The following is a 72,089-nucleotide window of genomic DNA, read 5'->3' as shown; positions in this document are numbered from 1 at the left end:
CACTGAACCTGCTCACCTCCTCCACCCCATCCTACCCTCCCTCTTCCTCTCCTCCATTGTGTGTATCCATCATCCTCTACATCCCAAGGTTTCCCGTGGTACAGAGAGGAAGCTGCCCTTCCACATCCTGTCAGAATGGAACAATCCATCTCTCTCTCTCTCTCTCCTTAGGCACAGTGGGGTTACGTACTTATTAATAAGTAAACATACTTTAAAGTACTACTTAAGTCATTTTTTGGGGATATCTGTACTTTACTATTTAGATTATTGACAACTTTAAATTTTACTTCATTACATTCATAAAGAAAATAATGTACTTTTTACTCCATACATTTTAACTGACACTCAAAAGTACTCTTTATTTTTGACAGGAAAATAGTCAAATTCATGCACTTATCAAGATAACATCCTTGGTCATCCCTACTGCCTCTGATCTGGGGGACTCACTAAACACAAGTGCTTTGTTTGTAAATTATGTTAGAGTGTGCTCCTGGCTATCTTTAAATAAAAGAAAGAAATACATGTGCCATCAGGTTTTCTTAATATAAGGAATTTGAAATATTTATACTTTTACTTTTGAGTATATTTGAGTAATTACAATTGACTTTTACTCAACTAGTATTTTACTGGATGACTTTCCTTTTTACTTGAGTCCTTTTCTATTAAGGTATCTTTACTTTTACTCAAGTATGACAATTTAGTACTTTTCTACCACTTGGGCCCATGGGCTCTATGAGTGTATTTCCTGGTTTCCAGTAAGGAATTATTTTATTGCCTCATTTAAAAATTATTTAAAAGCTCCCTGGTCTCCAGGCTTACTGGAGCAGGGTTTAGGCTTGTGAACCTGCAGTGAGCTCTGACTACAGGACTCAGGATACATGAGACTCACTCATCCCTCCTAGCTCCAGGACCAGGCCAGATCCCTCACTGGGTGTGTGGGAATGTAGACTGGATGATGCATGGTCACAGAGTCCAGTGTTTCCCCTGCCTTGCCTGTTTGTGTCCCATGCTCAGGCAAGTTCTCATCTACATAGTTACCTGCACTAAATACAAACACATCTGTACATGGCAGGAAGCAGGCCCTGGTGTAGAGTAGGCCTTTGCCCAGCAGGCAGGAAGGAGTATGCCCCATCTCTCATGTGGACCATTAGAACCACTAGATCTCCTAAAAACGCTTGTCTGGAGTGGAGGCAACACAGTAAACACAAGCTGAAGACAATAGAGGCCTTCTCGACACGCTGAGTGTTGGATACAGGAACTCTGTCCCTTCACAAACACACAGTAGCCGGTGTGTGTTGGCATTATGTTAGCAATGTGGCAGAACATAGGAAGGGAAGCCTGGAGCAAAAACCCAGGTAGTGAACCCAAACAATTACAACCCTCCACCATCGAACAATCTCTAACAATCTTGATAACTGTTTTACAATCTAATGAGCGATCTTACAGTATTTACCACTCTAACGAACCATGTAACAATGGTCGCCGCAAATATTTATCACTGGCTAAATGTTAAGGATAAACTAGTCAGATTAACTTCCTTGTTTTGCATAGCTCTAATATCACACTTAAAATGAAGGAAGCTTGGTTTGTGTTTTGGGTGTGTGTGTGAAATGACCTTGGCTATGCCCTATCTGGTTTATGGAAACAGGCCCAGTGAGGTTATCAACCAGGTCTACTCCAGAAGAGGTAGAGACAGAGTGCTCGTCCAAACCCAACAAACCTGACCTCCCAAATACAATGGTATAACCTAAGTCCAGCTGGGCAACAACAGATCTGCCCTCCTAAACACAATGGTATGGCCCGTGACCAGTCGAATAGCACAATGTCTTCCATAACCCAAGGTGTGTGTGCCTTTACCACTCCACTGGCACAGAAGCTGGTCCAAATGCAGGCTCCAGTTTAAACACTGAGAATAAAAAAGTCTTATCACCAGTTTGACTTGGCCGACGTTGATGCAAATTCTCTCTCTCTCTCAAACATTTGGCTTTATTTGCTTTGGTGACTATGAGAGGAAAGGGTCGGAAATGCCTTTGTGTGGTCTGTTCAATCTTAAGAACAATCATTGGAAAGTAATGAATGTTGGGTTCTCAGAGGAAACACTAAATTTCTCAAGGATAGAGAGAGGTGTTTTGTTCACACATTGGAGGTGCGAGAGGTTGGAGCTGCCATGACCATAAAAGTATTTGGCCTAGGCCTGATTTTACTGTAAATTGACTTATATGGCTTAATGAAACCTTTATTAAGCCTTTATAAAGCCTACATAAATGCTTCATAACTTAAAATCAGATGTTCCATTATATAAAGGTGATATATTTAGTATTTTACAAATTGTGACATAGCCCTTTGCATAGCCCCTCTGCATTCCAGTGCACAGTAAGTCCAATACTTTAGTGGTCATGGTAGTGTGCTAGGTCATGGGAGCATTGCCCCCAGGCCCTCCTATACAGACATCTCCAATAGCATCTCTTTAACACTCTCAGTGAATAGCCTCTCTATGCATGTGAGACTGTGCATGTGATAACCACTCAGGCATGTTTGATATTGTGACGTGTGTGCAGTTGCGACCCGTCATTCAGAGCCCCACCTGTTTAGCAATATATATATATATATATATATGTGTATATTAATGCCTTTTTTGCATGTTATTTTGGCATTAATACATGTCACATATCAGTTTGCAAACAATATAAAACATTGAATAATAATTGAGTTAATAAAGCCGCATACAAACATGATCTCTTTTTTGCTTTCTTGACTAAGGCAGCTCTAAAATGTAGGTGTTTCATCCTAGCTCAGTGTTTTCTGTCGTGGTGGGGCAGCCAGCAGAAAATATTGGGTAGGGGTTGGTAATGTTCTCAAGTTGCGCCTTGACTGGCTCAGTGTTCGGTCACTCATGCGAACACTACATCACCGCAAAATCTTCAGGGAGAGCTCGAAAATTGAAGCCCTTTGGGTGCTGCCATAGAGTTATGTTAGAAGTGCCCATCCAAGAATGCTCAAGGTCATTGGCCCACAGATAAAATGAAGTCAAATCACGTTATACTGTACCTACCGTAGATTTAATTGGACTGATCATGTCAACATCATACTTTCAAAATCTTCATCATGAATCAAGTTAACAATCTACTGGAAAATCCTTTTCAATCCTTATCATATGAAGAGAAATTATAGATAAAATTTTCCAGTGCTCATCGGCCAAAACGCTGCTCCAGTGCTCATCGGCCATTGGACATAAACATTACACAACACGTTTGAAATCGCAAATTCAACAATGAGTGGTTTGGAAGGAATCAGTGGCTTGGACCACACACCAACTTCACTAAATATCAGTCTAGTGATTGCTTTGCAATGTTTAGCAAGCATTGCAAACAATCACTAGACTGATATTCATTGCAGTGAGTGTGTGGTTCAAGTCTGGGTTTAAGGGTCTCTTTTCTGAGCTTAAAAGGATAAACATTCAACACTGGCCATGCTGTCAATCCAGAATGACCTCTACCATGTTCAAAACAAGTGGAATCTCGGAACTGGGAAATCTCCGACTTTAATGAGTTCAGGACAACTGGGAACTCTGGAAAAAAACTAGCTCCGACTGGGAAAATACGTTTTGAACAGTCATCCAACTGAGAATTCCAAGTCGGGAACTAGGGCCTCTTTCTAGAGCTCCGACCTGAAGATCACTGATGTCATGATTTGACCTTGTTTTTTGAAGAGTTCCCAGTTGTCTTGAAAGCACCATAAATCCAGAGAATGACAGACTTTGATGACAAAATGTGTCCACGAAGGACCGCCACGCCATCTTCCTGTTCAAGTGAGCACAGCACAACAAGTCCAAAAATGTATTGTTGCCCGTCCTAGCTTGATCATTAATTACGGATTGCCTTTTATCCACTCGTCGCCCTGTTATGCCGTAGTTTGTACATTTCAATTGTCAGTAGAAACCACATTTGTTTAGGCAAGTCAGCCATACCAGCTATGTTTTTTTAAATGCAGTAAATGAGGCTGAATGAACTGCCAGACAAGGCTCCGCTGATAACCAGGTGTAGCAGTGGACAGAGCCAAGTGACTTGGTGTATAGCGAGAATAGGAGAGGGCCTAGAACAGAGCCCTGGGGGACACCAGTGGTGAGAGCGCGTGGTGAGGAGACAGATTCTCGCCACGCCACCTGGTAGGAGCGACCTGTCAGGTAGGACGCAATCCAAGCGTGGGCCGCGCCGGAGATGCCCAACTCGGAGAGGGTGGAGAGGAGGATCTGATGGTTCACAGTATCGAAGGCAGCCAATAGGTCTAGAAGGATGAGAGCAGAGGAGAGAGAGTTAGCTTTAGCGGTGCGGAGCGCCTCCGTGATACAGAGAAGAGCAGTCTCAGTTGAATGACTAGTCTTGAAACCTGACTGATTTGGATCAAGAAGGTCATTCTGAGAGAGATAGCGGGAGAGCTGGATAAGGACGGCACGTTCAAGAGTTTTGGAGAGAAAAGAAAGAAGGGATACTGGTCTGTAGTTGTTGACATCGGAGGGATCGAGTGTAGGTTTTTTCAGAAGGGGTGCAACTCTCGCTCTCTTGAAGACGGAAGGGACGTAGCCAGCGGTCAGGGATGAGTTGATGAGCGAGGTGAGGTAAGGGAGAAGGTCTCCGGAAATCGTCTGGAGAAGAGAGGAGGGGATAGGGTCAAGCGGGCAGGTTGTTGGGCGGCCGGCCGTCACAAGACGCGAGATTTCATCTGGAGAGAGAGGGGAGAAAGAGGTCAGAGCACAGGGTAGGGCAGTGTGAGCAGAACCAGCGGTGTCGCTTGACTTAGCAAACGAGGATCGGATGTCGTCGATCTTCTTTTCAAAATGGTTGACGAAGTCATCTGCAGAGAGGGAGGGGGGGGGGATTCAGGAGGGAGGAGAAGGTGGCAAAGAGCTTCCTAGGGTTAGAGGCAGATGCTTGGAATTTAGAGTGGTAGAAAGTGGCTTTAGCAGCGGAGACAGAGGAGGAAAATGTAGAGAGGAGGGAGTGAAAGGATGCCAGGTCAGCAGGGAGGCGAGTTTTCCTCCATTTCCGCTCGGCTGCCCGGAGCCCTGTTCTGTGAGCTCGCAATGAGTCGTCGAGCCACGGAGCGGGAGGGGAGGACCGAGCCGGCCTGGAGGATAGGGGGCATAGAGAGTCAAAGGATGCAGAAAGGGAGGAGAGGAGGGTTGAGGAGGCAGAATCAGGAGATAGGTTGGAGAAGGTTTGAGCAGAGGGAAGAGATGATAGGATGGAAGAGGAGAGAGTAGCGGGGGAGAGAGAGGGAAGGTTGGGACGGCGCGATACCATCCGAGTAGGGGCAGTGTGGGAAGTGTTGGATGAGAGCGAGAGGGAAAAGGATACAAGGTAGTGGTCGGAGACATGGAGGGGAGTTGCAATGAGGTTAGTAGCGGTTCTGAGGTTCTGTAGCTCAGTTGGTAGAGCATGGTGCTTGTAACGCCAGGGTAGTGGGTTCGATCCCCGGGACCACTCATACGTAGAATGTATGCACACATGACTGTAAGTCGCTTTGGATAAAAGTGTCTGCTAAATGGCTAAATGGCATATATTATTATATTATAAGAACAGCATCTAGTAAAGATGAGGTCGAGTGTATTGCCTGCCTTGTGAGTAGGGGGGGGAAGGTGAGAGGGTGAGGTCAAAAGAGGAGAGGAGTGGAAAGAAGGAGGCAGAGAGGAATGAGTCAAAGGTAGACGTGGGGAGGTTAAAGTCGCCCAGAACTGTGAGAGGTGAGCCGTCCTCAGGAAAGGAGCTTATCAAGGTATCAAGCTCATTGATGAACTCTCCGAGGGAACCTGGAGGGTGATAAATGATTAGGATGTTAAGCTTGAAAGGGCTGGTAACTGTGACAGCATGGAATTCAAAGGAGGCGATAGACAGATGGGTAAGGGGAGAAAGAGAGAATGACCACTTGGGAGAGATGAGGATCCCGGTGCCACCACCCCGCTGACATGTTATGCACATTTATGCCACCCTCAAGGCAAACATAATATAAACTTTAATTTCTAATCAACTGAGTAAATGGTGGTCAGGGGTCAGGCTAAAATCAGAGTTTTGTAAATCACATTGAGAATAATGGAAATCTTCAGTCTTGTAACTTGTTGCAGCTTTACGCATAAAATCAGTATCAAATCAAATCAAATCAAATTTATTTATATAGCCCTTCGTACATCAGCTGATATCTCAAAGTGCTGTACAGAAACCCAGCCTAAAACCCCAAACAGCAAACAATGCAGGTGTAAAAGCACGGTGGCTAGGAAAAACTCCCTAGAAAGGCCAAACCTAGGAAGAAACCTAGAGAGGAACCGGGCTATGTGGGGTGGCCAGTCCTCTTCTGGCTGTGCCGGGTAGAGATTATAACAGAACATGACCAAGATGTTCAAATGTTCATAAATGACCAGCATGGTCAAATAATAATAAGGCAGAACAGTTGAAACTGGAGCAGCAGCACAGTCAGGTGGACTGGGGACAGCAAGGAGCCATCATGTCAGGTAGTCCTGGGGCACGGTCCTAGGGCTCAGGTCCTCCGAGAGAGAGAAAGAAAGAGAGAATTAGAGAGAGCATATGTGGGGTGGCCAGTCCTCTTCTGGCTGTGCCGGGTGGAGATTATAACAGAACGTGGCCAAGATGTTCAAATGTTCATAAATGACCAGCATGGTTGAATAATAGTAAGGCAGAACAGTTGAAACTGGAGCAGGAGCATGGCCAGGTGGACTGGGGACAGCAAGGAGTCCTCATGTCAGGTAGTCCTGGGACATGGTCCTAGGGCCCAGGCCAGTTGAAACTGGAGCAGCAGCATGGCCAGGTGGACTGGGGACAGCAAGGAGTCATCATGTCAGGTAGTCCTGGGGCATGGTCCTAGGGCTCAGGTCCTCCGAGAGAGAGAAAGAAAGAGAGAAGGAGAGAATTAGAGAACGCACACTTAGATTTACACAGGACACCGAATAGGACAGGAGAAGTACTCCAGATAAACAAACTGACCCTAGCCCCCCGACACATAAACTACTGCAGCATAAATACTGGAGGCTGAGACAGGAGGGGTCAGGAGACACTGTGGCCCCATCCGAGGACACCCCCGGACATGTACATGTATGGCATGTATTTTATTTTTCTCATTCGTCTTACTAGTTCTCAATACATATAAATGGTTATGTAAGATTCTTAATTTTGGGGAAATGTATGTGGAGTCATTGGGAGAGATGTAGGTTTATGTAATGGTATTGTTGCAGCAAGGTCAATGACCAATGATGGAAGCTACTGTAGTAACCATAGATACCTGAGTGGTCTTTTTTTGTCTGTGTGGTGCGTCGGTGTGTTTGTGGGTAAAAAGGGAGGGGGCAATGTTAGTCTATTCTACATAAACTCCTCATAACATGATGACAACCATTATGTATTTACCTTGCTTACTGTACTGTCCTTACTGTATTTTTGTTCTTAATGTATATTTGTTTTTACCATAACTTATAGTCTCTCTGTCCGTCTCTCTCTCCTTTTCGCTCCCTCTTTTCCAATGGCTATGTTGGGAGCAGGAAGCGAGTGGCGCCATCGCGCCGTAGGCAGATCGCTGTACGATAGGTTTGTTAGCGTGTTAGCGTTCTGATTAGTGGCCGGTTAGTGCCCTGCCACAGGAATCTAATCTGGCCTCACGCCTCACCGCACATGCTCAATAGAGTCCGCACCCTCCATCATGACATCATGTCTTTGTGTGAAATCCCAGCACCATTCACGGGCCCATGGCAGGGCTTAGCATGCCAGCGTCCACCAAACCAACACACAGCGCTTTAAAGGGAGTCCCCCAGTGCCCCAGTCTTCTCAGAGGATACATCCTTCACCATGGGTCCACCAGCTCGGAAAATGTCAACTTGCCACCACCACACCTGTGCTTTCTGCTGCGTTTCCTCTAGGGGGTTACTCCCCTGGCCTTGGTGGAGAGGAAATGTATCATAACCTTTTGCTGACCTTTTGCTTTTCTCTGATATTGACATTTGAGGATGAGTGGCAGGCACATCACAACCTGCCTCTTAATTCTGGAAGCACAGAAAACTATTTCCTTAAACACACCCACTAACTTGACACCTGAAGTTCCGGAAGTCTCATCAACTGAGCCATTAGTAATACCACTTCTAAGTAATATGACTTGTTCTGTGTGATGAAGGAAGACCAGAAATCATTATCTCTTGGTTTTGTCCTGCATTAGTCTTGGAGTAATAAACATATAGTAAATTCCTAGGTCAAAAACACTCGGGTTAACTGCTGTACTGCTGTTCCCAGCAGTTTGCTCTTGGTATCGAGATTTTGAGACCAAATACCCAACTCAATGACACCCCAGAGTCTGAAGGCCCAGATTGTTGGGTCCAGTCCAAAACCCAATGAGAGCGTGATCACTTACTGGTTGGTGGAAATCCCAGGGGACATGAGATTTTAGTGGTGTAGAAAGGTGCCGTGGCTTGCGTCCACTGGTGATAATCCATTTAAACCCCAAAGAATCAAATCAAATGTATTTATACAGCCCTTCGTACATCAGCTGATATCTCAAAGTGCTGTACAGAAACCCAGCCTAAAACCCCAAACAGCAAGCAATGCAGGTGTTGAAGCACGTTGGCTAGAGAAACTGCCTAGAAAGGCCAAAACCTAGGAAGAAACCTGGAGAGGAACCAGACTATGAGGGGTGGCCAGTCCTCTTCTGGCTGTGGCGGGTGGAGAAAACAGAACATGGCCAAGATGTTCAAATGTTCATAAATGACCAGCATGGAACTATTGTTTTTTAAATCTAATGATGTATCCAATTCTAACTGTCCTTATAGGCGTGTGGTAGTCCGTACAGTATCTGGTCATTTTCAATAGAAGAACTATGTGTAACGGCTCTCTTCTATCTCCTCCTCTGACGAAGAGGTAGAACAAGGTTCGGACCAAAATGCAGTGTGATGATGATTCATGATATTTTAATGAAGGAAAAACTATACATACAGAAACTACAAAAATAACGAAATGAAATAACGAAAACCGAAACAGCCCTATCTGGTGCAAACACAAAGACAGGAACAATCACCCACAAAACACACAGTGAAATCTAGGCTACCTAAATATGGTTCCCAATCAGAGACAACGAGAATCACCTGACTCTGATTGAGAACCGCCTCAGGCAGCCAAGCCTATGCTAGACACCCCTACTCAGCCGCAATCCCAATGCCTACTAAAACCCCAATACGAAACACAACAAAATAAACCCATGTCACACCCTGGCCTGACCAAATAAATAACGAAAACACAAAATACTAAGACCAAGGTGTGACACTATGCCCTAAATGAATAGTTTGTGCATAAATCTCCTATTGAGTACATGAACCAACCCTGGGTCATGAGAATGAGATCGTGGAGGGGAGATTTAAAGTGTAAATCTAAATAACAGTTCTGTATAGGTTGCATAAAACATCACCCATTGACTGCGACAGAATTCTTTCCCCTTCCGTTTTAGCACTGCACCAATGGTTTCCTCTGGAGCACAATATTTCAACAGTTTAGTTAACACACAAACAATTAATTTATTCAAATAAACCTTTCCCACGTCTGAGTGTGGTTTGAATGTATCTGCCATCTCACGTATTGGCTTGGTGAGAAGTAGGACTGTTCAAAGTTCAAATATGCAGGTGTTATATATATAGTATACAGTAGTCACTCATCTTTTTTGACCGTTTTACATTTATGATCAATATAATGGCACTCAACTGAAAAAGCTCATGTTTCTGGCAGTAATATACAGTGGGGAGAACAAGTATTTGATAACCTGCCAAATCAGCAGTGTTTCCTACTTACAAAGCATGTAGAGGTCTGTAATTTTTCACTTCAACTGTGAGAGACGGAATCTAAAACAAAAATCCAGAAAATCACATTGTATGATTTTTAAGTAATTCATTTGCATTTTATTGCATGACATAAGTATTTGATACATCAGAAAAGCAGCACTTAATATTTGGTACAGAAACCTTTGTTTGCAATTACAGAGACGATATGTTTCCTTTAGTTCTTGACCAGGTTTGCACACACTGCAGCAGGGATTTTGGCCCACTCCTCCATACAGATCTCAAATCAAATCAAATTTATATAGCCCTTCGTACATCAGCTGACATCTCAAAGTGCTGTACAGAAACCCAGCCTAAAACCCCAAACAGCAAGCAATGCAGGTGTAGAAGCAAGGTGGCTAGGAAAAACTCCCTAGAAAGGCCAAAACCTAGGAAGAAACCTAGAGAGGAACCAGGCTATGTGGGGTGGCCAGTCCTCTTCTGGCTGTGCCGGGTGGAGATTATAACAGAACATGGCCAAGATGTTCAAATATTCATAAATGACCAGCATGGTCGAATAATAGTAAGGTAGAACAGTTGAAACTGGAGCAGCAGCATGGCCAGGTGGACTGGGGACAGCAAGGAGTCATCATGTCAGGTAGTCCTGGGGCATGGTCCTAGGGCTCAGGTCAGTTGAAACTGGAGCAGCAGCATGGCCAGGTGGACTGGGGACAGCAAGGAGTCATCATGTCAGGTAGTCCTGGGGCATGGTCCTAGGGCTCAGGTCCTCCGAGAGAGAGAAAGAAGGAGAGAATTAGAGAACGCACACTTAGATTCACACAGGACACCGAATAGGACAGGAGAAGTACTCCAGATATAACAAACTGACCCTAGCCCCCGACACAAACTACTGCAGCATAAATACTGGAGGCTGAGACAGGAGGGATCAGGAGACACTGTGGCCCCATCCGAGGACACCACCGTACAGGGCCAAACAGGAAGGATATAACCCCACCCACTTTGCCAAAGCACAGCCCCCACACCACTAGAGGGATATCTTCAACCACCAACTTACCATCCTGAGACAAGGCTGAGTATAGCTCACAAAGATCTCCGCCACGGCACAACCCAAGGGGGGGTGCCAACCCAGACAGGATGACCACAACAGTGAATCAACCCACTCAGGTGATGCACCCCCTGCAGGGACGGCATGAGAGAGCCCCAGTAAGCCAGTGATCTCCTCCAGATCCTACAGGTTTCGGGACTTTCAGCTCTCTCCAAAGATTTTATATTGGGTTCAGGTCTGGAGACTGGCTAGGCCACTCCAGGACCTTGAGATGCTTCTATGCTAGGACCTATGCTAAAAAAAATACAGACGTCTACATGCTTTGTAAGTAGGAAAACCTGCAAAATTGGCAGTGTATCAAATACTTGTTCTCCCCACTGTACATCTATATTAGCCACAGACAAGTCATGTATTGTATTCCAGACTGTAAGTATGAGAATGTGTGTGTGTGTATGACAGGTGATAAACATGCCACTGCGACCGGCTGTGTCACCTCCAGAATGATGAAGCTCTGGCCTCTAACTGCCATCCTGTTCTTGTCTCCTGCTCTAATGCTAGGCTCCTGTTCTTGTCTCCTGCTCTAATGCTATGTCATGCAGGTGAAAGAGGACCCAAAAGCGACTTAACAGAAACAGAGTTTATTTAAGTCCAAACAGGGAATAACAGAAATCCTCTAGTCTGTAGAGGGGAATAACTGGAGAAGCGGCCACAGACTGCAGGTCGCTCCGGGTAGGCGCAGGCCGTAGTAGACAGAGACACCTGCTCACACGCAGCATCTGATGAAGGCAAAAAACACGACAGGACAGGGCGATACACAATCACAGCAAAAACACGACAGGACAGGGCGAAACGCAATCACAGCATGGTGAATACTAAACAAGGAACCGACGGGACAGGAACGGAACACAAAGGAATAAATAGGGACTCTAATCAGGGAAAGGATCGGGAACAGGTGTGGGAAGACTAAATGATGATTAGGGGAATAGGAACAGCTGGGAGCAGGAACGGAACGATAGAGAGAGAAGAGAGAGCGAGAGAGTGAGAGGGGAGGGGGAGAGAGAGGGATAGAAAGAGGGAAAGAACCCAATAAGACCAGCAGAGGGAAACGAACAGAATGGGGAGCACAGGGACAAGACATGATAATAAATGACAAACATGACAGTACCCCCCACTCACCGAGCGCCTCCTGGCGCACTCGAGGAGGAATCCTGGCGGCAACGGAGGAAATCATCGATGAGTGAACGGTCCAGCACGTCCCGAGACGGAACCCAACTCCTCTCCTCAGGACCGTAACCCTCCCAATCCACTAAGTATTGGTGACCCCGTCCCCGAGAACGCATGTCCATGATCTTATGTACCTTGTAAATAGGTGCGCTCTCGACAAGGACGGGAGGGGGAGGGAAGACGAACGGGGGTGCGAAGAAAGGGCTTAACACAGGAGACATGGAAGACAGGATGGACGCGACGAAGATGTCGCGGAAGAAGCAGTCGCACAGCGACAGGATTGACGACCTGGGAGACACGGAACGGACCAATGAACCGCGGAGTCAACTTACGAGAAGCTGTCGTAAGAGGAAGGTTGCGAGTGGAAAGCCACACTCTCTGGCCGCAACAATACCTTGGACTCTTAATCCTGCGTTTATTGGCGGCTCTCACCGTCTGTGCCCTGTAACGGCAAAGTGCAGACCTCACCCTCCTCCAGGTGCGCTCACAACGTTGGACAAACGCTTGAGCGGAGGGAACGCTGGACTCGGCAAGCTGGGATGAGAACAGAGGAGGCTGGTAACCCAGACTACTCTGAAACGGAGATAACCCGGTAGCAGACGAAGGAAGCGAATTGTGAGCGTATTCTGCCCAGGGGAGCTGTTCTGCCCAAGACGCAGGGTTTCTGAAAGAAAGGCTGCGTAGTATGCGACCAATCGTCTGATTGGCCCTCTCTGCTTGACCGTTAGACTGGGGATGAAACCCGGAAGAGAGACTGACGGACGCACCAATCAAACGACAGAACTCCCTCCAAAACTGTGACGTGAATTGCGGGCCTCTGTCTGAAACGGCGTCTAACGGGAGGCCATGAATTCTGAATACATTCTCAATAATGATTTGTGCCGTCTCCTTAGCGGAAGGAAGTTTAGCGAGGGGAATGAAATGTGCCGCCTTAGAGAACCTATCGACAACCGTCAGAATCACAGTCTTCCCCGCAGACAAAGGCAGACCGGTAATGAAGTCTAAGGCAATGTGAGACCATGGTCGAGAAGGAATGGGAGCGGTCTGAGACGACCGGCAGGAGGAGAGTTACCCGACTTAGTCTGCGCGCAGTCCGAACAAGCAGCCACGAAACGGCGCGTGTCACGCTCCTGAGTCGGCCACCAAAAGCGCTGGCGAATAGACGCAAGAGTGCCTCGAACACCGGGATGACCAGCTAACTTGGCAGAGTGAGCCCACTGAAGAACAGCCAGACGAGTGGAAACAGGAACGAAAAGGAGGTTACTAGGACAAGCGCGCGGCGACGCAGTGTGCGTGAGTGCTTGCTTAACCTGTCTTTCAATTCCCCAGACTGTTAACCCGACAACACGCCCATAAGGAAGAATCCCCTCGGGATCAGTAGAAGCCACAGAAGAACTAAACAGACGGGATAAGGCATCAGGCTTGGTGTTCTTGCTACCCGGACGGTAAGAAATCACAAACTCGAAACGAGCGAAAAACAACGCCCAACGAGCTTGACGGGCATTAAGTCGTTTGGCAGAACGGATGTACTCAAGGTTCTTATGGTTTGTCCAAACGACAAAAGGAACGGTCGCCCCCTCCAACCACTGTCGCCATTCGCCTAGGGCTAAGCGGATGGCGAGCAGTTCACGGTTACCCACATCATAGTTGCGCTCAGATGGCGACAGGCGATGAGAAAAATAAGCGCAAGGATGAACCTTATCGTCAGACTGGAAGCGCTGGGATAGAATGGCTCCCACGCCTACCTCTGAAGCGTCAACCTCGACAATGAATTGTCTAGTGACGTCAGGAGTAACGAGGATAGGAGCGGACGTAAAACGTTCTTTTAGAAGATCAAAAGCTCCTGGGCGGAACCGGACCACTTAAAACACGTCTTGACAGAAGTAAGAGCTGTGAGAGGGGCAGCAACTTGACCGAAATTACGAATGAAACGCCGATAGAAATTAGCGAAACCTAAAAGCGCTGCAACTCGACACGTGACCTTGGAACGGGCCAATCACTGACAGCTTGGACCTTAGCGGAATCCATCTGAATGCCTTCAGCGGAAATAACGGAACCGAGAAAAGTAACGGAGGAGACATGAAAAGAGCACTTCTCAGCCTTTACGTAGAGACAATTCTCTAAAAGGCGCTGTAGAACACGTCGAACGTGCTGAACATGAATCTCGAGTGACGGAGAAAAAATCAGGATATCGTCAAGATAGACAAAAACAAAAATGTTCAGCATGTCTCTCAGAACATCATTAACTAATGCCTGAAAAACAGCTGGCGCATTGGCGAGACCGAACGGCAGAACCCGGTACTCAAAATGCCCTAACGGAGTGTTAAACGCCGTTTTCCACTCGTCCCCCTCTCTGATGCGCACGAGATGGTAAGCGTTACGAAGGTCCAACTTAGTAAAGCACCTGGCTCCTGCAGAATCTCGAAGGCTGATGACATAAGGGGAAGCGGATAACGATTCTTAACCGTTATGTCATTCAGCCCTCGATAATCCACGCAGGGGCGCAGAGTACCGTCCTTCTTCTTAACAAAAAGAACCCCGCCCCGGCCGGAGAAGAAGAAGGCACTATGGTACCGGCGTCAAGAGACACAGACAAATAATCCTCGAGAGCCTTACGTTCGGGAGCCGACAGAGAGTATAGTCTACCTCGAGGAGGAGTGGTCCCCGGAAGGAGATCAATACTACAATCATACGACCGGTGAGGAGGAAGGGAGTTGGCTCGGGACCGACTGAAGACCGTGCGCAGATCATGATATTCCTCCGGCACTCCTGTCAAATCGCCAGGTTCCTCCTGAGAAGTAGGGACAGAAGAAACGGGAGGGATGGCAGACATTAAACACTTCACATGACAAGAAACGTTCCAGGATAGGATAGAATTACTAGACCAATTAATAGAAGGATTATGACATACTAGCCAGGGATGACCCAAAACAACAGGTGTAAACGGTGAACGGAAAATCAAAAAAGAAATAGTCTCACTGTGGTTACCAGATACTGTGAGGGTTAAAGGTAGTGTCTCAAATCTGATACTGGGAAGATGACTACCATCTAAGGCGAACATGGGCGTAGGCTTCTCTAACTCTCTGAAAGGAATGTCATGTTTCCGAACCCATGCTTCGTCCATGAAACAACCCTCAGCCCCAGAGTCTATCAAGGCACTACATGTAGCACCCGAACCGGTCCAGCGTAGGTGGACCGACAAAGTAGTACAGGACTTTGATGGAGAGACTTGAGTAGTTGCGCTCACCTGTAGCCCTCCGCTTACAGATGAGCTCTGGCTTTACTGGACATGAATTAACAAAATGTCCAGCAACTCCGCAATAGAGGCACAGGCGGTTGGTGATCCTCCGTTCCCTCTCCTTATTCGAGATGCGAATCCCTCCCAGCTGCATGGGCTCAGTCTCAAAGCCAGAGGAGCGAGATGGTTGCGATGCGGAGAAGGGAAACACCGTTGATGCGAGCTCTCTTCCACGAGCCCGGTGACGAAGATCTACCCGTCGTTCTATGCGGATGGCGAGAGCAATCAAAGAGTCCACATCTGAAGGAACCTCCCGGGAGAGAATCTCATCCTTAACCACTGCGTGGAGTCCCTCCAGAAAACGAGCGAGCAGCGCCGGCTCGTTCCACTCACTAGAGGCAGCAAGAGTGCGAAACTCAATAGAATAATCCGTTATGGACCGTTCACCTTGGCATAAGGAAGCCAGGGCCCTAGAAGCCTCCCCACCAAAAACTGAACGGTCAAAAACCCGAATCATCTCCTCTTTAAAGTTCTGGAATTTGTTAGAGCAATCAGCCCTTGCCTCCCAGATAGCTGTGCCCCATTCTCGAGCCCGGCCAGTAAGGAGTGAAATGACGTAAGCAACCCGAGCTCTCTCTCTAGAGTATGTGTTGGGTTGGAGAGAGAACACAATCTCACACTGCGTGAGAAAGGAGCGGCACTCAGTGGGCTGCCCGGAGTAGCAAGGTGGGTTATTAACCCTAGGTTCTGGAGGCTCGGCAGGCCAGGAAGTAACAGGTGGCACGAGACATAGACTCTGGAACTGTCCAGAGAGGTCGGAAACCTGAGCGGCCAGGTTCTCCACGGCATGGCGAGCAGCAGACAATTCCTGCTCGTGTCTGCCGAGCATGGCTCCTTGGATCTCGACGGCAGTGTAACGAGCGTCTGAAGTCGCTGGGTCCATTCCTTGGTCGGTTCCTTCTGTCATGCAGGTGAAAGAGGACCCAAAAGCGACTTAACAGAAACAGAGTTTATTTAAGTCCAAACAGGGAATAACAGAAATCCTCTAGTCTGTAGAGGGGAATAACTGGAGAAGCGGCCACAGACTGCAGGTCGCTTCGGGTAGGCGCAGGCCGTAGTAGACAGAGACACCTGCTCACACGCAGCATCTGATGAAGGCAAAAACACGACAGGACAGGGCGATACACAATCACAGCAAAAACATGACAGGACAGGGCGAAACGCAATCACAGCATGGTGAATACTAAACAAGGAACCGACGGGACAGGAACGGAACACAAAGGAATAAATAGGGACTCTAATCAGGGGAAAGGATCGGGAACAGGTGTGGGAAGACTAAATGATGATTAGGGGAATAGGAACAGCTGGGAGCAGGAACGGAACGATAGAGAGAAGAGAGAGCGAGAGAGTGAGAGGGGGAGGGGGAGAGAGAGGGATAGAAAGAGGGAAAGAACCCAATAAGACCAGCAGAGGGAAACGAACAGAATGGGGAGCACAGGGACAAGACATGATAATAAATGACAAACATGACATGCTAGGCTCCTGTTCTTGTCTCCTGCTCTAATGCTAGGCTCCTGTTCTTGTCTCCTGCTCTAATGCTAGGCTCCTGTTCTTGTCTCCTGCTCTAATGCTAGGCTCCTGTTCTTGTCTCCTGCTCTAATGCTAGGCTCCTGTTCTTGTCTCCTGCTCTAATGCTAGGCTCCTGTTCTTGTCTCCTGCTCTAATGCTAGGCTCCTGTTCTTGTCTCCTGCTCTAATGCTAGGCTCCTGTTCTTGTCTCCTGCTCTAATGCTAGGCTCCTGTTCTTGTCTCCTGCTCTAATGCTAGGCTCCTGTTCTTGTCTCCTGCTCTAATGCTAGGCTCCTGAATTATGGCCATGTTAACAACAGGGTCAGCGAAACACTGGCATAGAGTGTGAGAACAGTTGCCTTGTTATATATGAATGATGGGTGTTTGAGTTTGACAGTATGAAGCTCAATGTAATTGTGTATGTATTGTATTTGAATTTCATTTATCTTCCTGTGCCAGGCACTGGGTTGAGGTAAATACAATGTAGAGAATGTTGGAGGGTTTTCAAATGTTATAAACCCTTAATTTGAAGTAATTCATGAAACAATTTAATTTAATTTGACAAATCTGCTACACATCTGTTAAAGTGCTCATATATTTTTTTATTAGCATATAATGTAATTATGTTGTAGATGAGTCTTACTGTAGATAGAAAGATAAAAGCGAGCCATAAAGTGTTGACATTTTTGCCTTACCTGTTCCTGGAAAGATGTTTTCCAAAATAGAGTCCTTGCTACATTTCATTTCAATCAATAGCTGAAATTCTTCACATTCTGGACAGATCATTCAAACCTGTGACACTAACTAACTATGCCATGTATCGAACATACCAAAGTAATGTAGATGAAAACTGTGAATTCTCATTACAGTACTGTTGTCTTGCTTACCATCTAGCCTAGTTATCATTTATAGCCTAATCAACCCGAATGCATGACACATATCATATACTGTGAATTGTATGAGAATATGAATGGTTGCAATTTAAGTTATTTACAAAAAAGTACATCTACAGAAAATACTTTCTCTCCGTAGAAGAATATAAAATTAAGCTACCATTCACAATTAATAGCAATGACAATATGACCATGGATGAAATGACAACAACCAAAAACCAAGTGCAGGTCCACGAGGAAATTCACCCCCATCCCCCCACTTCTCATAGTGTTAAAGCCTGACTCGGTCTCTGCAGGCCGATAGTAGGACAGTCGCCAGTCAGCTGCTGTGGTTCGGTCTGTGTGTGTGTGTGTGTGTGTGCGTGTGTGTGTAGGGCTGTATTGAGGAGAGCTGCAGAGGGGATGTACTCGGTGCCCTGGCTCTGTGGTGTCCATGTTGCTTTGGGAGCCTCAGGCCTGCTCCCATACATCCCATTCTGGGTCTGTTGATCCTATTGTCTCCTCCGTCACCACGCATCGCCCGGCGAATAAAGGCTGTCTGGCTCCAAGCTTAAATATTGCAGCAAACTAAAAACCAACCCTCAGAGCCGATTCATTCACATCTGCTCAGTGGGGCAACAAGGACAGGGCTTTAGGTGGGAAAGAGGGCAGAAGTCTACTTTTCCCCGCCGGGTGCCAAGAGAACAGGACAGGACACTGCAACTTCGCCGGAGCCGCATCTGTGGCAAGTTAACTATTTGTTAACATTAAACCAAATATCATACCTTACAGATGTAAATATGTGGGTTATGAATGTGTTATTGCTAGTTTTCATGGAGGGTTGATTTGGTGACTAGTGGAACGGTGCTTTAGTGATAGGCTGTGCAGAGGGACTTTAACTCGACAGATCGCTCTTCTTTCGCCATTATTCAGATTTTGTCATGCAACAGCTTTTTAGCTGAACAAAGACATTGCAATAACCGTGTGGTGAGGGACAGGAATTTTGGAAGTTCCGCTATTTTCCACGGGGCTGTTTTTAAATCCTCTCTCTGTCTCTCTATTTCCTCCACCCTCTCTATCCCCCTGCGTCCACCACTTCATTCTATCTACAGCGCTACGGACCGATCATGGGTGACTGGAGCTTTCTGGGTAATATTTTAGAGGAAGTGAATGAGCACTCAACGGTGATCGGCCGGGTGTGGCTCACGGTCCTCTTCATCTTCCGCATTCTCATCCTGGGTACGGCGGCAGAGTTTGTGTGGGGCGACGAGCAGTCAGACTATGTTTGCAACACGCAGCAGCCCGGTTGCGAGAATGTGTGTTACGACGAGGCGTTCCCCATCTCCCACATCCGCCTGTGGGTTCTGCAGATCATCTTTGTGTCCACGCCATCTCTGGTGTACGTAGGCCATGCCGTGCACCACGTCCACATGGAGGAGAAACGCAAGGAGCGCGAGGAGGCCGAGCTGAGTCGCCAACAGGAGCTGAGTGAGGAGCGGCTGCCACTAGCGCCTGACCAGGGCAGCGTGCGCACCACCAAGGAGACCAGCACCAAGGGCAGCAAGAAGTTCAGGCTGGAGGGCACCCTGCTGAGGACCTACATCTGCCACATCATCTTCAAGACGCTGTTCGAAGTGGGTTTCGTAGTGGGCCAGTACTTTCTGTACGGCTTCCGCATCCTGCCGCTGTACAAGTGCAGCCGCTGGCCCTGCCCCAACACCGTAGACTGCTTCGTGTCCCGGCCAACAGAGAAGACAGTCTTCATCATTTTCATGTTGGCCGTGGCTTGCGTCTCGCTCTTCCTCAACTTTGTGGAGATCAGCCATCTGGGCTTGAAGAAGATCCGCTTCGTCTTCTGGAAGCCAACCTCAGGGCAAGCCCAGGGTGAAGGCCTGAGCCCCATGCCCCCCCCAAGGGGGATCCTCAAGAGCCTGCCTCCCCTGGCCGTGCCTTCCATCCAGAGGGCCAAAGGCTACAGGCTGCTGGAGGAGGAGAAAGCCCCGTCCGTGACCCACCTCTATCCCCTGGCAGAGACGTGCATGGAGGCAGGGAGGTTAACCCCCCTGGCCCCACCCTTCCAGTGCATGGAGGAGAAGGCGGAAGAACTGAGGCACACGGAGGACATTTCTAAGGTGTACAATGAGACCCTGCCCTCCTATGCCCAGACCACCGAGATAGGGGAGGACACACTACCACTACACCAAGAGGAGGAGCAGGAGCAGCAGGAGGTGGTGGAGGAGGACAAAGAAGAGGAGGAAGTAGTGGAGGAGGTGGTGGAGCAGGATGTGGTGGATGGAGTGGTGGAAGAGGTTGTGGTTGATGGAGTGGTGGAGGTGGTGGTGGAGAAGGATGTGGTGGATGGTGTGGTGGAAAGGGAGGAAGAGAAAAAGAAGAGCGGATGGAGGAGGATGAAGGGGAGAGGGAGAAGGAGGTGGTGGAGGAGGTTGTGGTGGAGGAGGATGTGGTGGATGGTGTGGTGGAAAGGGAGGAAGAGAAAGAAGAAGAGCAGAGGGAGGAGGATGAAGAGGAGAGGGAGAAGGAGGTGGTGGAGGAGGAGGTTGTGGTGGATGAGGTTGTGGTGGAAGAGGATGTGGAGCAGGATGATGCGGTGAAGGAAGTTGTGGTGCTGGAGGAGGCGGTGGTGGTGGACGGGGAAGGGGGACCTCCAACCGAGGCGGAGATGGAGGTGACGGATACGATAGAAGACACCAGACCACTGAGCAGATTGAGCAAAGCCAGCAGCAGGGCCAGGTCAGACGATCTCACCGTATGAACCTGTGAGAGAAAACACACACGAACACCGAACACAGGAGAACATACACCTAACTCTAGACAACACACACTTAAAACAGCAGGGCTTAACCAAGGGAAACACATGTAAATCCAACAGGGATAGATTCAATAACAAGTTACACATTACCCTTATGATGTGGACAACATCATTCAACAAGGCAAAGGAAGATCTGAGCTTGTTTGTGAGATAAGTGAATATTATAAAAAGTAGTGGGTAACAAGAGGGATAGATTTTTTTTCATTAAGCGTGTTCTTATGTAAAAAATGTAGAAAGGGCAAACATGCAGAAAGGGGAAAATATTTTTACTTTAACAATAACCAATGAAAGTTCACTAATGTTTACATATTCTGGTGGGGTTGAATGGGTAGGGGAAGAGATTGAGCATATATTCCTGTCTGCAAGGCAGTAACATTACTGTAGGCAGGCAAGCACTTTCATTCCCATACAGTCGGTGACAGACTGCAATTATGTAGCTGCAAACATGTTGCAGGTGGAAGGGCTCTTCTACACCAAGTCCTTGCACAGAAAAATCATGGAACAAAATTTACAAACTTATGACTGACTCTTCAACACTAAGTTGATAGTCATTTTTTGGGATAAAAAATAGCATCATTTTGGCACACATTTCCTAGAGAACAGAGAACTCTGTGCAAGGCCAATATAACCCTCATATCAACTCAATTATGCTTAGATTTACATTTCTTTCAATTGAAGGGAGATTTGCATCTATGTACAAGAACATATCTCTCCACTTTCATGTTTATATGCAGCGTTGTACAGCCAAAAAGCTGGGTAGTGGAGAAAAACAAACCCCAAAAATACCACATGTTGAATGTCTCTTTTCAATGTGATTCTACAGCTCATCTTTTGGATTGCTGATATATTCCGTTGCCTATACAATGCAGAAGTGTGAACTGTTATAATGATGTCTTTTTGTGAAAGAGAGGAGTGCTGGTTTTGCCCGATCACAGACTGGACCATAGTAACAACCTCAGGCCAAATCCTCTCTTTTCGTGCTGTACAAACAGGCTTCAGAGCGATAAAGATCACGCACGATCAGCACAAAGTATTGTGGAGCCACAGACAATAAAAGAAACCACTCTCACATATGAAAAACAAGCTTCCTTGACATTGTTGTGGGGGAAAAATAGTTTTACTTGATTTTATCTGCCCTTGATGTTCCTTGCCCCTGTACAAATCAAATATGAAATACTTGTTTACAACATTTTGAAAGAAAAACAATAAATGGTGAATCTCATTGTACATAAACTATCATCCTATCTGATGTCTAATAGCAAACAATGTTGAGACAGTAAGTTATGATATTTTGTCTAGCTAAATTACTAGAAAACAGTCAAGAAACATCATAATGCTGCTCAAGTCACTGATTTGGTAGGGAAAATTAAGTGCTTATCAAAATGTAAATCATTATTTCCATAATTACCAAAGACTTGCTTTGCAGAACTTTGACCTTTCTTATCGCTGTCCCAGAGATGTTTTTATTGTTATATGTTTAAAAAGTTGTTAGAGAGCAGAATTCTCTCTTACAAGTACTTTTTAAATAAAAAAAAAAAAAAAACAATTCCCCTTGAAAGGGATGCCTTAAATTATGACATGTGTATTTAATTTAATATTTCTATATTTTTTCTCTCTTGCTCTCTCTGCTTTATTTAGATTGCTTGGCTATTTTGCTTTCCAATGTATAATTGTATGTGCTTTATCTGTAAATGTAAATTCTCAGATGTCTTTGTAAAGGTTAAAGCACTTCCATTGCTCTGGGAACTATGTGAATGTCATGTCTTAAATTCAATGTTTTTTCCCTTAGCTTTCAAATAATCCTTTGTACATGCAAACACCCCCTTAATTTGTTAGGGAAATGTAAAGTTGGTCTGCAAATAACTGTACTGTGCCTTAAAGCAAAGCATTGGTCAATGCAGCAGTGGGTTTATCCAGTCGCACAGATCAAATGGTGCAGAAAAGCCACAAGCACAAGCACGCACTCACACATGCATACACGTCTGCATGCACACGCACACACACTTCCAGTGTTGGCTTTGGGGGTATGATCAAACGGCTCTAGACAAACTCTGACAGAAAGGCAGCTTTGACCCCTTTGTGACCCCTCGCCACTCATTTGCTTCCCATAAGCCAATGCTTTGACAACATTGTGAATGAGACAACAGGCTTTTCACAAATGCAGAATAGTTTAGCACATTTCAACACTGAAATATATTCCAAAATGTGTTCTGGTTCTCATGTGTGGTAAATTCATATAACTGGTACATGTGTGTTTTGTGTTTCAAACAGTTCCCATTGCTTAATCGTTTGTAAGAACATTTGACTAATCTTTGGAAAGAAAAGATTACTTTTTACTAACTTCTAGTCCTCCTAGTTGTGTGGCTGTATGATCTTTTGGACAGTGAACCAAGGCAATAAAAGGTCACACGTGGGCAAGAAGTGTTGCGTCAGTGTTTCTCTTCAAACTACTCTCTCACCCCCCCACACACACTATACAAACACACTCACACAAACATTTTGCTGACATCTGATGCTTTGAAGCCTATTGCCACAGTACATTACTTACCAGAGAATTCTGAATGTACATGGTTAACCGTGTATCAAGTGTTAGTGAGTATTTACTGCCCCCTGTTGGCAAAGGTAGTGACTCAGTCATTTACGTTTGAAACAGCTTTTCTAATACTAAGCAATAAGCCCTGCCGACTGCTAACTACTGGTTATCAGGTTACTTTGATACATCAGTACAAGAGATTGATGAATATATAAAAAGTGACTGACCACTGACATGTATAGAGCAAACTCACTCCAGGTCTCAGGTTCAATATACACGTTACTTTGTAAGAGTCAATATACAGTGGGGCAAAAAAAGTATTTAGTCAAGCCACCAATTGTGCAAGTTCTCCCACTTAAAAAGACGAGAGAGGCCTGTAGTTTTCATCATAGGTACACTTCAACTATGACAGACAAAATGAGAAAGAAAATCCAGAAAATCACATTGTAGGATTTTTAATGAATTTATTTGCAAATTATGGTGGAAAATAAGTATTTGGTCACCTACAAACAAGCAAGATTTCTGGCTCTCACAGACCTGTAACGTCTTCTTTAAGAGTCTCCTCTGTCCTCCACTCGTTACCTGTGTTAATGGCACCTGTTTGAACTTGTTATTAGTATAAAAGACACCTGTCCACAACCTCAAACAGTCACACTCCAAACTCCACTATGGCCAAGACCAAAGAGCTGTCAAAGGACACCAGAAACAAAATTGTAGACCTGCACCAGGCTGGGAAGACTGAATCTGCAATAGGTAAGCAACTTGGTTTGAAGAAATAGACTGTGGGAGCAATTATTAGGAAATGGAAGACATACAAGACCACTGATAATCTCCCTCGATCTGGGGCTCCACGCAAGATCTCACCCCATGGGGTCAAAATTATCACAAGAACGGTGATCAAAAATCCCAGAACCACACGGGGGGACCTAGTGAATGACCTGCAGAGAGCTGGGACCAAAGTAACAAAGCTTACCATCAGTAACACACTACGCCGCCAGGGACTCAAATCCTGCAGTGCCAGACGTGTCCCCCTCCTTAAGCCAGCACATGTCCAGGCCCGTCTGAAGTTTGCTAGAGAGCATTTGGATGATCCAGAAGAAGATTGGGAGAATGTCATATGGTCAGATGAAATCAAAATATAACTTTTTGGTAAAAACTCAACTCGTCGTGTTTGGAGGACAAAGAATGCTGAGTTGCATCCAAAGTACACCATACCTACTGTGAAGCATGGGGGTGGAAACATCATGCTTTGGGGCTGTTTTTCTGCAAAGGGAAAAGGACAACTGATCCGTGTAAAGGAAAGAATGAATGGGGCCATGTATCGTGAGATTTTGAGTGAAAACCTCCTTCCATCAGCAAGGGCATTGAAGATGAAACGTGCCTGGGTCTTTCAGCATGACAATGATTCCAAACACACCGCCCAGGCAACGAAGGTGTGGCTTCGTAAGAAGCATTTCAAGGTCCTGGAGTGGCCTAGCCAGTCTCCAGATCTCAACCCCATAGAAAATCTTTGGAGGGAGTTGAAAGTCCGTGTTGCCTAGCAACAGCCCCAAAACATCACTGCTCTAGAGGAGATCTGCATGGAGGAATGGGCCAAAATACCAGCAACAGTGTGTGAAAACCATGTGAAGACATACAGAAAACATTTGACCTCTGTCATTGCCAACAAAGGGTATATAACAAAGTATTGAGATAAACTTTTGTTATTGACCAAATACTTATTTTCCACCATAATTTGCAAATAAATTCATAAAAAAATCCTACAATGTGATTTTCTGGATTTTTTTTCTCATTCTGCCTGTCATAGTTGAAGTGTACCTATGATGAAAATGACAGGCCTCTCTCATCTTTTTAAGTGAGTGAACTTGCACAATTGGTGGCTGACTAAATACTTTTTTGACCCACTGTATACATACACCCCCCCCCCCAACACACATATACAGTGCCTTGCGAAAATATTCGGCCCCCTTGAACTTTGCGACCTTTTGCCACATTTCAGGCTTCAAACATAAAGATATAAAACTGTATTTTTTTGTGAAGAATCAACAACAAGTGGGACACAATCATGAAGTGGAACGACATTTATTGGATATTTCAAACTTTTTAAACAAATCAAAAACTGAAAAATTGGGCGTGCAAAATTACTCAGCCCCTTTACTTTCAGTGCAGCAAACTCTCTCCAGAAGTTCAGTGAGGATCTCTGAATGATCCAATGTTGACCTAAATGACTAATGATGATAAATATAATCCACCTGTGTGTAATCAAGTCTCCGTATAAATGCACCTGCACTGTGATAGTCTCAGAGGTCCGTTAAAAGTGCAGAGAGCATCATGAAGAACAAGGAACACACCAGGCAGGTCCGAGATACTGTTGTGAAGAAGTTTAAAGCCGGATTTGGATACAAAAAGATTTCCCAAGCTTTAAACATCCCAAGGAGCACTGTGCAAGCGATAATATTGAAATGGAAGGAGTATCAGACCACTGCAAATCTACTAAGACCTGGCCGTCCCTCTAAACTTTCAGCTCATACAAGGAGAAGACTGATCAGAGATGCAGCCAAGAGGCCCATGATCACTCTGGATGAACTGCAGAGATCTACAGCTGAGGTGGGAGACTCTGTCCATAGGACAACAATCAGTCGTATATTGCACAAATCTGGCCTTTATGGAAGAGTGGCAAGAAGAAAGCCATTTCTTAAAGATATCCATAAAAAGTGTCATTTAAAGTTTGCCACAAGCCACCTGGGAGACACACCAAACATGTGGAAGAAGGTGCTCTGGTCAGATGAAACTAAAATTGAACTTTTTGGCAACAATGCAAAACGTTATGTTTGGTGTAAAAGCAACACAGCTCATCACCCTGAACACACCATCCCCACTGTCAAACATGGTGGTGGCAGCATCATGGTTTGGGCCTGCTTTTCTTCAGCAGGGACAGGGAAGATGGTTAAAATTGATGGGAAGATGGATGGAGCCAAATACAGGACCATTCTGGAAGAAAACCTGATGGAGTCTGCAAAAGACCTGAGACTGGGACGGAGATTTGTCTTCCAACAAGACAATGATCCAAAACATAAAGCAAAATCTACAAATGGAATGTGTCACGCCTTGGTCATTGTATTTTGTGTTTTTGTGATATGTTTGGGTAGGCCAGGGTGTGACATGGGTTTATATGTTGTTTTCGTATTGGGGTTTGTATTATTTGGGATCGCGGCTGATTATGGGTGTGGTGTAGGTTTGGCTGCCTGAGGCGATTCCTAATCAGAGTCAGGTGATTCTCGTTGTCTTGGATTGGGAACCGTATTTAGGCAGCCTTAGTTTCGCTTTGTATTTCGTGGGTGATTGTTCCTGTCTCTGTGTTGTGGGCACCAGTTAGGCTGTAATAGTTTCACGTTCCGTTTTGTTGTTTTTTGTCTTTAGTATCAGTTATTTCATGTACCGCATTTCTTTCATTAGTCATGAGTAACCAACACGCTGCATTTCGGTCCGATTCTCTTTCTTCAACAGACGAACGTCGTTACAGAATCATGCAAAAATAAACATATCCAGGTGTTAGAATGGCCAAGTCAAAGTCCAGACCTGAATTCAATGGAAAATTTGTGGAAAGAACTGAAAACTGCTGTTCACAAATGCTCTCCATCCAACCTCACTAAGCTCGAGCTGTTTTGCAAGGAGGAATGGGAAAAAAATTCAGTCTCTCAATGTGCAAAACTGATAGAGACATACCCCAAGCGACTTACAGCTGTAATCGCAGCAAAAGGTGGCGCTACAAAGTGTTAACTTAAGGGGGCTGAATAATTTTGCACGCCCAATTTTTCAGTTTTTGATTTGTTAAAAAAGTTTAAAATATCCAATAAAGGCCAGGTCTTGGTATATTTGCAGTGGTCTGATACTCCTTCAATTTCAATATTATCGCTTGCACAGTGCTCCTTGGGATGTTTAAAGCTTGGGAAATCTTTTTGTATCCAAATCCGGCTTTAAACTTCTTCACAACAGTATCTCGGACCTGCCTGACAACGGTTGTTCTGATTGTGTTCCTTGTTCTTCATGATGCTCTCTGCACTTTTAACGGACCTCTGAGACTATCACAGTGCAGGTGCATTTATACGGAGACTTGATTACACACAGGTGGATTGTATTTATCATCATTAGTCATTTAGGTCAACATTGGATCATTCAGAGATCCTCACTGAACTTCTGGAGAGAGTTTGCTGCACTGAAAGTAAAGGGGCTGAGTAATTTTGCACGCCCAATTTTTCAGTTTTTGATTTGTTAAAAAAGTTTGAAATATCCAATAAATGTCGTTCCACTTCATGATTGTGTCCCACTTGTTGTTGATTCTTCACAAATAAATACAGTTTTATATCTTTATGTTTGAAGCCTGAAATGTGGCAAAAGGTCGCAAAGTTCAAGGGGCCGAATACTTTCGCAAGGCACTGTATATACACATAAAAATATATATACACACACATACATATTTTTTTTATACACACACACACACATACAATATATATATATATATATATCAATTTACACACAATACCATGTTGAAAAAGCAAAAACAGGCGTTTATAATGTTTTTGCAAATGTATTAAAAACAATCTGAAATATCACATTTACATAAGTATTCAGACCCTTTACTCAGTAACTTGTTGAAGTGTAAAAAAAGGAGGGGGTGGTCAATACAAAATAGTCTGGGTAGACATTTGATTAACTGTTCAACAGTCTTATGGATTTGTATAGAAGCTGTTAAGGAGTCTTCTGGACCTATACTTGTGGTCTGGTACAGCTTGCCGTGCGGTAGCAGAGAGAACATACTATGTCTGGGATGGATGGAGTCTTAGAATTTTTAGGGCCTTCCTCTGACACCGTCTGGTATATCAGTCCTGAATGGGAGAAAGCTTGGGCCCAGTGATGTATTGGTCCGTACGCACTACCCTCTGAAGTGCCTTGCGGTCGTATGCTGAGCAGTAGCCATACCAGTAGGTGATGCTAACATGGAGATGCCTTGAAGCCTAGGAAATGAGAATTGATCATACAACCTTCCCTCATCAACAGGATAAGAGAGAACATTTATAACATCTGAAGGTGTAACCTTGTCAACCCAAAACCACCGACCAATCAAACAATACCAAGTTTACAGTGTAACCTGACCTCCAGTGACCAATTTCAATAGGGTGTCACAGCATCTAAGACCAATCTGAGACCAATGTAAATAAGACAGAATTTCTGAGAGGACCACACAACTCTATGCATGGGGCGGCAGGGTAGCCTAGTGGTTAAAGCATTGGACTAGTAACCAGAAGGTTTGAAGTTCAAATTCCCGAGCTGACAAGGTACAAATCTGTCATTCTGCCCCCTTTAACTAGGCAAATCAGTTAAGAACAAATTCTTATTTTCAATGATGGCCTAGGAACAGTGGGTTCACTGTACCAGACCACTGTTCCTAGGCAGTCATTGAAAATAAGAATTTGTTCTTAACTGACTTGCCTAGTTAAATAAATAAAAAAATGAAAAGTTAACCCTGTACAGATACAAGTTACCACAAGAGAACATACAGCCACATAGATAACATGAAAGTTATCCTCAGTGAAGAAGTTTTAGATAGATACTATGGAATTATTCTATCACACATTCAATAGTCAGTCCTCTGGATACTGTAACAGAGATACATGTTGGACCTTCAAAAGGGGAAGGGCTGACTAGTCCTTGGGAATTGTCCTTTCCTTGTGTTCCTGGACCATTTGCAATGCAGCTCCAAGTGACAGAGAACACATAAATTAGGGCCGAGACTACACGTCTAAGACTGGCATTTGCTCTCAGCCTGTCTGGCGACTTCTTCAAGCTAACACAATATACCTATACATTTTTTTAGGGGGAATAATATTTCAAATGTGTTTTCAAAAAGAAAGAATAAAAGGATATGTACCCTACCTTATGATACTTCTTCCTTATATGCCCTCTTGGTTTACATCTCAGCTTCCTCTTCCTCAACCTTGTCATTAGACATTTTAACAGAATTGTTACAGAGCAAAAAGTGGCTGAGAAAGGTTAGTCACACAACAATGGTGGCCTGTAACATAGTCACATACCTGTGATTGTGCCTCGAACTGGTGATCGCCCATGAATGAACTCCTGGGGTATTATCCAGAAAAAGAGAACATGGATTTGAAAGCAAAATCAATGTATGATAATTCAATATAAATACATTTTTCACTATGCAAAATTTAGTACTTGATTTTGAGAAGCTGACGTTACCAAAGACATTCTCCATTTTTCCACCGGTACCATACGAGTCCAGCAGCAGCAGCAGCAACAATCAGAAATATAATGACAAGTAGAACCCAACAGGCAGCAGAGGTATCTGTGAGGAGAGGGGGGAGGATACAGTTAATACAAACAGCCTGCATTTACAACTACAATACATGCCCTAGCAATCATCGTAGCGCTAATGCAAACACTTTCCAGTAAGCAAAGAGATAATGCTAGAAGGTTATATGTGTACATATGTAATAAGCTAAAAGTGTATACCATGACTAGGGCTGTGGCGGTCATGAAATTTCTTTAGCCTGTGATTGTCAAGCAAATAACTGCCGGTCTCACGATAATTGACGTTAATTGGCATTAACATGTTTAGCATCTCCTGGTTTCCAGGGCATGGCCTACAAGCTACTGATGCAGACCTTTGGAACAGCAGCATTTGAAAAAGTCTAATAAATCCATGTAATATAGCTTATACCGTCACAACAATCAAATCAAATGTTATTGGTCACATACACATTGTTAGCAGATTTTAATGTGAGTGTAGCAAAATGCTTGCGCATCTAGTTCCAAGTGTGCAGTAATATCTAACAAGTAATCTAACAGTTCCCCAACAACAAATCTAAAGGGGTGAATGAGAATATGTACATATAAGTATAGGGATGAGCGATGGCCTAGAGGCAATGGCAAGGTGCAGTAGATGGTATAAAATACAGTATATTCACTACCGTTCAAAAGTTTGGAGTCACTTAAAAGTGTCCTTATTTTTTATCCATTAAAATAACATCAAATTGATCAGGAATACAGTATAGACATTGTTAATGTTGTAAATGACTATTGTAGCCAGAAACGGCTGATTTTTTATGGAATATTGACATAGGCGTACAGGGGCCCATTATCAGCAACCCTCACTCCTGTGTTCCAATGGCACGTTGTTGTGGCTAATCCAAGTTTATCATTTTAAAAAGCTAATTGCTAATTAGAAAACCCTTTTCTAATTATGTTAGCACAGCTGACAACGGTTGTTCTGATTGAAGAAGCAATAAAACTGTCCTCTTGTCCAGATGGGTTAGGGCAGTGTGCAGTGTGGTTGAGATTGCATCGTCTGTGGACTTATTTGGGCGGTAAGCAAATTGGAGTGGGTCTAGGGTGTCAGGTAGGGTGGAGGTGATTTGGTCCTTGACTAGTCTCTCAAAGCACTTCATGATGACGGAAGTGAGTGCTACAGGGCGGTAGGGTAGCCTACTGGTTAGGGTGTTGGACTAGTAACCAAAAGGTTGCAAGTTCAAATCCCTGAGCTGACAAGGTACAAATCTGTCGTTCTGCCCCTGAACAGGCAGTTAACCGACTGTTCCTAGGCCGTCATTGAAAATAAGAATTTGTTCTTAACTGACTTGCCTAGGTAAATTTAGGTAAAATAAAAAAATAAAACAAATTATAAGGTGCATTTTTAAGGTGAAAATATGTGTGCCAGTTAGTCTCTACACCAGTTGTAAAGCAGATTGTGTTTAATTTTAAGAAGTTATTTTGCCACTTTAGTTGTGATACAAACCTTATCAATTTGTAAGTCGCTCTGGATAAGAGCGTCTGCTAAATGACTTAAATGTAAAACATATAGGCCTATGGGCTAGGCTACATGAGGTGTGCAACTATGATTTGAAAATGTCACAAAATGAGTGTCTTACTGCACCCAAGCTGGGAATCATTCACAAATGATAGGCTAATATTGTCACCCATCAGACAATTCTTGATTTAATCTCATCTTTACATATACTAAAGAATCTATGAAATTGGTTTTGATTTAGAATGGACCATTATCATGCACCTGTATCGAAACAGGGGCAGGGGGAGAAAAACAGGTAATCTATGCACTTAAATAGTGAATGCGAATGGAGGGCGCTTTTCCAGTGATTCATTTTCATGCCAGCCAGGTAGGCTATACTCCTGTAGTAAAGATACGCAATGTGCTTAATATTAGGAATGTTTATACATAAAGAAATATAGTAGGTCTAGCCTATAGAAAGCTGATGGGATCCTCTTTTTAATACAGGCCATCACTGTTTTCTCACGCAATTGCATAGCCAATAGAAATGTCTTGCAACATGAGCTCAAGGGCTCTCATGAAGTGTTTGATTCGATTTTTTAATTACAATTGCATTGATGTTTGAGTGATTTTGAGGGACAATAGTGATGAGTACCAGGCAGTTAGCAAGTTTGGTAGGCTAATAATGTCCATCAGCAGCATCAGCGCTTGGAGAAGCCTAACAACCGTGAATAAACGGTCACATGGAATTTGACTGCCATCATGACTCGTGACCGCCGTTGTGCCGGTAATACGTTCACCATAACAGCCAAAATCATGACTGTCTCAGTTTTTAAATCTCCCTGTAGAAAAAGATTTGAGGCCATACGTCTGATACTCACACACGCAGTGAAATATAAGTGAGCATCTTGCTCAACTTTGGTATACATACATGCTACATAACATTTCACATAATTGTCCCTAATATAACAATTCAAGTATAAGCAGCCAGTAAAGCAACCATCATGAATTGTGTGTGTGTGCCTGCATGTGTGTGTGTGTATTTTTTATTTCTTCTCTCTCAGGTGTTCTTACAGGAGGTGACATGCACATATTGAGAGCCAGTCGCTCTTCCGTAAGGATTGGAGGCCTCACAGCTGTAGAGGCCATTCAGCTCAGAGCTGAGGCTGATGAGGTGCAGTGTGCTTCCTTCTGCTCTCACTGCAGACTGAGGCCATGGCTGGCCCACTCTGGGGGGAGAGAGAGAGAGAGGGTGAGGAGAAGGCCTGACCCTGCTGAAAAAGACAGCAGACAAGCATAGGCTGGTAAGCAGCCTTCATTGTGTTTTAGCTAGTAAAAAGCCTTTGTTTTCACTGGTGACATTCACATTTTAGCCATTTAGCAGACGCTCTTATCCAGAGCAACTTAAATGTATTCATCCTAAAATAGCTAGGTGGGACAATCACATATCACAGTCAAGGTAAGCACATTTTTCCTCAATAAAGTAGCTATCAGTAAACACAGAGCTAGTAAGGGGGTGTCGTGTCTTTGGTATCATTAAACTTGTAGAGGACTGCTAATTCTTATGTAGGTGACATTACACTACTATAGCTGGGACAACTTATTTTCATAGTAAAACAGGTTGGGCCCCATACAGGATATCTCTCACACACACACTCACTTAAATCATCCAGAACACTGTCACAACAGGATACTCCTAGCCACAGGTGCTAGCCGGCAGTTCGGCCACAACTCCCCTGAAGATAGGGACGCACACACATTACACACGGACTCTTGAGGACAGGACAGGGACGCATACGCTCTTACACACTGACCCCAGAAGACAGGGACGACGCACATACAGTACACACATAGCTGCCGAGGACACCCAGATAAGACACCCACAGATTGGCAGAAAGCCTAGACTTAGAGACAAACTAGCACACACACATAATCTCCCTTCCTAGCCGAACATTGTGTGACTGAGAACAGCCCGACGAGACCCGGAGGAACGACGGACGGCTCAACAGGACCAATCCAAGAAGACAACACCTCAACTGTGGCCAACCAAAAGACCGTGACTTCCAGACTCAACCTACTTTCTGTACTGTACATAACATGCTTGCAATCTGTTATCGGGGCTTCTTTCTGCTGGTTACTTGTGAGCCAAATGAATGAGCCCGTATACGTTGTACCAGATATCTTTACTCTGAATAAACTGTCGCTTGTCATATAATTGACCACCTTGTCCGAATCGATCCTTGACCGACTCGCCCTATCTACATATCCCATTATCAACAAAAATGGTAGCAGAGGATGGTTAACTAACGACCCAGTCCAGAGTGGTTGATGTGGGTGTGGGGGGCGAGTTGGTGAAGGGACGGTTCCCGGAGGACAGGTGAAGACATTCGGGGGGAGGACAACAATTCTGCTCAACTCGGGAAACTGATCACAAGGGTCGACCTTAAACAAGGTAAGCAAAACCTGTTAAATCAAACTTTGCATATTGTCGTATAGTCTATCCAAATTTTGATCAGTATGACCGAGTGAGTATGAATTCTTGACTAAATTTATATACACGAATGACAAGTTAACGATAGTGAAGTAAAAATATGTGGTATTAAATCTATCCATTAAACCCGGTAGCGGCCGGTCTGTCTATAATACAGTAGGGGATAGATTTTATTTTTTTCCACGGAAGAGTTGTGTACCCGTGTCGAATAATTAGAGAATACGGAAGAGCTGTGTGCCCTGTATTAAAAAAAAAATACATTTCCACGGTGGAGCTGTGTGCCCCGTGTGTCCTGTTGACGCGTTGTGTACGGTCAAGGAGGTAAATTAAATCATTTTATTCCACGGAGGAGCTGTGTGTCCCGTGTGTAAACATTAATAGGTAACCAGTTTTGTATTACTGCCGCGTGCCCTGTTTTGGGTTTTAGATATGTTTGATATATTTACTAAAACATACAATACATGACAAATGGTGACCCCGACGTGATCTGGTAAAAAGACATCGCTGGACATTGGTGTGCCAGCCGATTGGCCAGTACTGTCATCGGACGGTGTGTCTCACAAATCCTGACCGGTCAACTAAAAAGGGTAAGCAGACACCTGTTGTGAAAAACTAAAGTTCTGCACATTGGAGTTATACAAATTTAGTATGAGGTTAAGAAAACCCTGAGAAGAAAGAACTGCATTATTTGTAGTCATGCTAGACCTGTTCTGGCTACACACCCATTTGCTGTAGGAGAAGGAGAGGGGTGGTTGTGTATTCTGAGAAGTTTTTACCAGGTTAAGCCCAATTCAACCCTCTGTTCCTCTTTGAGCCTTGTGTTTCCTGCAGTACCTCCTCATCGGGCCTCTTGGGGTCTTGAGGCATATGGGGGCAATTACAGTTGCATCACGGGTACAGGTAATGGCATTGATTATGGGAGATTGCCTGAAGCTGATTGCAGTAGTAACATAACCATTAATTACACTTGTGGATGTGTGGAGCCAAAAGAGTGCTGAGACCCATTCTTAGAGGAGAATGGCAAGGTACGTGTGGTCTGACCAGTTTGATAATTCCACTGACCATTGTTGATGTTACTGCTGAACAGCTGTTGGGTTCTGTATCCAGGGGACCTGAAAACATTCCATCCCATGGGAGACATAGACGTAGTGCTCCATGGACAGAGGATGTAGTTGACATCATGAGTTTCAGGCCTTGGGTAGGAATGATGGACTCTGGCACTTACTAACTATTATGGGTCCAGCCATGGTGGATGCTAGACAGACTGCTTGGATTAATTATATCTACTATAATCAACAGCGTTTGGTGAATTACTCCCGTGATGCACTCACTGGTATGTCTGAACAGCTTGAGGCCACATTTGGGGTTTCCAGACAGAATAGACTTGCCTTGGATATGCTTCTTGCCAGTCAGGGGGACGTCTGCAAGATGTTCGGTAAACAATGTTGCACGTATATTCCTAATAATACCAGTCCAGATGGTGGTATATCTAAGGCGGGCTTGATGCACTATCTGCTAAGATGAGGTCCACAGAGGGGGTGGAGGAGTCTGTTCTCTTGGCCTGGTTTGGTAAGTACACTGGTATGATGGTTACTGGATTTCTGACCCTAATTCTTGTATTATTTGTTATTGATGTGATGTGCTGCTTGCATCATACTGTGTTTTAAGAAGTCTGTTACAGATGTGATGAAGGCTTCAGGGAGGATGGGACTGACTGAGGATGACACATGGTATGCTGGGTGAGGTAGTAGAATGATTTTACACCACCACAGTTCCTTGTTATACATTTTTATGATAGGTTTTCTTTCCAGTATGTTTGTTCTCCCTGTTGTGAAGGTTTGGAGTCCCTGGGTGGCAAGGAGCCCACCTGGTACAGGATAGGAGTAGCTGAGAGGGCCAGATGGTTTCTAATAATTCTTTACTCTGTTTTCCATGAATAAAGTTTTATCCTACATCTTACATGTCAATAACAATAAAGTTTTATCCTGTTTTTGATAAGTGACACCCTTGTGGGTGACAAAAGGGGGAAACAAAAGCATACAACAAAGGCATATATCACTTGTTATTAATAATAAACTTTTTATTATTTTCATGAAATGCTATGACTGCTGAAATAAAGGATAATGAGTGACACCCTAGGGGGACTTAAATTTCACACAATTTTCTTTTGTTCTGTTTATGAATGAGCTGTTCTCTTTTGACATGAAGGTAGTTTAAACTTTGTAACTGTTATATGATTCATTGTTGAATTTGTGTTCACACCCTTGGGGTTATTTTACATTATAGCCATTACCATATATAAGATTGAATATTATCTGCTGTTGCCTTGTGTGGATGTATGTATGTGTTATGCTACCTAGCTGATTTGAAACATTGTTAAAAGTATCAGGGCCATGGGACTTTCTCATGATGGAAAAATACAGAGTAGCATGAAGACTAACTGTTCAAATGAGTTAGAAGGGAGGGAACATTCAGAGCGGGGTGTTGCGAGAACAAGCGGTCTTTTGTTAGATAACAGGAGCCAGGTGGGAGATAACGGTATGGAGCATGAGACCCATCTTTCAGTTTTTGCAGCCATTTTAGTGTTGTGCGGCTGCTGCTGCATTCCATGTATTTCGCTCACTCACTACTAGAGTTATATCTAAGGCCCGAGTAGGAAGAGGGGGATCCAGTTGCTTATATTGATTAAGCTTCTCCATTGTATGTCGTGTCCCATCTGGGATGGGAAGAGGGGGCATTGCGGTCTTTGTGGGCCATTTCCGTATAGACTTACTTAGTTTAGGCTATTTTTCCTTTTTGGATTATATTTTCGTTTTTGTTTGGAGTAATGTACCTGGACTATATCACATCTCTTAGGAGATGTGAAGAGAGGGAATCACAACTTTTTCCTGCTGGAAAAAGTTGGCTTATGTGGACAATCATTTTATTTTTATTTTGAGCTGTTCTCCGCTCTGTTAAATGAGGGTTGTAAGTTCCTAGGTGGCTGGTAGCCAACTTAGTACATAGTGGGATTGAATGGAGAACATGATGGTAATACATATATCTATTTCTGTTTAATACCGTGCCTTATTTCATAGCCCCTTTGGGAAAAGTTTTCTTTTGTATCAGAATCTAGTTAGGTTGTGTCACGTCTCTGGGGAGACGTGAAGAGAGGGATTTGTAGAGGACTGCTAATTCTTATGTAGGTGACATTACACTACTATAGCTGGGACAACGTATTTTCATAGTAAAACAGGTTGGGCCCCATACAGGATATCTCGCACACACACACTCACTTAGATCATCCAGAACACTGACACAACAGGATACTCCTAGCCACAGGTGCTAGCCGGTAGTTCGGCCACAACTCCACTGAAGATGGGGACGCACACACATTACACACGGACTCTTGAGGACAGGACAGGGACGCATACGCTCTTACACACTGACCCCAGAAGACAGGGACGACGCACATACAGTACACACATAGCTGCCGAGGACACCCAGATAAGACACCCACAGATTGGCAGAAAGCCTAGACTTAGAGACAAACTAGCACACACACATATTCTCCCTCCCAGCCGAACATTGTGTGACTGAAGATAGCGCACACACCAGATCTCCTTTTCAGCTGAACATGGTGTGACGACCAAGAACAGGCATGGCAGGATTCTACGATGACGGACAGACAACAGAGCCAATGCCGGATGACTACACCCCAGCCTGATCCAATCCGAAGATCCGATCTCCTAGAAATCAACCTACTTTCTGTTGTGTATATGAAGCTTGTACTCACTGTTAGCAAGGTTCCTTTCTGCTAGTCTCTGATGAGCTAACAGAGGGGCCCGTATATACGCTGTACCAGATATCTTTACTCTGAATAAACCTGTCGCTTGTCGTACAATCTACCACCTTGTCTGAATCGATCCTTAACCGGCTCACCCTTCTACATATCCTTTTATCAACAAGTCTCTCTCTAGTCATGGGTTTAAAAGTTTTCAAATCTCACATGATCAATTTTGCTTTGCGTTCGAGGCTTCTTTTTACACTCTAAGGCGTGAGAAAACTGCAGACACAGTGATCTGAATGGTCAGCGGTACGCCTATAGGTGCAATTGATTTGCTCTCTGGACTTGCTTGGTAGGCAGAGTTTTACCTTCAAACATATGAAATAGTTCAAAATGGGAACACTTTGCCTTTTCAACGCTAGGGCCACTAAATCAAATGCACTTACCACCAACAGCATGAAATTAAAAAATAAACATTGCATTGCAAGAGTGTGCAAAGCTGTCACCAAGGCAAAGGGTGGCTACTTTGAAGAACCTCAAATCTAAAAATATATTTTGATTTGTTTAACACTTATTTGGTTACTACACAACTCCATATGTGTTTTTTCATAGTTTTGATGTCTTCACTTTTATTTGACAATGCAGAACATAGTAAAAATAAAGAAAAACCCTGGAATGAGTATGTGTCCAAACTTTTGACTGACACTGTATGTACAGTATATATGTATATACACATATAACAAAAAAATATATATGGGGGATTGAAAATTATTTAGACAATTATATTGATGGAAGCTTCAATTTAACTTCAATATTAAAGCTGATCTACCCCCCCCCACCATTTATTGATATATATATATATATATATTTTTAAATACAGGTGTCCTTCCTAACTTCGTTGCTGGAGAGTGAGGAAACCGCTCAGGGATTTCATCATGAGGACAATGGGGACTTTACAACAGTTACATAGCTTAATGTCTGCGATAGGAGATGGATGGATGGATCAACAACATTATAGTTACTCCACAATACAAACCTAATTGACAGAGTGAAAAGAAGGAAGTCTATACAGAATACAAATATTCCAAAACATGCATCCTGTTTGCAATAAGGCACTAAAGTAATACCTAAAAAAATGTGGCAAAGCAATTCACTTTTTGTCCTGTATACAAAGTGTTATTGGATTTGCCCCAAATATACTACACATTACTGAGTACCACTCTCCGTATTTTTGAGCAGAGTTGTGGCTGCATCATGTTATGAGTATGCTTGTAATCGTTAAGGACTGGATAAAAAATAAACCGAATGGAGCTAAGCACAGGCTAAATCCTAGAGGTAAAAACCTGGTTCAGTCTGCTTTCTACCAAACACTGGGAGATTAATTAATCTTTCAGCAGCACAATTACCTCAAACACAAGACAAATCTACACTAGAGTTACTTACCAAGAAGACAAGCCAAGTTAAAATTTTGACTTAAATCTACTTGAAAATCTATGGCCAGAATGTGAAAATAGTTGTCCAGCAATGATACATAACCAATTTGAGCTTAAACAATTTATAAACAATAATGAGCAAATGCTGCAAGATCCATGTGTGAAAAGCTCTTAGATACTTAACCCAGAAAGACTCACAGCTGTAATTACTGCCGAGGTGATTCTAATGTACTGACTAAGGGGTGGAAAAACTTAAATAAGATATTTATGCATTTCATTTTTAATAAACAAATGACTAAATACATGTTTTCACTTTATCATTATGGGGTATTGTGTGCAGAAGAACATAAATCAATTCAATCCATTTTGAATTCATGCTGTAACAACAAGATGTGGAATAAGTCAAGGCTTCTGAATACCTTCTAAAGGCACTGTAGGTGTGTGAAAGCATAGGCTACCTGGTCCAGGTGTAGATGGCTTTTGGATTGCTGTCTGCGACACCTAGGAACACTGTGGCTGGGGAGGTCTCACTAAGAGTAATGTTCACTGTCCGAGGTGGATCTATGGAGAGGGAGAGAGAGAGGCATGAGTGTCTGTTATGCAAATGGATGGAAAGTGGTGTTGGGGGAAAAAACATACAACATTACAAAACCCATGTACAAAACCCATGTACACAAACAAGTGTGCATTTAAAAATTGTCAACACATACATTTCTTTCCACAGGAACGTGGGAGGAGACAGGGATGCCTTATTTACAGTTGAAAGTTTACATACACCTTAGAAAAATACATTTAAACTTAGTTTTTCACAATTCCTGACATTTAATCCTAGTAAAGATTCCCTGTCTTAGGTCAATTAGGATCACCACATTATTTTAAGAATGTGAAATGTCAGAATAATAGTAGAGAGAAAGATTTCTTTCATCACATTCCCAATGGGTCAGACGTTTACATACACTCAATTAGTATTTGGTAGCATTGCCTTTAAATTGTTTAACTTCTCCCTCATGATGCCATCTATTGTGTGAAGTGCACCAGTCCCTCCTGCAACAAAGCACCCCCACGACATGATGCAGCCACCCATGTGCTTCATGGTTGGGATGGTGTTCTTCGGCTTGCAATCATCCCCCTTTATCTTACCAACATTACGATGGTTATTATGGCCAAACAATTCTATTTTGTTTCATCAGACGAGAGGACATTACCCCAAAAAGTACGATATATTTGTCCCCATGTGCAGTTGCAAACCGTAGTCTGGCTTTTTAATGGCGGTTTTGGAGCAGTGGCTTCTTCCTTGCTAAGCGGCCTTTCAGGTTATGTCGATATAGACCTCGTATTACTGTGGATATAGATACTTTTGTACCCGTTTCCTCCAGCATCTTCACAAGGTCATTTTAATAATGGGAATTGATGGGAAATGATGTAAATATATCACTAGCCACTTTAAACAATGCTACCTTATATAATGTTACTTACCCTACATTATTCATCTCATATGCATATGTATATACTGTACTCTACATCATCGACTGCATCCTTATGTAACACATGTATCACTAGCCACTTTAACTATGCCACTTTGTTTACTTTGTCTACACACTCATCTCATATGTATATACTGTACTCGATACCATCTACTGTATGCTGCTCTGTACCATCACTCATTCATATATCCTTATGTACATGTTCCTTATCCCCTTACACTGTGTATAAGACAGTAGTTTTGGAATTGTTAGTTAGATTACTTGTTGGTTATCACTGCATTGTCGGAACTAGAAGCACAAGCATTTCGCTACACTCGCATTAACATCTGCTAACCATGTGTATGTGACAAATAAAATTTGATTTGATTTGATTTAAGGTCCTTTGCTGTTGTTCTGGGATTGATTTGAACTTTCCTCACCAAAGTATGTTCATCTCTAGGAGACAGAACACGTCTCCTTCCTGAGCGGTATACCGGCTGCGTGGTCCAATGGTGTTTATACTTGCGTACTATTGTTTGTACAGATGAACGTGGTACCTTCAGGCATTTGGAAATTGCTCCCAAGGATGAACCAGACTTGTGGAGGTCTACAATTATTTTTCTGAGGTCTTGGCTGATTTCATTTGATTTTCCCATGATGTCAAGCAAAGAGGCACTGAGTTTGAAGGTAGGCCTTGAAATACATCCACATCCACAGGTACACCTCAAATGATGTTGTAAACTTCCAATTTCAACCGTACATAAGTATTCAGACCCTTTGCTATGAGACTCGAAATTGAGCTCAGGAGCATCCTTGTTCCATTGATCATCCTTGAGATGTTTCTACAACTTGATTGGAGTCCACCTGTGGTAAATCCAATTGATTGGACATGATTTGTTAAGGCACATACCTGTCTATATAAGGTCCCACAGTTGACAGTGCAAGTCAGAGCAAAAACCAAGCCATGACGTCGAAGGAATTATCCGTAGAGCTCCGAGACAGGACTGTGTCGAGGCACAGATCTGGGGAGGGGCAAAAAAAAATGCCTGCTGTATTGAAGGTCTGCCAGAACACAGTGGTCTCCATCATTCTTAAATAGAAGGAATTTGAAACCACCAAGACTCTTCGTAGAGCTGGCCACCCAGCCAAACTGAGCAATTGCGGGAGAAGGGACTTGGTCAGGGAGGTGACCAAGAACCCGCTGGTCACTCTTACAGAGCTCTAGAGTTCCTCTGTGGAGATGTTAGAACCTTCCAGAAGGACAACCATCAGCACTCCACCAATCAGGCCTTTATGGTAGAGTGGCCAAACAGAAGCCACTCATCAGTGAAAGGCACATGACAGCCCACTTGGAGTTTTCCAAAAGACACCTAAAGGACTCTCAGACCATGAGAAACAAGATTCTCTGGTCTGATGAAACCAAGATTGAACTCTTTGGCTTGAATGTCAAGCATCAAGTCTGGAGGAACCTGGCACCATCCCTATGGTTAAGCATGGTGGTCGCAGCATTATGATGGGGGATGACTAGTCAGGATCGGAAGAAAGATGAAGGGAGCAAAGTAGAGGGATCCTTGATGAAAACCTGCTCCAGAGCGCTCGGGACCTCAGATTGGGGCGAAGGTTCGCCTTCCTACAGGACAACAACCCTAAGAAAACAGCCAAAACAACGCAGGAGTGGCTTTGGGACAAGTCTCTGAATGTCATTGAGTGGCCAAGCCAGAGCCCGGACTTGAACCCGATCTAACATCTCTGGAGACACCTGAAAATAGCTGTGCAGTGACTCTTCCCCGTCCAACCTGACAGCTTGAGAGGGTCTGCAGAGAAGAATGGGAGTAACTCCAAAATACACGTGTGCCAAGGTTGTTTCATCATATACAAGAGTACTTAACAGCTGTAATCAATACCAAAGGTACTTCAAGAAAGTACTGAGTAAAGGATCTGAATACTTAAGTAAATGTGATATTTAATTATTTTTGTATATTTGCAAACATTTCTAAAAACCTGTTTTTCCTTTTTCATTATGGGGTATTGTGTATAGATTGATTAGGGGAAAAATGTATACATTATAGAATAAGGCTGTAACGTAACAAAATGTGGAAAAAGTAACAGGGTCTGAATACCTTCCGAATGCACTGTGTATATCAAGGAATTGGTGAGGACACTAGAACAGTCTGCAGGACCCGGGCTCACCCTACTAGAATCTGAAGATAAATGTCTACTGTTTGCTGATGATCTGGTGCTTTTGTCCACAACCAAGGATGGCCTAGAGCATCACCTATATGTTCTGCACAGATTCTGTCAGACCTGGGCCCTGACAGCGAATCTCAGTAAGACAAAAAGAATGTTCCAGTTGCCACAAATACAGACACCACAATCTATGCATACACCTAAAAAAACTATACATACCTCAGCTTAAACATTACCGCCACAAGTAACTCCCACAAAGCTGTGAACGATCTGAGAGACAAGGCAAGAAGGGCTATCTATGCCATTAAAAGGAACATAAAATTCGACATCCCAATTAGGAACTGGCTAAAAATACTTGAATCAGTTGTAGAACCCATTGCCCTTCATGGTTGTGAGATCTGTGGTCCGCTCACCAACCAAGAATTCACAAAACACCAAATTGAGAATCTGCATGCAGAATCCTGCAAAAATATCTTCAGTGTACAGCATAAAACACCAAATATGCCTGCAGAGCAGAATCAGGACGATATCGGCTAAATATCTAAATCCAAAAAAGCAACACAATTAAATCATGAGAAAACTAAAAGAAAACTACTTGACACATTGGAAAGAACTAACAAAATAACAGAGCAAACTAGAATGCTATTTGGCCCTAAACAAGAAGTACACTGTGACAGAATACCTGACCACTGTGACTGACCCCAAATTAGCGAAAGCCTGGACTATGTACAGACTCAGTGAGCATAGCCTTGCTATTGAAAAAGGCAGCCGTAGGCAGACCTGGCTCTCAAGAGAAGACACTGCCCACAAAAAGAGGTAGAAACTGAGTTGCACTTCCTAACCTCCTGCCAAATGTGGTCAGGGCAGAAGCCACAGAACAGGCTCCATGGGTGGAGTAGAGGCCTACCACCCACACCCACCTACACCCACACACGTTAGAGATGCTACTAGGCCCACAGCCAGTGAAGGAAGAGAGTTCATACTTACAGTTGATGTTGATTGTGTAGGCCAGGGTCCTCTCTGTTGCCAGGGCAGACTGGTTGACCACACACAGAACATGCAGCTGATTGGCTGCTCTGGTTGGCACCCCGAGCAGGTGGCTGACAACCGTGGTGGTGCCGTTGGCGTGCTGGGTGGAGTTGGTCACCGTCCTCACCAAACTGCCGAATGCATCAGTGTTCCATCTCACTTCTGCCTGTGGCTTGGCACCAGCAGCCAAACAGGATGCCAAGACAACCTCATTCTCTCCAATGACAGGAGGGACATCGACTGTAACACTCATCACTGGAGGTACTATGACCAGCAAACAAACAAATAGAGAACAGAAAATATGAACTATTTCAGTGAAAAAAACACACAGCCAGTCATGTGAAACGTATTCAAATGCTCATGTTGCAATAAGCATCATAAGTATCTACACATTTACTGTACAGCAAATCCTGTTTAAACTCACCGTCTGGTGTGAGGTACCGGCACCGGAAATATTAAGTTTCACAGGGTGGTGAAAGTGCAAGGTGATGAGCTTGATGCTGCTTTCTAATAAATATCAAGGATCTTATTCTGGTGAAATGATAATCGATGCTTGTCTGCCCTTTTACAAATATTCCCACTCTTATCCATAATAATCTCATCATGCACTCTAGACATCCCTCACAATATCTGCGAGCTAGAGCGCAAATGATAAGACCAGAGTAGGTACATTTTAACACAACAGTTTTCTGACAAAACTATCAGTAGAGTTGAAAATGCGATGGAAACAAATGTAACTTTTGATGTTTATTCGACACATGAAAATGTGAGCGTAAAAGTACATTTTGTGTGCACTGTCATCATCATGCACTGATTTATATTTGCAACATGCCAATTTGGTGGAAACACACCACTGGTGGGAAAATGTTCATATTTTATAGGGATTCTAAACTATTCACATTAAAATCTGTCGCCAATTGGATGGAAACCTAAAACTACAGAGAAACAAAAAGCATGTTTCATTTCCACAGAAAAGTAAAAAACACTAAACCTGTAACACATTCTTCTTCTGAGAAATGAAGGCTATTCCATGCAAGAAATTGCCAAGAAACTGAAGATCTCTTACAACGCTGTGTACTACTCCCTTCTCAGAACAGCACAAACTGGCCCTAACCAGAATAGAAAGAGGAGTGGGAGGCCTGAGCAAGAGGGCAAGTACATTAGAGTGTCTAGTTTGAGGAACAGTTGCCTCACAAGTCCTCAACAGGCAGCTTCATTAAATTAGTACCCATAAAACACCAGTCCAAATGTCAACAGTGAAGAGGTGACTCTGGGATGCTGGGGTTCTAATTTACTTGTCCTCTTGCTCAGTTCTGCACCGGGGCCTCCCACTCCTCTTTCTATTCTGGTTAGCTCCTGATAGGCTTATTGACATCATTTGAGTCAATTGATTTCAAGGCCTACCTTCAAACTCAGTGCCTCTTTGCTTGACATTATGAGAAAATCAAAAGAAATTAGCCAAGACCGCACAATTTTTTTGTAGACCTCCACAAGTCTGGTTCATCCTTGGGAGCAATTTCCAAGGTACCACGTTCATCTGTACAAACAATAGTATGCAAGTATACACACCATGGGACCACGCAGCCATCATACCGCTCAGGAAGGAGACGATGCTGGCCCGATTGTGTGCCGCCCTATGGGACTCCCAATCACAGCCGGATGGGATTCAGCCTGGATTCAAACCAGGGACTGTGGTGTCACCTCTTGCACTGAGATGCAGTGCCTTAGACCGCTGCGCCACTCGGGAGTATAAGGTCTTAATACTTATGTAAATGTGAAATTTCAGTTGTGTGTAAATTGATGAGGGAGAAAAAAACTATTGAATCCATTTTAGAATAAGGCTGTAACTTAACAAAATGTGGAAAAATTAAAGGGGTCTGAATACTTTCCAAATGCACTTTATATGCACATATCGGTCTCAATGACCTCATACTCCTGCACATCAACTCGGTACTGGTGCCCCGTGAATATAGCCAAGTTATTGTTACTCATTGTGTATTTATCATTATTACGTGTTACCACTTTTCTATTATTTATCTATTTTATTTTTATCTGTATTGTTGGGAAGTAAGCATTTCACTGTTACTTCGTAACCAACAGGTGTAGACTGTGTCAAATAAAATAGGATCTTATCTAAAAGTATAGAATTCTACTGTATTCAGCAATTCTATATCTAAACTGACCTTTCTACAATTTTGATTCAGTCGGTATCAGTTTTGAACTGATGGATTCAGTCATAGTTAAATGTCAAGTCATTTCAAAAGTAAGTGAGTGTTGCATTGTGAAAGCAGATACTTATACTTGAAAATGTATTCTAAGTGAAAGAGTGATTTGGTGCAGTGAACAAATTATTTTGTGTATTTGTTTGTCAATTAAAAATAGACTTTTGCAACATAAGCCATTTTGATGATCTGTTTAGATTTTTTTGCTAATAGTTTATACCTGAAAATTGCACCAAAGTGATAGAAAGAAATTGGTATGCAAATTTGGTTTTGGATGACAGGTTAGTCAAATACTGTATTGAATATTATATTTACTATCTACTATTCAGCACTTCAAAAATAACAGTTTTGTAATGTGTATCTTGTATCTTTTGCAGTGAGCCTATCATTATCTGTTGTATTGGTGACAAAACAAAATGTTCCCATGGTATTTCATAGAAAACTTAGATTTTGCATGAATGACTCGGGGGTAAAAGTGTTCAATAAAAATAAATAAAAAGGTTCTGATCATACGATAGGGAGCATTACAAGTGTCATCACCTTACAGTTTTGAACTTAAGACTTTTGAAGAAATACTACTTACATCTGAAAAATGTATATTAATATATGATGTTTAGTAGACACTTTTATCCAAAGTGACTGACAGTCAAGCAAAAATGGTTTACTCCTAAGATTAAGTTAACGTGGCCGTGGCTTGCTACATAAACGCAGGCAGACAGGCGTCGAGGCATTCAGTCACTGTTCGATTGAACGTTAGAATGGGCAAAACGAGTGACCTAAGCAACTTTGAGGGTGGTATGATCGGCGGTGCCAGGAACGCCGGTTCCAATATCTCAGAAACGGCTGGCCTCCTGGGCTTTTCATGCAAGACAGTGTCTAGGGTTTACCGAGAATGGTGCAACCAACAAAAAACATCCAGCCCATAGCAGTCCAGTGGGAGAAAACAGCTCGTTGATGAGAGGTCGAAGGAGAATGGCAAGAATCCTACAAGCTAAAAGGCGGGCCACAAACAGGCAAATAACGGCGCAGTACAACGCACCACTCATCGGTCCTTGTTACGGATGGGGTACTGTAGCAGACGACCACACCCGATTACAAAGTGTGTGACAGCGGCCACGCGATCACCAACACTTGACAATTGAGGAGTGGAAAAACATCACCTGGTCTGACGAATCCCGGTTCCTATTGCATCATGCTGATGGCAGAGTCAGAATTTGGTGTAAGCAGCATGAGTCCATGGCCCCATCCTGCCTGGTTTCAACGGTACAGGCTGGTGTCGGTGGTGTAATGGTGTGGGGCATTTTTTGCTGGCACACGTTAGGTCCCTTGATACCAATTGAGAAACGTTTCCATTCCCCGAAAGACTTCAGGCTGTTTTGGAGGCAAAGGGTGGTTCGACCAGGTACTAGATGGATGTACCTAATAAACTGACCACGGAGTATATTGAGAGTTGATGTGCTCTCGTTACAACGTCGGGGGTACGTAAGAGGATATTGGTTAAAAAAAACAAAGAACAGAAATGTGTAGATGAGGTCTCTGCTCTTACTTCACTTTAATAATGAACCCCTATCCACTTTCTGGTATTGATATTTCACTCTTTCTACAATGTCAAAAGTAGAAACAGGGAGGCAAAGAAGGAAGTGTTCTTACCTAGCACAGTAAGAGGTATCTCTATACTGTATACTCCACTTGGGAAAACACTGAAGACGCATGTGAAGGTGCCTTCATCCAACAGTCTGGCAGCAGTTATTCGAATAGAACCAATTTTTTCTGTCTGGTTCCCAAAAAACTGGACTCTATTTTCCAATCCATTCGGTGAAATAAAGTCAGTAACCCCACTGGGATAAATAAGCAAGAAATTATGGTTCTCTGGATCTTCCAGAGTCCTTTTCTGCCATGTTATCTGTTCAAGCTCCTCATCTGTCTCTAGCAGTCTGCAGGATAAGTCCACGTCCTCTCCCTGAACCACAGTCCTGCTTCCTCCAATCACCCGTATACCTTGAGAAAACATAGGTTCAAAAAACATTCAAAAATGTACCTGTAGAATAGATGCTTAAACTAAAAAAAAAATCAATAATAATTTACAGAAATGGTACCTAAACATATATAGTAACAATTGTTATTTGTGTATCTGTGCTTGTGAAATATGATCTCCTATTGATGCAGACATTTGTGTACGACTATTGCAAAAACGTATTGAACCTTAATCCCATTTGGGCAGCCATAGTCAGAGATGGCCAAAGCTTATTCAAATCTGTGCCCAGTCCAGGCTGAAGCTACGTAGTGAATATAGTATTCGAATAATAAGCTAAAAACATTGACTCTGTTCATACCATTATTCAAGAGTAAGATATTCAAGACATTCCAGATGCTTGTGCATGTTCATCACGTCTCAAAACATAGTGAACATACTGAGCTGATGTGTGTGCCTTGTTGTTTCCTAAAAGGACAAGGTCTAGAATGATGGGAGTGTGTGTTTGGTGTGTGTTATTGCCTGCCCTGTGTCAAAAATAAAAAACTTGAGCTCAATAGTGTGAGATTTTATGACATAAATTGGAAACCTACTTTCTGAATTCCTGTGGATGACGAGTAGAATCACACAGCATAGAACAGCTTCCGTGACATGCTTTGCTCTTCTCATTGCAAGGGTCACTAGGAAAAATGGAATTATAGAATTATATTACATTCTGATGTAGTGTTGTTGCAATTATTGATAACTAACTGTTGTGCTCTACTACACCCCCTTGCACATTCCACATTTTGCTGCCTTACATTTTTTTTCCAACATTTGAGGGAAATAATTATCCTACAGATCTACACAACCTACTCCATATTTTGAAAGTGAAAGAAAGTATAGAAAATGTCCCCCCCACCCCCACAAAAAAATGAAATATCATACATACTTTGCACAACTCTAAGGGCAACATGCTCTATAAAAGTGCCTTCAGAAATGATTCACAACCCTGGACTTTTTCCACATGTTGTTGTGTTACCACCTGAATTTAAAATTGATAAAATGTCAATGTTTTTTGTCACTGGCCTACAAACAATACCCCATAATGTCAAAGTGGAATTATGTTTAGACAGTTTTACAAATTAATTAAAAATGAAAAGCTGAAATGTCTGAAGTCAATAAGTATTGTTATGGCAAGCCTAAATAAATTCAGGAGTAAAAATGTGCTTAACAAGTTACATACAGTGCATTTGTTAAGTATTTAGACCCCTTCACTTTTTCAAAATTGTGTTACAGCCTTATCCTAAAATTTGAGAAATAACCCCCGAATCTACACACAATACGAATAATGACAAAGGGAAAGCAGGTTGAGAAATGTTTGCTAATTTATTAAAAATAAAAAACAGAATAATTTTACATTAGTATTCAGACCCTGTTTCTACAGTTGTAGAACCATCTCAAGGATGATCAATGGAAACTGGATGCACCTGAGCTTATTTTTGAGTCTCATAGCAAAGGGTTGCTATGAGACTCAAAAATAAGCTCAGGTGCATCCAGTTTCCATTGATCATCCTTGAGATGGTTCTACAACTGTAGAAACATGTTCTACAACATCCTTGAGATGAGTCCACCTGTGGTAAATTCAATTGATTGAACAGGATTGGGAAAGGCACACACCTGTCTATGTAAGGTGCAGATGACAGTGCATGTCAGAGCAAAAACCAAGCCCTGAGGTCAAAGGAATTGTCCGTAGAGCTCCAAGATAAGATTGTGTCATGGCACAGATCTGGGGAGGGTACCAAAACGTTTCTGCTACACTGAAGGTCCCCAAGAACACAGTGGCCTCCATCATTCTTAAATGGAAGGAATTTGGAATCACCAAGACTCTTCTAAGAGCTGGCCCACCGACCAAACTGAGCAATCGCAGAAGAAGGGTCTTGGTCAAGGAGGTGACCAAGAACCCGATGGTCACTCTGATAGAGCTCCAGAGTTCCTCTGTGGAGATAGGAGAACCTTCCAGAAGGACAACCATCTCTGCAGCATTCCACCAATCAGGACTTTATGGTAGAGAGCCAGATGGAAGCCACTCCTCAGTAAAAGGCAAATAACAGCCCGCTTGCAGTTTGCTAAAAGGCAAAACCATCAGACCATGAGAAACAAGATTCTCTGGTATAATGAAAACAAGATTAATACCTATGCGAGAATGCTGTTCATCGACTACAGCTCAGTATTTAACACCATAGTAACCTCCAAAATCATCATCCACTTTAATAATGGAAATTGATGTCATCAATTTATCACTAGCCACTTGATTTAACGTTTAAATACCCTACATTACTCATCTCATATGTATATAATGTACACTATACCATCTACTGCATCTTGCCATCTTGATGTAATTAAATGTATCACTAGTCACTTTAAACAATGCCACTTTATATAATGTTATCATACCCTACATTACTCATTTCATATGTATATACTGTACTCTATACCATCTACTGCATCTTGCCTATGCTGTTCGGCCATCACTAATTTATATATTTTTATGTACATATTCGTATTCATTCCTTTACACTTGTGTGTATAAGTTAGTTGTTGTGGAATTGTTAGGTTATATTACTTCTTAGATATTACTGCATGGTTGGAACTAGAAGCACAAGCATTTCACTACACTCCAAACCATGTGTATGTGACAAATAAATTTGATTTGATCCGATTGGACGCTGCATACAGGTTGTTGGCTCAGGACTCAGGTCTCTCGGTAGAAGTGGTGCGGACAGGGCCGTATTGAACAACATTTCTTTAGCCGGTTAGAGGGGGTTTGAGGTACACACACTGTTCGGTCCAACTTTCTCTTTCATGCATTAAGATAGATACAGTGGGGCAAAAAAGTATTTAGTCAGCCTCCCATTGTGCAAGTTCTCCCACTTAAAACGATGAGAGAGGCCTGTCATTTTCATCACAGGTACACTTCATCTATGAAAGACAAAATGAAAAAAAAAATCCAGAAAATCACATTGTAGGATTTTTTATGAATTTATTTGCAAATTATGTTGGAAAATAAGTATTAAGTAATAGTAGTAAACTATTGTGTTATATTCTCCTACATTCAATTCACATTTACACAAACTTCAGAGTGTTTTCTTTCAAATGGTACCAAGAATATGCATATCCTTGTTAAACCTCTTAGAGCTACCCCCTTACTTTTTTCAACACATAAACATGACCTATTGCCGTTTACCTCAGCTCATTGGCTATCTACCCAGCTAGATTTCAAGACGATCAGTGGTCATTGGGTTAAAATACAGTCAATCAACGAAACAGCGGGCAAATCATTGGTGCACAATGATGTCATGACTTGTTGTCTTCAAATCGGTTTCTTTCAGTCAATAGATCCCGCGAAATGACCCATCAGGTTTGATTGTGTTACAAACAATTGTGTTACAAACCAACCAGTTGATTGCAGTTAAACCAAACATGACTGGAAAAGTCACGTTCTGTGTGGGTTATTTACCTGGAATCTGTCTTCGAAAATGGAATGAGACGGAATTCACGACACAAGCGGTTCACAAATTGTTTAGTGTTAGGCTATAAAAGCGGATTTTATCAAACAAAAGATAATTCATCGTGTAACAATGAGCATTGGAATTGCAAACAGACGAAGATCGTCAAAGGTAAACGATTTATTTTAATGCAGTTTGTGATTATGTTACGCCTGTGCTGGTTGATTTTTATTTATTTTTATGGGGCTTTATGCTCAGATAATCGCATCGTATTCTTTCGCAGTAAATTCTTTTTTAAATCTGACAACGCAGTTGGATTAGCAAGATTCTAGGCTTTCGATACATGTGAGACACTTGTATTTTCATGAATGTTTAATATGACTATTTATGTAGAGATCACCTTACGTTGTGGAATTTCAGCCCGCTACCGGGTTCCGTGCTCAACTCATATCACATTCACACAGTACTGTGCCCAAACACACCAAAATCAATATTTTTATAACCTGCAGGAATATTTTCTTACTTCAATGGGTGGATTTGGTTTATAGCTTTCACATATGTACCTAACTATTTGAAACCATTGCATATAATTAACTTATGGACAAATAATTTAGTTATCATCTCAGGCTCACACAGAGCCTTCATGATCACCCACACAGGATTGATCAAAAGCTCACACAGAACATTACTAAATAACCATCCACACAGGATTGGTCAGACCACTCACACAGAATTGGTCAGATGTCCACACAGAACATCGTTGAAAGGTTACCCACACAGAGTCAACCTACCGCACCCACACAGAACAGTCTTTGGTCTTTAGTCTTTGGTCTGTTGAGTGTAGAATAGCTATTTTACTGAACTTGCGGGAGACATTGCAAGGCTAGAAATTGTGAAATACAGCATTGCGACAGCCTTCATCTTTTGATTACTGATGCACGGTTCTGACTGTCTGCCTGGTGGGTGACATGCCTACATATGTCTGGCTGTGCCACTCCAATCTCCAACTCGCTTTATCTTTGCTGTGAAAAATGTGATAGTTTGTGTTCTCAAAGTAGACTGCGGTAAATATACTGAACAAGTGGATGGGCCTTTCCCCTACCAAGCCCACCTATAGCTGCACCCCTGCCTAGTCATGTGAAATCCATAGAATAGGATCTAATGAATTTATTTCCTTATATGAACTGTACCTCAGTAAAATAGTTGAAATTGTTGTGTTTATAATTTTTTGTTTAATAGAGTTTCTTCCATTGCAAAAATAATGAATCTTATGAGTGGAGGAAGCTTGACCCCCAGAAATGTGAGTCTACCTGCGAGGAATCGATTATTTTGGAGTAGATTCCCCACCACTACCTTTATTTCATCACACTTTGGCAGTAACCTATTTCTGTAAGCTCGCCATTACCTTGTAAATAATGCTGTTGTCGCTTTATTTTATATCTAGCAAAGAACCAAACATTTAGAAAATAGCTTTGAGTTGCCTGGTTTTCTCGGTTGACATTTACTGAATTAATTGATTAAAGTAAAAGTATAAATCATTTCAAATTCCTTATATTAAGCAAACCACATGGCACCATTTTCTAGTTTTTATTTATGGTATAGCCCGAGTCTATCGCCAACATATGTGTGTTTAGTGCAGGGGTGGGGGGCTTCCGGTCTATGAGACCGTTTGATCAGGCCCCCGAGCCAATTCATTAAAATATATATATATATATTTTTTTTTATTAAAAAGTTGTAGACGTTATTTTCCCACAAAAATATCTATTTTTCAATGATGACTTGTGGATGTGTGATTTGGCCTTCATGGTGGACATAACCAAGTATCTGTCTGACTTAAACAAAAAGCTAAGCTCCAAGGGTCGAACCAGCTTCTCAGCGATCTGCTGTCAAACGTGAAAGTTCGAAGTGAAATTAAAGCTGTGGCAAGTCCAACTAGAAAGGGGAAACACAGTGCATTTTCCTACTCTGCAAGGACAAGAGCCTGAGATTATGTCGGAATATGCAGGTGAGTGTGGAAAGCTCGCGAAGGCATTTTGTGAAATGCAAAAAGGCAGTATCTGCTCATTTGTCGAAAATTAGTTAATGTCATTTTTGTTACATTAAACGCATGCTTAATCATGTGGACAAGTATCCTGCCTCTATTGTATTGTGTTTGGAGAAAATGGGGGTTGTATTAGCAGTAACTGCAAAAAGTTACTGTGAAACCAAGGTAAATGGCAGTAACTGAACTTACTGCCTTTTAGCTTGGTTTCAACCTGCCCTTGGCTGCAGTTACTGTGTTTTACCTTGGTTTCATATCATTTTATTCTGATAGTGATACAATCGAACCTGTATGACACTGACTGACAGCTACACACACATACATTGCTAATCTAGGGATACAACACCATGGCACAGCATTCCCAGGGGAAAATGGTTGAACTTGCTCTGAAACGCCAACATCCAGACACTGGTAAGAACTAGCTAGCTAAGAAGATCTGAGATCAAAATTAATTACCTAACGAGCTAAACTAGCTAACTAGCTAGCGAGCATAGACTAACAATGCTACCTGCTCTCATAAGAGGAGATCTACAATTGACACTAACTCTATTAGCCATATAATGAATTATATTCAGAAATGTCATCTGATGGTTTCTTTGAATCAGTACACCATACACACGATTTCTAGCCAGTGACAGCCACCTAGGTAAAACTGAAGCGCCCCTACCTAGCTAGCAATAGATTTGTGCTACATGGTCCCATAAGAGACGGCCAGCAGTTTATACTAGCTTTAATTTATTATACCTAGAATTAACTGAATCCCTATAGTTATATTCGGACATTCCATGGGTTATTTGAATCAGCAACATTACACCACACACACAATCTCTAGCCAGCTGACGGTCAGTTGGACATGCACCCAATACTGAATTGTAGAAAGCCATGCACACTCGTTTTCCGGATGAGCACACGCGAAGCATGGTTAGCTCATAAACAACAGTAGTGGAGAGGGTAGCAAGTTTTAAGTTCCTCGGCATACACATCACAGACAAACTGAATTGGTCCACTCACACTGACAGCGTCGTGAAGAAGGCGCAGCAGCGCCTCTTCAACCTCAAGAGGCTGAAGAAATTAGGCTTGTCACCAAAAGCACTCACAAACTTCTACAGATGCACAATCGAGAGCATCCTGGCAGGCTGTATCACCGCCTGGTACGGCAACTGCTCCGCCCTCAACCGTAAGGCTCTCCAGAGGGTAGTGAGGTCTGCACAACGCATCACCGGGGGCAAACTACCTGCCCTCCAGGACACCTACACCACCCGATGTTACAGGAAGGCCATAAAGATCATCAAGGACATCAACCACCCGAACCACTGCCTGTTCACCCCGCTATCATCCAGAAGGCGAGATCAGTACAGGTGCATCAAAGCTGGGACCGAGAGACTGAAAAACAGCTTCTATCTCAAGGCCATCAGACTGTTAAACAGCCACCACTAACATTGAGTGGCTGCTGCCAACACACTGTCATTGACACTGACCCAACTCCAGCCACTTTAATGATGGGAATTGATGGGAAATGATGTAAATATATCACTAGCCACTTTAAACAATGCTACCTTATATAATGTACTTACCCTACATTATTCATCTCATATGCATACGTATATACTGTACTCTACATCATCGACTGCATCCTTATGTAATACATGTATCACTAGCCACTTTAACTATGCCACTTTGTTTACTTTGTCTACATACTCATCTCATATGTATATACTGTACTCGATACCATCTACTGTATGCTGCTCTGTACCATCACTCATTCATATATCCTTATGTACATATTCTTTATCCCCTTACACTGTGTATTAGACAGTAGTTTTGGAATTGTTAGTTAGATTACTTGTTGGTTATCACTGCATTGTCGGAACTAGAAGCACAAGCATTTCGCTACACTCGCATTAACATCTGCTAACCATGTGTATGTGACAAATAAAATTTGATTTGATTTTAACAATATATCTCAATCAAATCAAATGTATTTGTCACACACACATGGTTAGCAGATGTTAATGCAAGTGTAGCGAAATGCTTGTGCTTCTAGTTCTGACCATGCAGTAAAATCTAACAAGTAATATGACCTAACAATTTCACAACAACTACCTTATACACACAAGTGTAAAGGAATGTACACACAAGTGTAAAGGAATGTACATAGAAATATATGAATGAGTGATGCCCGAACAGCATAGGCAAGATGCAGTAGATGGTATAGAGTACAGTATATATATATATATATATGAGATGAGTAATGTAGGCTTTATATAAAAGTGGCTAGTGATGTATTGATTACATACACTGCTCAAAATAATAAAGGGAACACTTAAACAACACAATGTAACTCCAAGTCAATCACACTTCTGTGAAATCAAACTGTCCACTTAGGAAGCAACACTGATTGACAATACATTTCACATGCTATTGTGCAAATGGAATAGACAACAGGTGGAAATTATAGGCAATTAGCAAGACACCCCCAATAAAGGAGTGGTTCTGCAGGTGATAACCACAGACCACTTCTTAGTTCCTATGCTTCCTGGCTGATGTTTTGGTCACTTTTGAATGCTGGCGGTGCTTTCACTCTAGTGGTAGCATGAGACGGAGTCTACAACCCACACAAGTGGCTCAGGTAGTGCAGCTCATCCAGGATGGCACATCAATGCGAGCTGTGGCAAGAAGGTTTGCTGTGTCTGTCAGCGTAGTGTCCAGAGCATGGAGGCGCTACCAGGAGACAGGCCAGTACATCAGGAGACGTGGAGGAGGCCGTAGGAGGGCAACAACCCAGCAGCTGGACCGCTATCACCGCCTTTGTGCAAGGAGGAGCATGAGGAGCACTGCCAGAGCCTTGCAAAATGACCTCCAGCAGGCCACAAATGTGCACGTGTCTGCTCAAACGGTCAGAAACTCCATGAGGGTGGTATGAGGGCTTACAGCCCAACACCGTGCAGGACATTTGGCATTTGCCAGAGAATACCAAGATTGGCAAATTCGCCGCTGGCGCCCTGTGCTCTTCACAGATGAAAGCAGGTTCACACTGAGCACGTGACAGATGTGACAATCTGGAGACGCCGTGGAGAACGTTCTGCTGCCTGCAACATCCTCCAGCATGACCGGGTTGGCGGTGGGTCAGTCATTGTGTGGGGTGGCATTTCTTTGGGGGGCCACACAGCCCTCCATGTGCTCGCCAGAGGTAGCCTGACTGCCATTAGGTACCGAGATGAGATCCTCAGACCCCTTGTGGGAACATATGGTGGTGCGGTTGGCTCTGGGTTCCTCCTAATGCAAGACAATGCTAGACCTCATGTGGCTGGAGTGTGTCAGCAGTTCCTGCTAGAGAAAGGCATTGATGCTATGGACTGGTCCGCCCGTTCCCCAGACCTAAATCCAATTGAGCACATCTGAGACATCATGTCTCGCTCCATCCACCAACAGACTGTCCAGGAGTTGGCGGATGCTTTAGTCCAGGTCTGGGAGGAGATCCATCAGGAGACCACCGCCACCTCATCAGGAGCATGCCCAGGCGTTGTAGGGAGGTCATACAGGCACGTGGAGGCCACACACACTACTGAGCCTCAGTTTGACTTGTTTTAAGGACATTACATCAAAGTTGGATAAGCCTGTAGTGTGGTTTTCCACTTTAATTTTGAGTGTGACTCCAAATCCAGGCCTCCATGGGTTGATAAATTTGATTTCCATTGATAATTTTTGTGTGGTTTTGTTGTCAGCACATTCAACTATGTAAAGAAAAAAGTATTTAATAAGAATATATCATTCATTCAGATCTAGGATGTGTTATTTTAGTGTTCCCTTTATTTTTTTGAGCAGTGTATATTTATCCATTATTAAAGTGGCTAGAGTTGAGTCAGTATGTTGGCAGCAGCCACTCAATGTTAGTGATGGCTGTTTAACAGTCTGATGGCCTTGAGATAGAAGCTGTTTTTCAGTCTCTCTGTCCGCGCTTTGATGCACCTGTACTGATCTCGCCTTCTAGATGTAAGCGGGGTGAAAAGGCAGTGGATCGGGTTGTTGTTGTCTTTGATGATCTTTTTGGCCTTCCTGTGACATCGGGTGGTGTAGGTGTCCTGGAGGGCAGGTAGTTTGCACCCGGTGATGCGTTGCGCAGACCTCACTACCCTCTGGAGAGCCTTACGGTTATGGGCGGAGCAGCTGCCGTGCCAGGCGGAGGTGAGTGTTTATGGTGACAAACCTAATTTTTTCAGCCTCCTGAGGATGAAGAGGCACTGCTGCGCCTTCTTCATAACGCTGTCTGTGTGGGTGGACCATTTCAGTTTGTCCGTGATGTGTACGCCAAGGAACTTTAAACTTTCCACCTTCTCCACTACTGTCCCGTCGATATAGATAGCAGAGGGAGCAGTCCCGTTTCCTGAAGTCCACAATCATTTCCTTTGTTTTTTTGACATTGACTGGGAGGTTATTTTCCTGACACCACACTCCGAGGGCCCTCACCTCCTCCCTGTAGGCTGTCTCGTCGTTGTTGGTAATCAAGCCTACCACTGTAGTGTCGTCTGCAAACTTGTTGATTGAGTTGGGAGGCGTGCATGGCCATGCAGTCGTGGGTGAACAGGGAGTACAGGAGAGGATGAGAACGAACACTTGGGGGGCCCCAGTGTTGAGGATCAGTGGGGTCGAGATGTTGTTACCTACCCTCACCACCTGGGGGCGGCCCGTCAGGAAGTCCAGGACCAGTTGCACAGGGCGGGGTCGAGACCCTGGGTCTCGAGCTTAATGACGAGTTTGGAGGGTATTATGGTGTTAAATGCTGAGCTGTAATCGATGAACAGCATTCTTACATAGGTATTCCTCTTGTCCAGCTGGGTTAGGGCAGTGTGCAGTGTGATGGCGATTGTGTTGTCTGTGGACCTATTGGGGCGGTAAGCAAATTGCAGTGGAGGGTGGAGGTGATATGGTCCTTGACTAGTCTCTCAAAGCATTTCATGATGACGGAAGTGAGTGTCACAGGGCGGTAGTCATTTATCTCAGTTACCTTAGCTTTCTTGGGAACAGGAACAACGGTGGCCCTCTTGAAGCATGTGGGAACAGCAGACTGGGATAAGGGTTGAATAAATATATCTGTAAACACAACAGCCAGCTGGTCTGCGCATGTCCTGAGGACGCGGCAGGGGATGCAGTCTGGGCCTGCAGCCTTGCGAGGGTTAACACGTCTAAATGTTTTACTCACGTCGGCTGCAGTGAAGGAGAGTCCGCAGGTTTTGGTAGCGGGCCGTGTCAGTGGCACTGTATTGTCCTCAAAGTGAGCAAAAAAGTTGTTTAGTCTGTCTGGGAGCAAGACATCGTGATCCTCGTCAGGGCTGTTTTTTCTTTTGTGGTTCGTGTTTGACTGTAGACCCTGCCACATACCTTTCGTGTCTGAGCCGTTGAATTGCGATTCCACTTTGTCTCTATACTGACGCTTAGCTTGTTTGGTTCCGGTTCCGGTTGGAGCGAGTGGTCGCATCTGCACTTCGCTCCCGCGGGTAGTATAACTTTTTCATTATATTTCATTATATCACAACGGTTTGATTTGTCTAATCTTAGCAATTTCTTCTCAGCTAGCTACATAGCCGTCTTTGTATCAAAGATAATTGCGTAATTATCGTATTTCGCCGTCCTAACGTAGTCTTCACTAGCCAGCTAGCTAACGTCCACTGATTAGCTGCACTGGAGAAACTATTACACTCAACTGAACGACTTGATTAGTGTAGTGTTAGCTAGCTACATAGCTGTCTTTGCTGTCTTCGTATCATCATATCCAAGATAATTGTGTTGTTTAGGTTTAGAGTGTGTAGTCTTAGAGCGATTATCTTAATTTAACGTAGGTGACTCTGCTAGCTAGCCAACGCTAGCCAACGTCTTCTGTATAGAACTCAACTATTGCATTCAGGTAGTATCCCATTTTCACTTCATTTCATTACAGTACAACGGTTTGATTTGTTTGATCGTAGCTAGCTACTTAGCTAGCTACATAGCCGTCTTTGTATCAAAGATAATTGTGTAGTCTAGAATTTTCTAGGTTCGCTAGCCAGCTATTGTCGTTCTTTTAACGCAACGTAACGTAAACAGCACTGCTAGCTAGCCAGCTAGCCCCCGAATAGCAACACTGCAGAAACTATTACACTCAACGGAACGACTTGATTAGTGTAGTGTCAACAACGCACCCACTGCCAGCTGGCCTACTTCAGCAGTACTGTATCATTTTAATCATTTTAGTCAATAAGATTCTTGCTACGTAGCTTAACTTTCTGAACATTCGAGACGTGTAGTCCACTTGTCATTCCAATCTCCTTTGCATTAGCGTAGCCTCTTCTGTAGCCTGTCAACTATGTGTCTGTTTATCCCTGTTCTCTCCTCTCTGCACAGACCATACAAACGCTCCTCACCGCGTGGCCGCGGCCACCCTACTCTGGTGGTCCCAGCGCGCACGACCCACGTGGAGTTCCAGGTCTCCGGTAGCCTCTGGAACTGCCAATCTGCGGTCAAAAAGGCAGAGTTCATCTCAGCCTATGCCTCCCTCCAGTCCCTCGACTTCTTGGCACTGACGGAAACATGGATCACCACAGACAACACTGCTACTCCTACTGCTCTCTCTTCGTCCGCCCACGTGTTCTCGCACACCCCGAGAGCGTCTGGTCAGCGGGGTGGTGGCACCGGGATCCTCATCTCTCCCAAGTGGTCATTCTCTCTTTCTCCCCTTACCCATCTGTCTATCGCCTCCTTTGAATTCCATGCTGTCACAGTTACTAGCCCTTTCAAGCTTAACATCCTTATCATTTATCGCCCTCCAGGTTCCCTCGGAGAGTTCATCAATGAGCTTGATGCCTTGATAAGCTCCTTTCCTGAGGACGGCTCACCTCTCACAGTTCTGGGCGACTTTAACCTCCCCACGTCTACCTTTGACTCTTTCCTCTCTGCCTCCTTCTTTCCACTCCTCTCCTCTTTTGACCTCACCCTCTCACCTTCCCCCCTACTCACAAGGCAGGCAATACGCTCGACCTCATCTTTACTAGATGCTGTTCTTCCACTAACCTCATTGCAACTCCCCTCCAAGTCTCCGACCACTGCCTTGTATCCTTTTCCCTCTCGCTCTCATCCAACACCTCCCACACTGCCCCTACTCGGATGGTATCGCGCCGTCCCAACCTTCGCTCTCTCTCCCCCGCTACTCTCTCCTCTTCCATCCTATCATCTCTTCCCTCTGCTCAAACCTTCTCCCACCTATCTCCTGATTCTGCCTCCTCAACCCTCCTCTCCTCCCTCTCTGCATCCCTTGACTCTCTATGTCCCCTATCCTCCAGGCCGGCTCGGTCCTCCCTCCCGCTCCGTGGCTCGATGACTCATTGCGAGCTCACAGAACAGGGCTCCGGGCAGCCGAGCGGAAATGGAGGAAAACTCGCCTCCCTGCGGACCTGGCATCATTTCACTCCCTCCTCTCTACATTTTCCTCCTCTGTCTCTGCTGCTAAAGCCACTTTCTACCACGCTAAATTCCAAGCATCTGCCTCTAACCCTAGGAAGCTCTTTGCCACCTTCTCCTCCCTCCTGAATCCTCCGCCCCCTCCCCCCTCCTCCCTCTCTGCAGATGACTTCGTCAACCATTTTGAAAAGAAGGTCGACGACATCCGATCCTCGTTTGCTAAGTCAAACGACACCGCTGGTTCTGCTCACACTGCCCTACCCTGTGCTCTGACCTCTTTCTCCCCTCTCTCTCCAGATGAAATCTCGCGTCTTGTGACGGCCGGCCGCCCAACAACCTGCCCGCTTGACCCTATCCCCGCCTCTCTTCTCCAGACCATTTCCGGAGACCTTCTCCCTTACCTCACCTCGCTCATCAACTCATCCCTGACCGCTGGCTACGTCCCTTCCGTCTTCAAGAGAGCGAGAGTTGCACCCCTTCTGAAAAAACCTACACTCGATCCCTCCGATGTCAACAATTACAGACCAGTATCCCTTCTTTCTTTTCTCTCCAAAACTCTTGAACGTGCCGTCCTTGGCCAGCTCTCCCGCTATCTCTCTCTGAATGACCTTCTTGATCCAAATCAGTCAGGTTTCAAGACTAGTCATTCAACTGAGACTGCTCTCCTCTGTATCACGGAGGCGCTCCGCACTGCTAAAGCTAACTCTCTCTCCTCTGCTCTCATCCTTCTAGATCTATCGGCTGCCTTCGATACTGTGAACCATCAGATCCTCCTCTCTACCCTCTCCGAGTTGGGCATCTCCGGCGCGGCCCACGCTTGGATTGCGTCCTACCTGACAGGTCGCTCCTACCAGGTGGCGTGGCGAGAATCTGTCTCCTCACCACTGGTGTCCCCCAGGGCTCTGTTCTTGGCCCTCTCCTATTCTCGCTATACACCAAGTCACTTGGCTCTGTCATAACCTCACATGGTCTCTCTTATCATTGCTATGCAGACGACACACAATTAATCTTCTCCTTTCCCCCTTCTGATGACCAGGTGGCGAATCGCATCTCTACATGTCTGGCAGACATATCAGTGTGGATGACGGATCACCACCTCAAGCTGAACCTCGGCAAGACGGAGCTGCTCTTCCTCCCGGGGAAGGACTGCCCGTTCCATGATCTCGCCATCACGGTTGACAACTCCATTGTGTCCTCCTCCCAGAGCGCCAAGAACCTTGGCGTGATCCTGGACAACACCCTGTCGTTCTCAACCAACATCAAGGCGGTGGCCCGTTCCTGTAGGTTCATGCTCTACAACATCCGCAGAGTACGACCCTGCCTCACACAGGAAGCGGCGCAGGTCCTAATCCAGGCACTTGTCATCTCCCGTCTGGATTACTGCAACTCGCTGTTGGCTGGGCTCCCTGCCTGTGCCATTAAACCCCTTCAACTCATCCAGAACGCCGCAGCCCGTCTGGTGTTCAACCTTCCCAAGTTCTCTCACGTCACCCCGCTCCTCCGTTCTCTCCACTGGCTTCCAGTTGAAGCTCGCATCCGCTACAAGACCATGGTGCTTGCCTACGGAGCTGTGAGGGGAACGGCACCTCAGTACCTCCAGGCTCTGATCAGGCCCTACACCCAAACAAGGGCACTGCGTTCATCCACCTCTGGCCTGCTCGCCTCCCTACCACTGAGGAAGTACAGCTCCCGCTCAGCCCAGTCAAAACTGTTCGCTGCCCTGGCCCCCCAATGGTGGAACAAACTCCCTCACGACGCCAGGACAGCGGAGTCAATCACCACCTTCCGGAGACACCTGAAACCCCACCTCTTTAAGGAATACCTAGGATAGGATAAGTAATCCCTCTCACCCCCCTAAGTTTTAGATGCACTATTGTTAAGTGACTGTCCCACTGGATGTCATAAGGTGAATGCACCAATTTGTAAGTCGCTCTGGATAAGAGCGTCTGCTAAATGACTTAAATGTAAATGTAAATGTATGTAAATGTAAATGCCTTGCGGAGGGAATAGCTACACTGTTTGTATTCGGTAATGTTTCCGGTCACCTTGCCCTGATTAAAAGCAGTGGTTCGCGCTTTCAGTTTTGAGCGAATGCTGCCATCAATGCACGGTTTCTGGTTGGGAATGTTTTAATAGACACTGTGGGTACATCACCGATGCACTTGCTAATAAACTTGCACACCGAATCAGCGTATTCGTCAATGTTGTTGTTCGACATTATGCGGTACATAACCCGGTCCACGTGATCAAAGCAAACAGCGACTGGTCGGACCAGCGTTGAACAGACCTGAGCGCAGGAGCTTCCCATTTTAGCTTCTGTCTATAGGCTGGTAGCAACAAAAGGGAGTCGTGGTCAGCTTTTCAGAAGGTAGGGCGGGGGAGGACCTTATATGCGTTGCAGAAGTTAGAATAACAGTGATCTAGGGTTTTGCCAGCCCTGGTAGCACAAACGATATGCTGTTAGAATTTGGGGAGCCTTGTTTTCAGATTAGCCTTGTTAAAATGCCCAGCTACAATAAATGCAGCCTCAGGATATGTGATTTCCAGTTTACATAGAGTCCAATGAAGTTATTTCAGGGCCGCTGATGTGTCTGCTTGGGGGGGAATATACACAACTGTGATTATGATCGAAGAGAATTCTCTTGGTAGATAATGCGGTCGGCATTTGATTGTGAGGAATAATTCTAAGTCAGGTGAACAAAAGGACTTGAGTTCCTGTATGTTGTTATGATCACACCACGTCTCGTTAATCATAAGGCATACACCCCGCCCTTCTTCTTACCAGAAAGATGCTTGTTTCTGTCAGCGCGATGCGTGAAGAAACCAGGTGGCTGGACCGACTCGGATATAGTCTCGAGTGAGCCATGTTTCCGTGAAACAAATACCTTTACAGTCTCTGATGTCTCTCTAGAATGCTACCCGTGCTCAGATTTCGTCTACCTTGTTGTTGAGAGATTGGACATTGGCGAGTAGTATGTTCGAGAGTGGTGCGCGATGTGCCCGTTTACGGAGCCTGACCAGAAGACCACTCCGTCTGCCCCTTCTACGGCGCTGTTGTTTTGGGTCGCCGGCTGGGATCCGATCCATTGTTCTCGGTGGTAGGCCAAACAGAGGATGCGCTTCGGGAAAGTCGTATTCCTGGTCGTAATGTTGGCGAGTTGATGTTGCTCTTATATCCAATAGTTTCTCCCGACTGTATGTAATAAAAAATAAAATAAAAGATTTCTACTGCGTAGTTTCCTAGGAACGCGAAGCGAGGCAGCCAACTCTGTCTGCGCCGGAAGTTAAGTGACAACCATCTACTCACATGTTCAGGGTTTCTGGTTTTCTTTTATATTCCAGTATTGCTTGACTGTCCCGGTAAGGAAAGTTAAAATCCCAAATTGTATCCATCACCTTTGTTGGTGGAGTATGTAATTAATACAACAAGCTTTGACATGCCCAATGTGTGCTCTGTGTCTGCTTTAGTGCCATCATTACATGAATGCGGGAAAAAAATTTTGCATGACTTTCACCAATCCCTGTGGTCTAGATGATTAGTATCTACACAGATCAAAGTTGCCATGTCCTAAGTTATAGTATAACTGAGAAGGATTATGATCAAATGTTTGCACACCACAAAATGTCAGTATTAATTATTATCATCCATGACAGAATAGAATCATTAGGATGCATGTCCCTGATTATTTGCTCTATTTATTTCAGTTGAGTTTTAGGGCCACATTCCAACAAACATTCCTGATCTACCCCCTTTAACTGAAGTCACAGTTTCAACACTATTTGAAGAAATAGAGAACCAGTGGGTGGTCTCTGACTCCTTAGACTGATTTATATCAGATGAGAAATCAATTGCCAATGATGATGATGATGAAGATTATTATCCACCTTCAGAGTTGGATGTTCCAGCACAAGTGGCAGCTGAGCCCGTGGACAAAACTCCAGACAACTTATCAAACAAGAAATCCAAGATTCCAATGGGTAAGCCATGTGGTATCAAATGCAAGAGGCAATGTACTCAGAATATTTCAGAGGGTAGGCAAAAGTATTGGGAGATTAAGTATAAGGAGAAGAAAAATGGGTCTTCCACATGGTGTCACAGCAATCTAAGAAAAATATCACCTTTGGCGCTGACAGTCAGCAGGTCGTTTCTGTACCATCTTCCAAACCAGAGCGGTTCTGCACAACAGGTGTGCAAAGTGTTTTTTTCTGACAACATTGGGCTACCACCCCAAAAATGACAGGCTGATTGTCACAATGATGGGCAAGTCAATCACCACCAAACTGATTCCACCAAAGGATCAGAGCGGAAAGAAAGCTTCAGCGAGCAACTTGAACATGAATCCAATCCTGTAACTCATTGAGTCCTTCCATCCCAAAATCAGTCACATCAGACGAGAGCATGCCCCACATCGCCTCTTCCTCCCTAGTGACGTCAATATTCGGTTCATGCATAATGACTACAAGGAGAAGAACAAAGATGCCAGCTGCGGTTACGAAACCTATCGCAAGGCGGTAAAGGGAAGGAACATCAGCTTTGTGAAGCTTGGAGAGGAGGAGTGCAAGCTCTGTTTGGTGCAGGGTCATCATCTGAAGATGGAGCACAGGGAGAATGAGGCCATGGAAACCCAAGCCTGCCAAGACAACAGCCATGCAGCACCTGAATTCACCATCCCCAACCCTGACTGCATGCAATGTAGGAAATATGAGGAACATAAGAAGTCTGCAGGGCAGAGCAGAAGCCATTACCAGGCTGATGCACAGAAAGATTGGCCTGAGGACTGGTCTGTGAGGAGCGTTGATATGCAAAAAGTCATCATGCTCCCTCGCATGCCAGGTGTGAAAACAGCATTGTTCACAAGAAGAATTGTTGCCTGTCACGAGACATTCGCCACCATTGGAAAGAAGTCTCAAAAGAAGAAGAAAACAATCTCAGTGGTATGGCATGAAGGAACAGCTGGTCGGAAGGCAGAGGAGATGACTTCATCTTACGTAACAGCAATGGAGAGGGAGAGATGACAAGCATGCAGTGTATTGGGTGGATAACTGCACTTCTCAAAACAAAAACTGGTGACTCCTAACATCACTGGTGAGTGTTGTCAATGGTCATCACCCTCAAGTTCTTCGAGCCAGGACACACTTTAATGGGCGCAGACACAGTTTCCACCATGGCGTGGAAGAGGAAATGAAAGGTCGACCTGGAGGTGTGGTGTACGACTTCGGGGACTTCCTCCTACAAAGTCTCCCGTGAAGAAAAGGACTTCACAGAGCTTGACTTCATCATGAAGAAAGTCACTTCAGAGACACCCTCAACACTATGTACACAGAATAGAGGGATAGAAGAGTCCAAGAAGATGGACATAATCACCAAGCTGTGTCCTCTGATGCCTGCACATCGAAGGCAGTTCTGGAATGCCTTGGCTGTGAACAGCATTGCTGAGGATAAGGAGTGATATGGAAGAGCACTGAATAAGTTTTACTTAAAAATGAAATGTTACTTAAAAATTAAATGTAACTATTCAGCATTTTATCAATTGTAGCTAAATGTCATTTGGGTCCTCTTATGAATATAAATATGTAAATATGTTTAAAATGTATTCTTAATGTTGTTATTTATTTATTAATTCATTCAAAACTGTCATTTGAAAAAATACAAATAAAATGTTTTTATTAACAATCTCATGGTAATTTCTTATAATTTGTATTACCCTATGTCAAACTCATGTTCCATCATTATATATTACAAGACAGGTAATCATTTCATGTAATTCAAACAATTGCAATGCTGCTTTTCATATGTATTCTTATAACAAGACATGGGCTACTTGTCAAACACAGAATGTAATGAGACTGACACGTTACCTACATCTCTATGCAAATGCAACTGGTATCTTAGTGAAAGATACACAAAGGATGCAGTTTCAACTCTGTTACACTGTCAGTAATTACACTGCTCTTGTATTAATAGCATAAATGAGAAGTATAGTAAACTAACAAATGAAAATGGCAGATACTGCTCTTTGCTTTGGTTTTACCCTGCAATTTATAACATATCATGCCAAGGAAGAAGGCAATAACTGTCATTTAAGGGGTCAAATGTCATGCCAGAGGTCAGGGTCATAATGAATAAAAATGTACTCATAGTAAGGCAACAGATCATTACTTCTCCAATGATCTCCCTAGAATTCATTTGGCTGGACAATTAAAATTTGAAGTCATTTTTCTCAGTTCCACTCTATGAGCAGTTACTGCTTTTTTGCTTGGGAGGGCAATACTGTAGCCTATCTGAACAGTGATGCCAATTTAGCAATTTTGCTGCTAGATTTAGCAACTTTTTTTCAAACAGCACCTAGCAACAAATTGAGCTACATTTAAAATGTATTTGGACATTTGAGCAACTTTTAGCAACAATTCAACCTGCCTCTAACAACTTACCCTGAAAATTAGTTGGCAACGAGAGGGGCTATATGCTACCTTCAGATAGCTAACCAAACCACGGCAACGTTGAATTACAAATACACACAAAAAAATAGTTTAGTCATTATGTCTAGCCTATGCCTATTGAAAGGAAAAGTCAATCTCGCAAATATGCCATTTATAACGGTTTGCAGTCTTACCATCTGCCACATAACGGGACAATTGCCAATTTAGCCTAACGTTTTTTATGTTTAATAATGGCTTTTTTATTATTATCTTGCAACATATAAACATTCATTTGAGTCACATTAGCTCACAATAATTATTATTTTGATGGGAAATGGTACGTCTTAGGCCGTTAGAAGTTATGGCGATATGCCTTCCTAAATCGCCTGACAACGTTATATAAAAACGGTTTATTGGCTAAATGTGGCAACTCTATTGCTGCGACAAAATCAAATGTCGTTATCAGACATGTTGTTGGTCATGGCAAAGTTAAATATGATGATGATGTTGTTGGACGACAGATCGCAGCACGATCTATTCACCTAACTAGAAGCCGAATAGGCATCAACTTACCACGAAGTTTATTTGTAATGTTTGTCCATAGCAAAAACAATTCTTCTTCAAGGTGCGGTCTGTCTCGTAAATGTTGTTTTGGGTGGGTATAATTTGTGGAACGTTCCAACAGGAATCCGTTCCAAAAACGTCGTAAATAACAAGGTTGCCAACAAACAACGCATACAGAGTCGTATAACAGTAGAATGAGATACCTGGTAGGGAGTGAGCTATGTAATTACGTTTTTCACTCACCACGTTTATTCGGAAAAAAAGATCTCTTCGTTCTGGTAGCTTACACCATTTCTCATTCGTTGGTTTAGTTATTATTTCCGGTGTTCCTGCATTTGCGGGTGAACTCTGTTGCCCCTCAATTGGGGAATCGCTGTGGTTGAAATGGAACTAATGACCGCAAGCTCCAGTATTTTATTAACTAGGTGGCTTGTACACAATTGTTACAGATGATACTGTATATACCTACTCGTACTACAGAAGTATGCATTGTATTTTGCCAAGTTCTTTCGGTGTTAATCCTTTTCCCCAAATATAGCAGGTAACTTGTGTCTATGTCGATGTTGTTAAGTTCATCTTGCCTAGTTAAATAAAGATGAAATAAATTAGAACATTTAAAATATACACTTTGACCTATTTCAGGTAACCCCAAGATGCTTGATTCACTACAGCTGCTTTTGAATAGCTTTCCAGTCGTTTTTGCTTTACATTCCAACTTTTGAACGTCTGTTTATTGTACATATATATTAGTGTCTAATAAAAAAGAGCAACTTATGTAAAGCATCCCATCTGTTTTAAGGTTAAAGTGTGTGTGTATATATGTGTGTAGTGTAGGTCTTCTTGATGTCCACTAGGTGTTCGCACAGCTTCGAAAATGTCACACCAGGTTCACAACATGTGTGTATATATGTGTGTAGTGCAGGTCTTCTTGATGTCCACTAGGTGTCCGCACAGCTTCGAAAATGTCACACCAGGTTCACAACATGTTTTCATTTGTAACAAATGAAATTGTATTTGTCACATGCGCCGAATACTACATGTGTAGACCTTACAGTGAAATTCTGAAATTAAGCCCTTAACCAACAACTTAGTTGTAAGAAAAATGTGTTAAGTAAAAAATAAGAAATAAAAAGTAACAAATAATTAAAGATCAGCAGTCAAATAAAAATAGCAAGGCTATATACATGGGGTACCGGTGTTCCATTCAAGTCCAGTGGTGTAAATTACTTAACAAAAATGTATTTAAACTACTCCACTACATTCTGTTTATATCTGTTATTTTTTTTGTATCTGTACTTTTACTCTTTCCGTTTCTTTACAACATTAAATTTTACTTCGCCACATTTTTGAAGAAAATAATATATATTTTACTCCATACAGTTTCCCTGGCTATTTCTTGAATAAAAATACAAGAGAATTGTGCTGTCTGGTTTGCTTAATATATGGAAGGTCAAATAATTTCTACTTTTACCACTGATACTTAAGTATCTTTTTAGCAATGATGTTTACTTAGTATTTTACTGGGTGACTTTCACTTTTACTTGAGACATTTTCTATTAACATATTTACTTTTACTCAAGTATGACAATTGGGTACTTTTTCAACTACTGTTCAATACATTTAGCACCCAATACCCAACATTCACTTGGTGGCTTGAAGTAGGAGTGCTGAACTAGGATCTGTTTACCATTTGTGAGTAGAATGAATAACATTACTTTGACGGGGGGTGGGGGGGTACTGATTCCAGTTCAGCATTCTTAGCCTGAGACATTTATAAATGCGTACAGAGGAGCACTTTTCTACGATCAGCTTTGCCTAGATCATACTGAATCAGTTGTCTCTGGAATAAGATTATATGGACAGGGGTGGGTTTGTTCGTAGATCAGCACTCCTTCTCAACACTAGTTGCTGTACCCTAACATTTTATAATCCAATTTCCCTTGCTGTCTAATGTCCTTCCGGAACCCCACCTCAACATTGTTCTGTCAAGGCAACAAAAGCAAGTTGGCATGCTCTTGAAAGGAATTTAACTCACAACCTCTCCTTTGGGAATTCACCACCATAACTACTACTACAACACATTTTTAAACTATCTTAACATGTGGTTTTCTTCAGGGGGACTAAGACTAGGAACACCTTTGAATGGTCTACAAAGAATGGCCCCAGGTAAAAGTTGGCTTTTGCAGAGTATGGTTGTATTGTTACTCCACAGCAGCGTATGCTATCACAACTCTATTGAAATGACATTTGAAACAAGGTGTCACTTCATTCTTGCTATTTGATGGGAACTAGCCCCTTTTCCCCTACATACCTCTTGTTTGCTCTTTCAGGCCCACAAAGGCAACAAGAAAGAAGTTGCTACATTAACTGTTTCTCTGGGATTTGAACTAGGGGGTACATACCTCAGGTTAGCTCTTTCATGCCAACAAAAGGCAACATAAAAAATGTCTCTCTAAAAATTACTCTCCTCAGATTTGAACTCTCAAACTCTGGTTTGGGGAGCAGTCACCATAACTACTACTCTACCAGACAGACAGAGACAAAATATTAAAGGGTACTTGAAAATGTACACATCAAAGACAACACTTTAGAGGTTGGAGAATGGTGTGGGGGCTTGTACTTCTTGGATCCACCAACCGTTCCTCAATTTTCTTTTGATGACTACAAACATAGATTATGAATCTTCAAAACCTACACTATAGGATGGAGAGACTCCATATAAAATGTAAAAAAAGAACAGATCTACTTCACTTTTTCACCACACGATTCAACCGACGTGCATCAATCACTGCAGGAATATTTTTCAATTCTTCAAAATAGACTTTCCACGAGACGCCAGATATAACCCACTTGAGTGGTACCCTGTTCCAAAGAGACACACACAACACTTCAAATGTATCACATTGGGTAAGAGGCAATGCACGCTCCTTCTGATCCGCGGAAGCACAACAAAATCTAAACAAGCCCGCCACTCATGATCCTCACAGCCTTTACTTTTCCCAGCACTCTCTCCACCAGTTTGGATATTTTAAAATGTTTCTTAAAAGATTGGTAATCTGCTCAGCTGCTCCTTATTAACAAACCATACTCCTACTAGATACAAAGGGACCAAAGGGACATTCTCATCACTGTACACTACTTTTCTCAGTTTTCCATTCTTTTGGACAATACTCTCCTTGATTCTATCAACATTAGATTCAGAATCCACTTCATTGTCCGCTTCTGGCATCTTTTCAGCCGTAGGCCTGTGTTTTCAGAGATTACACTTTTTCAACGAGTTAATGAATTGCCTGGCTGCGGGATCATTTCAATGGAACTCTCAACAGGCATTATGTGGGAATTATTATGAATAACTGCTATCAACCAGTATCCAAACAACCCCTTTTTTATGCAGTGTAATTATGTTAGAAGAACACTGGTGGAAAAAGTACCCAATTGTCATACTTGAGTAAAAGTAAAGATAATGTACCTTCATAGGAAATGACTAAGTAAAAGTGAACGTCACCCAGTAAAATTCTACTTGAGTAAAAGTCAAAAAGTATTGTTTAAAATATGATTAAGTATCGAAAGTAAACATGTAAATCATTTCTATTTCCTTATATTAGGCACACCAGGCAGCACCATTTCTTAAATGTTTTATTTATTTAGGGATAGCCAGGGGCACACCAACATTTACAAACAAAGCATGTGTGTTTAATAAGTCCGCCAGATCAAAGGCAGTAGGGATGACTAGGGACGTTCTGTTGATAAGTACGTGAATTGGACCATTTTCCTGTCCTGCTAACCATTCAAAATGTAACAAGTAATGTTGGGTGTCAAGGAAAATGTATGAAGTAAAAAGTTTTTAAAAAATCTTAATGAATGAAGTGAAGTAAATTGACATACCTTACCTTAGGCCTACGTTAGGGATTGTGAAATGGCATATGCTTGTGTGTGAGCTTTCTACATCAGGTTAAAATTATTATTTAGAGCATCAAACTCATGTGTCAGTGCATTTTTGGGAAGTAGCCTATGGTTTAAGTTAACTAAAGAATGTCCCCTTCCACACACTTTTTTCAGGTGCCCTATGATGCCAGATCATCACTGCACTCAGCTGCTATAGAACCGTCATCTTTGCATGTACATTATTGTATAGCCTAGGCCTAATCCACCTAGAAATGAATGGGTCAGACATTGGAATGCATATCATCATTTCTCACGATGAAGCACTTTGCTCATATTAGGCATATCTGTAAAATGGGAAAGGAATTGCCTGTCTTCAGTCTATGTTTTCATTATGTTAGTAGTGGTGCTGGTGCTGTTTTTTTGTCCACTAGGTGTTATTAGTATTAATACTGTATTTTTGTTGGAAACAGTGGGTTTGTTAAGCCAAGTATATGCCTGATATTTCTACTTTATTTGAATTATTTTTATTGAAAAATAAACATTGTTGACTATATTGAAAAATAAACATTGTTGATTACAGCCTACTGTTTACAGATGACCACCTCATCTAAATCAGTTTTCAATTCCATAATTACAGTGCTTTCGAAAAGTATTCAGCCTTATTCTAAAATGGATTATATTAGCTGTTTTCCTCATCAATAATATGATTTTGGGAATCTGAATATTTTAATCTGAATATTTTAATAAATGAGCAAAAATGTCTGAAAACCTG

General features: G+C 43.3%; 2 protein-coding genes and 1 long non-coding RNA gene across 4 annotated transcripts; 2 read left to right on the top strand and 1 right to left on the bottom strand.

The window, feature by feature from the left end:
- The first annotated feature begins 18,352 nt into the window (after positions 1-18,352).
- On the top strand, positions 18,353-23,047 carry LOC124045791 (gap junction alpha-8 protein-like). Its single transcript, XM_046365427.1, has 3 exons — positions 18,353-18,503; positions 18,871-20,046; positions 20,394-23,047. The coding sequence occupies exons 2-3, from the start codon at positions 18,886-18,888 to the stop codon at positions 20,529-20,531; spliced, it is 1,299 nt and encodes a 432-aa protein (XP_046221383.1). The 5' UTR covers positions 18,353-18,503; positions 18,871-18,885; the 3' UTR covers positions 20,532-23,047.
- Positions 23,048-27,668: 4,621 nt separating this feature from the next.
- On the bottom strand, positions 27,669-67,854 carry LOC124045783 (nectin-4-like). 2 transcript variants are annotated; one of them, XM_046365407.1, is made up of 10 exons: positions 67,676-67,854; positions 48,082-48,168; positions 47,167-47,514; positions 43,253-43,558; positions 39,074-39,176; positions 32,000-32,154; positions 29,380-29,485; positions 29,214-29,256; positions 29,056-29,116; positions 27,669-28,136 (listed from the first exon to the last, which is right to left on the bottom strand). In XM_046365407.1, the coding sequence occupies exons 2-9, from the start codon at positions 48,155-48,157 to the stop codon at positions 29,090-29,092; spliced, it is 1,164 nt and encodes a 387-aa protein (XP_046221363.1). In that variant the 5' UTR covers positions 48,158-48,168; positions 67,676-67,854; the 3' UTR covers positions 27,669-28,136; positions 29,056-29,089. The 2 variants fall into 2 exon arrangements, with proteins under 2 accessions (XP_046221363.1, XP_046221370.1); XM_046365414.1 differs by lacking the exon at positions 67,676-67,854 and adding an exon at positions 67,442-67,669.
- Positions 32,520-37,304, top strand: LOC124045800. The gene is made up of 2 exons (XR_006840907.1): positions 32,520-36,000; positions 36,077-37,304. It is a non-coding gene; the product is annotated as an uncharacterized LOC124045800 (long non-coding RNA).
- Positions 67,855-72,089: the final 4,235 nt, after the last annotated feature.

This window comes from Oncorhynchus gorbuscha, linkage group LG01 (assembly GCF_021184085.1).
Source record: "Oncorhynchus gorbuscha isolate QuinsamMale2020 ecotype Even-year linkage group LG01, OgorEven_v1.0, whole genome shotgun sequence".
NCBI classification, from domain to species: Eukaryota; Metazoa; Chordata; class Actinopteri; order Salmoniformes; family Salmonidae; genus Oncorhynchus; species Oncorhynchus gorbuscha.
The sequence above is the reverse complement of the archived record's forward strand: the minus strand, read 5'-3'. Positions and strand labels throughout refer to the sequence as shown.

Coding starts and splice junctions, on each gene's coding strand:
- LOC124045783 (XM_046365407.1), bottom strand. CDS start 48,157: ATGAGAAGAGCAAAGCATGTCACGGAAGCTGTTCTATGCTGTGTGATT. Junction 39,177..43,252: donor CTACACAATCAACATCAACT/GTAAGTATGAAC, acceptor CCCTCTCCATAG/ATCCACCTCGGACAGTGAAC. Junction 29,117..29,213: donor AGTTCGAGGCACAATCACAG/GTATGTGACTAT, acceptor TCTAATGACAAG/GTTGAGGAAGAGGAAGCTGA.
- LOC124045791 (XM_046365427.1), top strand. CDS start 18,886: ATGGGTGACTGGAGCTTTCTGGGTAATATTTTAGAGGAAGTGAATGAG. Junction 20,047..20,393: donor AGGTGGTGGAGCAGGATGTG/GTGGATGGAGTG, acceptor GTGCTGGAGGAG/GCGGTGGTGGTGGACGGGGA.